At 46.6% G+C, this 71756-nt stretch overlaps 1 protein-coding gene across 2 annotated transcripts; it reads right to left on the bottom strand.

Annotated features, from left to right (window-relative positions):
• Nucleotides 1-32764: 32764 nt before the first annotated feature.
• On the bottom strand, nucleotides 32765-56485 carry STARD7 (StAR related lipid transfer domain containing 7). Of its 2 annotated transcripts, none has more exons than XM_009442870.5 (8): nucleotides 55752-56485; nucleotides 43254-43462; nucleotides 42871-42920; nucleotides 41153-41263; nucleotides 40989-41071; nucleotides 40280-40379; nucleotides 35135-35219; nucleotides 32765-34830 (listed from the first exon to the last, which is right to left on the bottom strand). In XM_009442870.5, exons 1-8 carry the CDS (start codon nucleotides 56039-56041, stop codon nucleotides 34646-34648), a joined length of 1113 nt encoding a protein of 370 aa, XP_009441145.1. In that variant the 5' UTR covers nucleotides 56042-56485; the 3' UTR covers nucleotides 32765-34645. The 2 variants fall into 2 exon arrangements, with proteins under 2 accessions (XP_009441145.1, XP_063645683.1); XM_063789613.1 differs by having other exon boundaries at nucleotides 56146-56485.
• Between the last annotated feature and the right edge of the window lie 15271 nt (nucleotides 56486-71756).

Raw genomic sequence — 71756 nt, 5'->3', positions numbered from 1 at the left:
TGTGACAACCCACTGAATGTCCTAGGTTCAAGGGCAAGCTCTACCACACACATCTCTGTGGCTCTGGGCACACTGCGAGCTTCAGGCTTCCTGCGGGTCCCAGCACTCATTCACTCACCAAGTGTTACTGAGTGCCAGGCTGCTTTCATGGTGCTAGGGATGCAGCCGTGAACAAGACAGACAAGATTCCTGCCCTTTGGGGCTGGCCTTCCAATGCAAGGCCAGAGAAGGATGGAGTAAGCAAATGAATGAGACCACGGCAGACACTGGGCGATGTTATGAATGATGCCGCAGAGGGGCATGAGATGGAGCAGGGGAGAGGGCACCAGGGAGGATTCTGGGAGGAGATGGCCTTCCGCTGCAACTCCAGGGATGACAAGGAGCCTGCCAGGGCTGAGGCAGGGAAGAGCAGCGGGAGGCAGAACGGCAGGGACAAAGGCCTTGCAGCAGGAGCTCTGGTTGAGCCCAGGGCCCTGGTCAGGGTCTGATTTCATTAAAAGGACAATGGGAACCGTTGGAAGGTCCTGACTGGGGGTGGGCTAGGGAGGGAACCTGTGAGTGGAGAGTGGACTGTGGGGGCAGGAGCGGTCATGGGGAGAGGTCAGGAGCTGATGCAGTGATTCAGGGGACAGGGGGCTGACTTGACCCCTGGGTGGCAATGAAAATGAAGGAGGCTCCAGGATCAGCAGGGGCAGGGCTGTCAGGAATCGTGGGCAGATGGGATGGGGTGGACAATGAGAAAGAGAGGGGCAGGGGTGGCTCCCAGGTCTGGGCTGAGCAGAGGGCAAACAGGTTCCTGAGGAAGGAGGAGGTTCCCTCCTCTCCCCTGTCACCCCAGGCCCTGCCAGGGCTCCTCCTCCCTGAGACGGGGCCTGGGAGCAGCTGAGAGAGGCCAGCTGCTGCCCAGTTTTATAATCTGGAAGAGGGACATGTATTCAGCATAGGGTGAAGGCCAGAGAAGAGAGGTTGCCCCCACCACAGCCAGAGAGAGCTGGGGAGCTGCAGGAGGTGGGGGCGGGTGAGGGGCATGGGGAGCTGAGGCTCAGGTTTAGAGCACAGATGGCTGGGGTGACGCCAGACAGGAAGAGACTGATCAGGGAGGATCAGGGCCCAAATCCGATGATGCTTCCTCGAGAATGACTGCGCCTGGAAAAGCTGAGGCCATCACTGCTCATGGAGCCACCCAGACACCCAGAGAGGGTCAGGTGTGCACACACACGCATACATGTGTTATGTGCACACAGACTCATACACACACACCCTGCACTTACATAGCCACACTCACACACCTGTCCTCCTGCACACAGTGCTGCACGGCCAAGCCTAAGCATCCTCTCCATTACCCATGGACACCCAGACACATCACAGTGATGTGGCCTCCCTAGTCCCAGGACAGCCCTCAGAGCCCTCCGTGATTAGTCCTGCCATGGTCCCAGTGGCCCCAGGAGCCAGCCCCCAGATCCATGGGGGAGGGGCCCACCCCAGCTCACATGCCCCAGCTGCCCCTCCGCAGCCCATGAACCTGTACTCCTGACCACCAGCCCTGAGACCCACCACCACCCACCAGTGCCCTGCCCACATTTCACGTGGACACAGCCCTGCCTGATACAAGCCCCGAGTCCATTTCTCAGACAGCACAGGTGAGTGGCCCCTTCCCTACTTAGCCAGCACCACCCGGAAGGAAGCAGGTTCCTGGACGGCGGGGGCGGTCAAGCAGGGCCATTTCTGGGGCCCTGGCCTCAGCCCTCTCCTCACACACAAATACAGGATGACCACACACCTGCCACACACACACACACAACACACACATACCCCAGAACACACACACCACACATTTGTGACTATGAATGAATCTCTCATTTGAGTGTTGCAACCCAGAAGAGGTCACCACCAATGTCCCCTGATTCCTTCAGGGGTGTAGCTGCTGCCCAGAGAGGTGTGTGGCCCTATCCCCAGCTCAACTCACCCAGAGCAGGGCCTGGGCAGGAAGTGCCTGCCTCTGTTTCCCCAGGGGCAGGGGCAGGACTCAGGTTTAGTCTGAGAGAGGTAAGACCCTGGAGGAGTGGCTCCCAGTGGCCACCAACGGCATCTCAGGCTGGGCCTGGCAAAGGCAGTAGCGACCTAGGTCCAGCTTCCTAGAGCCTGCAGGGGTCAGGCACACCCAGTGCTTTGCCAGCACAGGGCTGGGAGCTGTGGCTGCAAGATCACCCAGGAGCAGGGCCGAGTGAGGGCCCCCGGGAGCAGCCCCAATGACAGCAGTCACTAAGCCAGAACCCCCAAGCCAGGAGGCTCCTTTCTGCTGGCCTGGGTGCTGAGGGCAAGGGAGAGGCACGAGGGACACAGGATGGCCCGGAGGGTGTGCTGCCCTTACCCAGACCCCGTGGGAGGACCCCGGAGAAGGGCAGGAGGGTGGTGCCCAGGGAGGCGCCCTGTGTGCCAGCAGGGAAGGCCTGCAGCTGGGGGGCCACCTGCCTTCCTCCCTTCTCTCTCCTTTTCCTCTACGTACCCACTGTCACTTTGTTCTCCTCCTCCTCACCCATCTCTCTCCTCCTCCCCAACCCCTCACTGCTCCCCATCTTCAGGCCACCCCCCTACCCTCAGTAAATATCCCCCTCAGCCAGAGGAGGCCAAGGGAGGGGAACTGAGCAGTGGCTGAGGCAGGGACGCTGGTCCTGGCCCATGCTGTCCAGGCTCAGGGGATGCCCTGGCAAGCCTCTCCCAGGACTCCTGCCCCTCATATGGACTTAAAGGACTGAGGCCCCTGATGCCAGTGCCTGGCCCAAGATGAACCTGCCTCTCCCTGCTCAGAGACCACAGTGGTGACAGCCAGTCCTCACTCAAGAGCCTGGCTTAGAGGACTCACCAACGACCCCCATTCACCCTGCAACCCCAACTTCCACACCTCCGCTCTTGCTGTTCTCTGCCCCTGGATTGCTGGAGCCGCCTCTTCTGTGGACCCTTCTGTGTCCCAGCCCAGCCCTCCTGACTTCTCCTCCATTCTGGGCTCAAGCACTGCTGACTCTTCAGCCTGCGATGCACTCCTGGAGGCCAGAGGAGGTGCTCCGTGACCGCTCCCGAGCACTAGGTCTGCAGACTGGCCTGCACGTGCCCAGCCTTGCCCTGGCCAGGCCTGCTGGACCAGAGAAACCCAGAGGATAAAGGCCCAAGGTCACAATGCAGGGGAGTGTCCCATGCCCCCCAGGGAAGGCGCCCAGAGCCGAAGTCTTCTCCCTCTGGGGACTGAAGCCCCTCCTTAAGGCAGGGGAACGGGCACACCACCTCAACACAGGTTGCTTACCAGGCACAATAAGATTGTTGGTGGCTTCTGCGTGCACCAGAATTTCACCTCCCTCCACCCTTCTCCACCCACCAGGCCCCTCTGCTCAGCCTCAGACCCCAGCCCAGAATGTCCAGTTGCTAATGGCCCCGGTCAGTGAGCTCCCAGAAGCTGCTCCATGCTCCCCAGATCCTGGAGGCCAGAGTAGCCGGGGGCCTGGCTGCAACTGCCTGGGCTGGAGACCCAGAGGGTTTCCTCGGCTCTATTCCAGCAGCACCAGGCACCTGGATGTTGTCTCATTCTGGCTAAAAATAAGAACTATTTGGCAATGTTTTCCAATAACTTCCAATTACTGTGAATCTACCGTGAGCTAGCTACATTAAATCATACTTCTCAGCCAGGTGCGGTGGCTAATGTCTGTAATCCCAGCACTTTGGGAGGCCGAAGCGGGCGGATCACGAGATTAGGAGATCAAGACCATCCTGGCTAACACAGTGAAACCCCGTCTCTACTAAAAATACAAAAAGAAATTAGCCAGGTGTGTTGGCGGGCGCCTGTAGTCCCAGCTACCAGGGAGGCTGAAGCAGGAGAATTACTTGAACCCAGGAGGCGGAGCTTGCAGCGAGCTGAGATCACACCACTGCACTCCAGCCTGGGCAACAGAGCGAGACTCCATCTCAAAAAAAAAAAAAAAATCACACTTCTCATCAGTTTCACATCACTTTGCGGGACAGGAATTACTTGCTATTCCCATTTGGCAGATGAGGAATTTTTTCCCCAATGTCAAGGCAGAACTGGGACTCCCGCCCATCCTTTCCTTGTTAAGGCCCCTGGGCTCTGTGCATTGGTCCTGCCTCTCCAATGGTGGTAAGGTCCTCCAAGGAAGAGGAGGCCTGACATGCCCATGGCCGCACTGCCACCCATGCCCCTGGCACCATCTGATCTTGGTTGGAGCCCAGCAGTCCCCCACCCCCACCCAGTGGAAACAGAACAGAAATGCGTGTGTGCCCAGGACCCGGGGCATGGGACCTCACATGTGGCTACAAATTAGATGGGCTACAGATTAGTTGTGGGTTAGAACCCCAGATGGGTCCACCATCTTCCAGGGGCTGGGGAACCCCCTCCACCTTGGCTGAGAGATGAGCCCACTTCAAACACACTTTTACCTTTTACTTATTCTCCAAAATTTGTTTGGAATGATGACATAAAATATGAGAAAAACAAACAAGCACTGCTTTTTAAACCAGAGAAGCAGAGAGGTGGTTAACTCCATGCCACAAAAGGATCAGAGACCCGGCATGTCATGTGCCCACCCCAGGGCCCATGTTGGGGTGACTCCAAGCAGTGTGACAAACTGGTTTGGGGGCTAATGTGAGGTTACAGCAGAGGTTTCCCAAACCAACCAGTTGGTTTCAGAATCAGCCAGGCCCTGTTGTCTCCTAACCAGACTATGATAACAGCCACCCCCAGGTCCTGGGCACCTGCCTCTGCCTCTCCCGGCCCCGTCTGCCCACCCCTTCCCATCACAGCCCAAGTCTTCTTCCCCGAGGGAAATCTGAGTCCCAGCTCCCTATAGTTGCCTCTGGGATGCATCCACACCCTTCAGCAGGGAGTCAAGGCCCCATCTTCCTTCCCCTTATTTGATTCATGTTCTTCAGCAAAGCCCAGCTTAGTTCTTCCCACCACCCTGTGCCCATGGCCCCCAAACCACCTTGCTCACAGCAGCCACTCTGTCTGCAATGCCCTTCTTGTGGACTCAGAATGCCCTCATGCCCGCCTCCCTGGGGCCAGCACCAATGCTGCCTCCTCCGGGAAGCTTCCCCGTCACCCTGGTGGAGCGTGGTGGCTCCCTCTTGGGTGCCCTGCAGCTCTGTGAAGCCCTCAGGGACTTTTTGTCCCATGGGAGCTGCTGTCATGCAGCTGCCTCCAAGCACGCTCCACCCTCTTGGATGTCTCCCTCTGTCCTCACCCCCGGGATTCTCATCAGCCCTTCTTTACAGATATGGAAACTGAGGCTCAGAGAGGGAAAGTGAGTCATGCTTGGTGAATCCTAAGCAAGAGGCTGGAGGGGCAGAAGACATGTCCTGTACAGGCTGCCCAGAGCCATGTTGCCTTCCCCCACCCTCAGCAGAACCTGCCTGCCCCCAGGTCAGCCACAGTCCCCCCAGGAGGCCCCCATGCCTGAACACAGGGGTGGCCCCTGCCAGAGCCACACTGGGCAAGTAGGGCTGTGGACAGGACCAGTGCACAGCCATGGTTCCCACAGGGCAGAAGGAACAGGTTACAGAAAACCACTGGGCTTATCCTCAGCCATCTCCTACCTCCCCAAGGAGCCCTTGGGGCCTGGGGACAGGTCGGTAGCAGAGGAAAGACAAGGGGCTTACAAGCGTCTTGGCCCTGGCATGGAGTCGAAAATGGGTGAGCAGGTGGCCACATGGGTTGGGGACCACAGGGCCAGGCAGTGTCCGGCAGCCCAGAAGCCCTGAGCTGAGGCTAAGCGGGGCTCTCCCCACACCCCACCCTATAGAGGGTGGAGGAAGTTCCCTGCTGGGTCCAGGGCTGGGACAGTGACAGGCCCCAGCGGGGAGAAGGCCCCATAGTCCCAGTCAGCCAAGGGAAATAGAAACTGCTCACACGCCAGCAGTAGGGCGCACACGGGGTGCCTTCCCCTCATGGCGTGCAAGGAGGGGTGGCCCCTCTGTGTGGGCGGCGGCAGTGCTGAATCATGTCACCCTGCCCCTGCCGCTTCACTGGGAAAGGGGCCCCAGCAGCACCACCTCACCCTGCTGTTGTCGGACTGAATGAGCCACCATCCAGGAAGGTGTTTTGGAAGCTGTGAACGGCCTGCCATACGTAAATAATTAAAATAATGAAGGAACAACAGACTCATGAGTGCAGGCAAGTGGGCTGGCCTCCCAGCACAGGGGGCAGCCCCCACCTATAGGGAGACCCCAGAAGAAGCTTTTCTTCTGTCCCCCAGCCTCTTCCCCAGGCATAGGGCTCTTCCTGGCCCCTCTGCCCATGTGTAAGCTTCTCTCACAGCCGAGGACAAAGCCTTCCCCAGGACCCTCCTCCTCTGGTACCTCTCAGCCTCCTGGCCCTTGACTCCCCAACTTTGGATCCTGTGGGGCAAGAGAGGGCAGTCAGGGAGAGCAGAGGCCCCATGGTTGTCAATTCAGGGGGAGCGTCACAGACAGTGCCCCCCTGCCCCACCTAGCTGGGCCCCTTCCTTGTGCATCTCTGGGCTGCTTATGCTAAGAGAACCTTCCTCCTTTCCCTGATTGGCAGCCCTTTCTGTAGGCTCCATGCAGCAGGTGCTGGGACAGAAGAAATCCATGCTGGTGCACTGCAGCCATCTGCTCCCGAGAGGGCCGCCTCAGGGCCTGCTGCCCAGCACGGGCTCGGGCAAGGCTTGCTGAGAGGCTCAGGGCACGGGGGATCCAGGAGTCCAAGGTGGACCCAGGGGGCCTGGCTGCCTGCACAGCCCCTTCTTGTCCTAGCTTGGCAGGAGGCCCTCAGACCCTGGCCAGTGAGGTCCAGAGAGTCTGCACTAGGACAGCCCAGTCACATCAGCGGCAAGAAGAGTCGCGAGAGAGCCAGGAGCTGGGTCACGAGAGGGTGTTGCTGACTGTTTTTGGCCCCAGCCCCTTCTTGCCCCTTCAATAAACTTCTCCTCCTCCACCCTGGAATTTCCCCAGGAGGATCACACACATTAGAGGGGCGCTGCCCAGAACTAAGACCTCCGTGAGACTCAGCCATTCAACACATATTTGTGGAGCAGCTCTTATGCGCCAGGCACCGCTCTGGGCTCTGGGAATGCAGTGGCTTTGCTGGTTACTCTCTGTCCCCTTCCCCTTCCCAGACCCGTTCTCCTCCCTGCTCTGGGCCCACAGGCTGCCATGCATGGACAGTCAGGTGGGATCTCTCACTCTCTGCTTCCTGACTACTCAGCCAGAAGGCACCAGGAGGCGAAGTGGGGAAAGAGTCTCAAGGACTTCCATCCCTGCTCCTCCTCTGCCCTGACACCAAGGTGTGGGCCGGGCTGGGTCCCTCTGGGACTCCCGCTCCCATAGCTCGGCCCCTCTTCACAGCCCTTGCTGTCCCAGACTCTGACAACATCTTCCCTCTCCTTGTTCTCCCAGCCCAAAAAAGAAGAATGGCCTTGTGGTACAGTGCAAAAATGACTACAACATTTTGACGCTCTTCTATCAAGAGGTGGAGTCCAATTCTCCACAACACATCAAGGACACAGGACAGCCCAGCCTGTGGCACAGGTGCTTTCTCACACATCCTGCCCAGACGCCCACGGTTCCTGGTACTGTGTGTTTGCCCTCGCAGCAAATATGCCCGATTTATTCAACTACAGCTGTGTTCCTCGTGGTCTTTGGCTGGAGGGAGTTGAGAGACCCCACCTCTATCCTGGTTCCAGCCTCGCCCCTCCTCCTGTAGCATCCAGAATGAACTTTCTAAGTTTCTAAATTGCTCTGCTGGAAACCTTTCAGTGGCACCCAGGTATGTCGGTAGCAGTTCGATTTGGCTGACAGGACAGTGGCCCAGGGTTAAGTGGGGACTAGGAGCTCAGGCTGGTATGCAGGCTCTCCTCCCCAGAACTCCCAGGCATATAAAAACTATAAAAACCCTAGAAGAAAACCTAGGAAATACCATTCTGGACACAAGCCCTGGCAGAGACTCCAAAAGCAATTGGAACAAAACCAAAAATTAACAAATGGGACCTAATTAAACTAAACAGCTTCTACACAGCAAAAGAAACTATCAACAGAGTAAACAGGCAACCTACAGAACAAGAGAAAATATTTGCAAACTATGCATCCAACAAAGTTCTAATATCCAGAATCTATAAGGAACTTAAATTAACAAGCAAAAAACAACCCCATTTAAAAAATGGACAAAGGGCTGGGTACAATGGCTCATGCCTGTAATCCAGCACTTTTGGAGGCCAAGGCAGGCAGACCACTTGAGGTCAGGAGTTCAAGAGACCAGCCTGGCCAATATGTGAAACCCTATCTCTACTAAAAATACAAAAATTAGCCAGCTGTGGTGGCTCGCGCCTGTAGCCCCAGCTAGCTACTTGGGAGGCTGAGGCAGGAGAATCACTTCAACCCAGAAGGCAGAGGTTGCAGTGAGCCGAGACCTCGCCACTGCACTCTAGCCTGGGTGACAGAGCAAGACTCTCTCTCAAAAAAATAAAAAATAAAAATAATAAAAATGGGCAAAGGCCATGAACAGACACTTCTCAAAAGAAGACATACATATGGCCAACAAGCATATGAATAAAATGGTCAGTATCACTAATTATTAGAGAAAGGCAAATCGAAACCACAATGAGATAACAATTCACACCAGTCAGAATGGCTACTATTAAAAAGTCAAAAAATAACAGATGCTGGAGAGGTTGCAGAGAAAAGAGAACACTTCCATGCTGCCAGTGGGAATGTAAATTAGTTCAGCCACTGTAGAAAGCAGTTTGGAGATTTCTCCAAGAACTTAAAGCAGAACTATCATTTGACCCAGCAATTCATTACTGAGTATGTACCCAAAGGAACATAAATCATTCTACCACAAAGACACACGCACGTGAATGCTCATTACAGCACTATGCACAATAGCAAGGAGGAGGAATCAACCTAAATGCCCATCAACGGTGGACTGGATAAAGAAAATGTGGTGCATATATACCATGGAAGATTACACAGCCATAAAAAAGGAGATCATGTCCTTTGCAGCAACACGGATGGAGGTGGAGGCCATCATCCTAAGCAAATTAATGCAGGAATAGATAACCAAATACCGCAAGTTCTCACTTATAAGTGGGAGCTAAACGTTGAGCACACATGGAGCCTACTTGAGGTGGACGAGGAGGGTGAGGGTCGAAAAACTACCTGTCTAGTACTATCCTTATTACTGGGGTGACGAAAAAATCTGTACACCAAACCCCCATAACGTGCAATTTACCCATGTCACAAGCTTGCACACATACCCTCTGAACCTAAAATAAAAGTTGGAGAGAAAAAAAAACAAAATAAACTTAAAATTTTTTTAAAGTTTCTGTATGCTCAAACTCACCACAAACAAAAGTAAAGGGTGAGTGACAAACATGGAGAAAATATTTAGAAACAGGCTGGGCGCGGTGGCTCATGCCTGTAATCCCAGCACTTTGGGAGGCCAAGACAGGCGGATCACCTGAGGTCAGGAGTTCAAGACCACCCTGACCAACATGGCGAAACCTCGTCTCTTCTTAAAAAATACAAAAATTAGCCAGACGTGGTTGCACGTGCCTGTAATCCCAGCTACTCGGGAGGCTGAGGCAGGAGAATTGCTTGAACCCAGGTGGCAGAGGTTGCAGTGAGCCGAGATTGTGCCACTGCACTCCAGCCTGGGCAACAAAAGCAAAACTCCATCTCAAAAAAAAAAAAAAAGAAAGAAAGAAAATATTTGAAAGCAAGTGACAGATAAAATATTATTCATTCATTCATTCATCCAGCAGTTAATTGGAGGGTGCCTATGAGGCACCAGGCATTGTCTCAGGTACTGGAAACCTTCACATGGACAAATGACAAAATCTCTGCCCTCTTGGTTCTTACATTCTAATGGGGTGGGGAGGACAAGCAATAAAGAAATAAACACATCGTACGTCAGATGGTGGTTATGGAGAAAAGCCCAACAGGAAAAGAGGACAGAGAGTGTGAAGAAAGTGAGTAAAGATGTGAGGCCTCCAAAAACAAATAAGAAAAAGTCAAACAACACAACAGGAAAGGGGCAAAGAATAACAACACAGAATTCACAGACCAAGAAATGCAAATCTCCAGTAATCCACAAAAGCCATGCTCTACCCACTGAAACAAGGCAGCGCGATGATCCACCCATCAGGTTGGCAAGCATTCAAATACTGGGAAGGGTGGTGAATGAGTGAACTTGTGCTCTTTTGGTGGGAGTGTAAGTTGGTTGATAACATGCTTTTAAAGAAAGCAATTTGACAGAACCTATCCAAATGTTTAAAGCACATGCTCTTCAACCCTGCAACCTCTCTTCTGGGTGAAGAAACTTGTCCAAAGATTTCCAAGGCAGCATTGTCTGTATTGGGAGGAAAAATGGAATACAAAGTTTTTACACTTCTATCAAGTATCTGTAAAAACAAATAATGAGGTAAATCTACACACACTGATCTAGAACAAGCTTCAAGATACAGTGAAGACAAGTGAGTTGCAAAATAAGTTCGTATAGTATGATCCCATTTCAATAAAAACAAAAAAGAGAAAGCTCTACATTCTTGTTTGTTTTTTGGTTTGTTTCGTTTCAGTTTTTTTTTTTTTTCTTTTTTAGACAGCTCTGTCACCCAGGCTAGAGGGCAGTGGTGCGATCACAGCCTCAACCTCCCGGACACAAGCCATCCTCCCACCTCAACCTCCTGGGTAACTGGGACCACAGGCGCACATCACCACACCCGGCTAATTTTTTGTATTTTTGGTAGAGATGGAGTTTCACCGTGTTGCCCAGGCTGGTCTCGTGGGCTCAAGCAATCTGTCTCGACCTCCCAAAGTGCTGGGATTACAGGCGTGAGCCACCGCACCCGGCCTACATTCTACATGAACATAAATGTGTATGAAAAGCTCTAGGAGAAAAAGTCTGGTTACAAATCAAGGAAAAAGCGTTGAACCACCAGAAGGGGATGGTGATTCAGTGAGCCTCGTGGCACCCCTCAGTTGGGGCTGCTGGGGAAGTGGGGGGACAAGCCTTCCACTAAGTGAGACTTGACTGTGGTCTGGACTGTGAAGGAGGACCCCGAGGCTGGCTGAAGGTGTGGGGGAGCCATGGACCTCACAAGGAAAGAGAATGATGGGCCAGAGGGGAGGCTGCAGACCTCAGAGAGGAGGGATCTCAGGAAAAGCCCTGAGCAGGCCAAGGGGGGCAGGCTCAGGCTAGGTGAGCACAAAGGCCCCGGTGACATTGACCACACCACTCAGGCTGGGGGTTTCCTCTGCGCCCTGTGCTGGCCGACCTGCCCGGAATGGCTTCACCCACCCCTCCCCTGCCCATCCTTGAGACCCCTCAGGTTTCGCTTCCTCCTGGAAGGCTTCCCAGATTCCCAGGCTGAATCAAGGGCTTCTCCCAGAGCCTCCCAGAGCTTGGGCTCGCCTCTGGCCTTCACAGGCCTCATCAAGGCACCCACCCAATACTGGTGCCTCCCTGAAGCCAGCAAGTGGGCCTTGGCGGGTTCGCTTTCCCCGCACCTGGCTCAGGCCTGGCCTGCAGTGTTGGCTGATGGACAGCTGGTGAGCTATTTACCCTGTTTCTCCATTGGTGGCCTTGGGTAGGTACCAGCCCTCCCTGGGGGAGCCGGGAGCCCTTATTAAGGTTTGATCCCCATCTCTCTGAAAGGCAACATCCTGTCCTTCTCTTGCCCACCATCCCAGTGCAGGGGTCAGATTCTGCCCTGGCCAACAGCCAGGCCAAATGGGGGAGGCCTGTCTCCAAGCAGGATGTAAGGGCTCCCACGCAGCCCAGGGTCTTTTTCCGTGGCTCAGAACATGCTGTACCAGGTGGCCGCCTCTGCTGGGTGTCACCTTGCTTCTCACAGCCCCCTCTCTGCTCACATCCTGTTTCCACCCCTCCAACACTGCTGGGCCCCGCGCCCCCGGCCTCCGCCCCCAGCTGCTGGGTTTTCACGTGGCCTTTCCTGGGTTGCTGTAGGGGCACAGGCATGTTATTTTTAGCTCCTTGGGGGCTGAAGGAATTTACATCTGAGTCTGCTCTCCTGAAGAGACAGACGGTTTCAAATGTGTCTAATGTGGTCTCCCGGGCAGCCTCAGCCTAGGCCAGCACTAAGGCAGAGGGGAAGGAGTGAGACGGCCAGCCCAGCATCCAGAGGCTCCAAGCCCGCTTCACCACTGGCACACCATGTGGCCTCAGGCAGGGCCCGCAAGCCAGCTGAGCCCCACTTTCCTCAGCTACTAAGTGGGAACCCTGGGGAGGTGACCCCACTGCTGTGAGCCAGGAATAAGGATGCCCATGGGATGGGCAGGGAGGCCCTGGAGATGCCCATGTCAGGGGAAGGAGCCCTCACTCTGGGCCGGAGCCTCACCTACCACACCACCCTGCACAAGTCTATCACACATTTGTTATTTTCCCTAATTATCCCAGAAATCCCCCAACACTAGGAAATTTGGAACACACAGAAAAGATGGCAGAAGACAGAAATGCGTTGCTCATAACCCATCACAGTTCCTATGTGGAGCTGCCCCTCTCTGAGCCCTTTGCAATGCCCTCAGAACGAAAGGCAGGAGGGGAGGTCCCTTACTGAAAACAAAAGCCTACTGTTAGCCCAATAGGGCCTGGCAGGGAGCCCCAGGCAGTGTCCACCAGCCCTCCTCAGGCAGCATCAAGGGACCCAAGCCCCTCTCCCCCTTCCCTTCCTCCTTCCCGGCTGATCCCAGCAGCCCTTCCCTGGTGGCGGCGCTCCCAGAGCCCTGCAGTTTTTCCCCTCCCGAGGTGGGTCCAGGGATGGGCTGTAAGGCCGGGCCTGCCCCCAGGAGACCGCAGCACACATCCTGCAGTAAATATGACTGGTAGTCGCTGGTCCCAACCTCCTCCCTACCAGACGCAGAGGCTTACCCTACACAGACCTCTCACACTTGGCAGAGCCATGTGACTTACTCCAGCCAATGAAACACCACCTCCAGACTCAGGCAATAAAAAGCCCTGTGCGATTTTCCCACTTGCTCATCCTCTGCCATGTCGATGGAGGAGATCTTGAGTTCTCCAGGCACCGCAGCTGCATGACAGCCAGTCGGCCGCATCCGAAGGGCTCTGCCCACTTTTCGACTGGTGAAAACCCACTCCCTGTGGCCCTGTTCCACCACACCCCCAACTTCCATCCTATTTTCCAGTCTATTAAATGGTGGTGGCCACCCCACCACCACCTAGGTCCTGAGTTTCTCCTCAACCTTCAGACAGTTAGTGACATGTACGCTGTTCACTCCACTCCCATGGACCCTATTTATAATTTCATAAATAAAATAAACTATTATGAAATTATATTTTGGCATATACAAGGAATTTTTACAAATCAAGAAGAAAACCAGGGGAACTACAGGAAAAATATCAACATAAAAATGGATATAGTCGACCGGACGTAGTGGCTTATGCTTGTAATCCCAGCACTTTGGGAGGCCAGGGTGGGTAGAACACCTGAGGTCAGGAGTTCGAGACCAGCCTGGCCAACATGGTGAAACCCCGTCTCTACCAAAAATACAAAAAATAAAAATAAAAAATTAACCGGGCATGGTGGCAGGTGCCTGTAGTCCCTCCCAGCTACTCGGGAGGCTGAGTCAGGAGAACTGCTTGAACCCGGAAGGCAGAGGTTGCAGTGAGCCAAGATGGGGCCACTGCACTCCAGCCTGGGTGACAGAGTGAGATTCAGTCTCTAAGAAAAAAAAATAAAAAAGGATTATAGTTATAATAGGCAATTCATGTAAGGGAAATCCCAATGGTTAACAAGTATGACAAGAAATATTTAACTCCATAGTAACTAGAGAAATCAAAATTATAACTGAGATATCCCTTTTATACCATCCAGATTGGAAAAACTAAATAAAAATAAAAAATAAAAGGCAGATAATATTGACCAGGCATGGTGGCTCACTCCTGTATTCCTAGCACTTTGGGAGGCCGAGGCAGGTGGATCACTTGAGGCCAGGAGTTTGAGACTAGCCTGGCCAACATGGTGAAACCCTGTCTCTACAAAGAATACAAAAATTAGCTGAGAGTGGTGGCACACGCCTTTAATCCCATTATTTAGGAGGCTGAGGCAGGAGAATTGTTTGAGCCTGGGAGGTGGAGTTTGCAGTGAGACGAGATCGTGCCACTGAACTCCAGCCTGGGTGACGGAACAAGACTCTATCTAAAAAATAAAAAATAAAAAAAAATAATGTAGGGAAAGCAACATGACACTATTGAGTAAAAACGGAGTATACTGGCTACCCCCATATTAGCAAATCTTTCTGTCTCTTTCCTCTTAAAAAACAAAAAAACAAAAACACATTTCCTATAATGTATATGGAATAAGGCGAGGGAGAAAATAATAGGGGAGTGAGACTCCCATTCTGCCTCGTACGAAATAAGAAATAATGTTGGAAACATCCTAAATGTCATCTAAGACCCTTACCTCACACCACATATAAAAATTAACTAACTGGAACAGATCAAAGACCTAAATGTAAAATCTAAAATTATGCAATGTATAGAAGAAAAACATAGGAGAAAATATTTATATCTTGAACTGGACAAAGTTTTCTTAGAACACAAAAAAGCACAGGCAGGGTACGGTGGCTTACACCTGTAATCCCAGCACTTTGGGAGGCCGAGGTGGGCAGATCATGAGGTCAGGAGATCAAGACCATCCTGGCCAACATGGTGAAACCCTGTCTCTACTAAAAATATAAAAATTAGCTGGGTGTAGTGTCATGTGCCTGTAATCCCAGCTACTCAGGAGGCTGAGGCACGAGAATCATTTGAACCCAGGAGGTGGAGGTTGCAGTGAGCTGAGATTGCACCACTGCACTCCAGCCTGGCAACAGAGCGAGACTCCATCTCAAAAAAAAAAAAAAGAAAGAAAAAAAATCACACACACAAAATATAAACAATTGATAAGCTGAACTTTGTCAAAATTAAAACCTTTTACTCTTTGAAAGACACCTTAAAAAAACAAAAGGCCTGCTGGATGCAGTGACTCACACCTATAATCCCAACACTTTGGGAGGCCAAGGCAGCAGATCATGAGGTCAGAAGACCAGACTGGCCAACACAGTGAAACCCCATCTCTACTAAAAATACAAAAATTAGCCAGTCATGGTGGTGCATGCCTGTAGTCCCAGCTACTCAGGAGGCTGAGGCAGGACAATCTCTTGAACCTGGGAGGCAGAGGTTGTGGTGAGCCGAGATCATGCCACTGCACTCCAGCCTGGGCAACGGATCGAGACTCCATCTCAAAAACAAAACAAAACAAAACAACAACAACAAAAAAAGGCAAGCCACAGACAGGGAAGAAAATATTACCAACACATATATCAGACAAATGATACACATCTACACATCTAAAATATATAAATACACAACTCAACAATAAAATGACAATCTGATTTTTAACTGAGTGACGGTTTTGAATAACCATTCCCTCAAAGAAGATATGCAAATGGCCAATAAGCACATGAAAAGATGCTCAACATCATTAGTCATTAGAGAAATGCAATTCAAAACCACAATGAGATAACATTTCACACACACGGGGATGGCTAGAATAAAGAACAACAAATGTTGTTGAGGATGTGAAGAAGGTGAAACCCTCACAAACTGCTGGTGTGAATGTAAAATGGTGCAGCTGCTTTGGAAAATAGTTTGGTGATTCCTCAAAAAGTTAAACATCCATTAACCATGTTACAGGTAGTTAGACAGACGTGAGCCGGGCAGAGAGGACTCTCCCTCAACCCACTAGGAATGTTGGGTTGTGGTTCGGCAGTTATTGCATTGCCTCTCTAACAGTGATAAATTGGCAGCTGGTGCCAGGGAGAGCCCATTTCCCGATGGTCCACACCTGTTGCACTAACGTATTAATTAAATGCAGGTGCCAGGGAGAAGCAACTTCCCAGGCATATGCATTAAGAGACAAAATGATGGACCTCCTGGGGGCACCCCACCAGAAAAGGGAAGAAAGCCTCAGATGGGCATGCACACAACTTCCTAAACACACTGCCCCTGCTCACTTCCCAAGGGTAAGGAGGGCACTGCGCATGCGGGAAGCCCACCTGAGAGAAGAATCATGGGAAAGGGGCACAAGACGCCATAAGTGGGCCAGCCTATAAAGTCCTAGGATCAAGGTTAAACATCACACTTGTTCTTCAAGTTCCCGGCTTGGGCCTCTTCCAAGCTTGCTTTCCTTTCTTTCCTGTTTTAAAGGCTTCTAAAATAAACTTCCATTCCTGCTCTGAAAATTTGCCTTGATCTCTTTTTCTGCCCTCAGTCGAATTATTTCTTCTGAGGAGGCAAGAATTGAGGTTGCTGCAGACCCATACAGATTTGCCAGTAACTCTGATACCTTCCACCAGTAATAACCATATGACCCAGCAATCCCACTCCTACTTATACCCAAGAGAATTATAAACATATGTCTATACAGAAGCGTGCACATGAGTGTTCATCAATGGTATTATTCATAATAGCCAAAAAGTGAAAAACAACCCAAATGCCTAGCAGTGAATAAATGGACAAAATGTGGTATATCAACACAGCAGAATATTATTCAGCCCAGTGGCTCACGCCTATAATACCAATATTTGGGAGGCTGAAGCAGGCAGATAACTTGAGGCCAGGAGTTCAAGACCAGCCTGGGCAACATGGTGAAACCTCACAGCTACTAAAAATACAAAAATTAGCCAGGCGTGGTGGTGCATGCCTGTAATCCCAGCTACTCGGGAGGCTGAGGCATAAGAATCACTTGAACCCAGGAGGCAGAGGTTGCAGTGAGCCAAGACTGTGCCACTGTACTCCAGCCTGGATGACACAGCGAGACTCTGTCTCAAAAAAAAAAAATTATTCAGCCATAAAAGGGAATGAAGCATGTATCAGTAGATACATGCTATAATATGGATGAACCCTGAAAATCTTAAAAATGAAAGAATCCAGTCACAAGAGACCACATATTATATGACTCTTTCATATGAAATGTCCCAAATAGGCAAATTCATAGAGACAGACAGTAGATTAGTGGTTGCCAGGGGCTGGGGAGAGAGGGGTAAAGGGAGTGCTTGCTAATGAATCTGGAATTTTTCTGAGGGGTAATGAAAATGTTTTGGAATTAGGTCATGGTGATGGTTTTATAACCGTAAATGTGCTTAAAAACCACTGAATTGTATATATCTTAATTTTTAAAAAAGGAGAAAAATAGAAATACTCTTGTGTCAAGACAAACAACCCAATACAAAATGAGCAAAAGATTTCAAATGACACTTCACAGGAAGAAGTTTTATGACCACCAATAACCACATAAAAAGATGCTAAACATCATTAATCACTGGGGAGATGCAAATTAAAGCCATAATGAGAAGACAGATCACAAAACATTTTGGCAAGGAGATGGGGCAACTGAAACTCTTATACACTGCTCATAGGAATATAAAATGAGGCAACCACTTTGGAAAACAGTTTGGCAGTTACTTTAAAATATTTGAGGCTGGGCATAGTGGCTTGTGCCTGTAATCCCAGCACTTTGGGAGGCCGAGGCAGGTAGATCACCTGAGGTCAGGAGTTCAAGACCAGCCTGGCCAAGATGGTGAAACCCCATCTCTACTAAAAAAAAAAATCACAAATTAGCAGGGTGTGTTGGTGCACGCCTGTAATCCCAGCTACTTGGGAGGTTGAGGCAGGAGAATCGCTTGAACCCAGGAGGCGGAGGTTGCAGTGAGCCGAGATCACGCCACTGTACTACAGCCTAGGCAACAGAGCGAGACTTCGTCTCAAAAAATAAAAAATAAAAAATAAATAAATAAATATTTGAACATAGTTTTACCATGACTCAGGCATTTCATTCCTCAGCATTTACCTTAAAAAAAAAAAAACCTAAAATATATATTTACACAAAGACTTGTACACAAATGTTTATAGCAGCTCTATGTATAATCGCCCCAAACTGGTAACAACTCAAATGTTCCTCAACAGGTACATGAGTGAACAAATTGTGGTACATCCATTCAGTGGAATAATACTCAGCCATGAAGAGGGGTGAACTACTGATAAACACAACATGAACGATCATAGAATCATTATGCTGAATTCAAGAAGCCATAAACCACACTACAGCACATACTCTAAGATTCCATTTATATAAAACTCTATAAAATGCAGACTATTCTATGGTGGGTAGGCTCAGACAGGGGCAGGGGAAGACTTGCAAGGGGTATAAGGAAACTTTTGTGGGTGATGAAATGTTCATTATCTTCATCGTGATGATGACATCACAGGTATATCACATGTGAAAATTTCTCAGGTTGTGCATTTATTTAATGAATTTAAGTAAAATTTATTAGGTTGTGCATTTTAAGTACGTGCAGCTTACTGTACTTTGATTATACCTCAACAAAGTCAATGAATAAAAACTACTTAATAAAAAAAGTGAGGACCTAGGTAAAGATGACAGTGGTTACCCCCTGAACCCATGCTTGACAGCAAAGAAGGTGAAGCGAAAGGCAAACCCCACACAATCAAGGAGAAAGGAAAGAAACAGGAAACATTTTTGGAAGCTGGAAAGTATATGGTCAAAATGGCAAATGGCTTAAGACAAAGAAAAAACTGAATTCCTAGCCAGTAGTGGGGACAGTTAAGAGCCAATCCAGTTTACCCAGTGGAATGCCCAAAAGGCTCAGGCTCAGTGAGGTACCATGTTGGGTGAAGAGAAGGGATAGACTAAGAACCAGCTGAAGGTTTGTGTAACAGCCAGCCAGCCTACCCTATAATGAGGTCATGGCCGGCCGCTCACATGCTGAGAACCCCCAGTCAGAGTTTCTTAATAAGAACCAACAACCAACAGCCAAGGAAAGCCTCAATCACAAAGGAGAGGCCACTAACAGGAAAAAGGAACTTGGAGGAAACATCGTGCAGGAAGAAAAAAAATTAACAAAAATCACTCCCATCCTCAGAGAGGGAAGATACTGTACCCATAAAATAAGAACAGTTGCCACAAAGAGCAAACACTCAGAAAATAGGTTGCCAGTTATTAAAAATAAGAAAGCAGAAATTTAAAACTCAATATCAGGCTGGAGGTGGTGGCTCACACCTGTAATCCCAGCACTTTGGGAGGCCGAGGTGGGTGGATCACTTGAGGTCAGGAGTTCAAGACCAGCCTGGCCAACAGAGTGAAATCCCGTCTCTACTAAAAACACAAAAATGGCCGGGTGCGGTGGCTCACGCCTGTAATCCTAGCACTTTTGGAGGCCGAGGCGGGCGGATCACGAGGTCAGGAGATCGAGACCATCCTGGCTAACACGGTGAAACCCCGTCTCTACTAAAAATACAAAAAAATTAGCCAGGCGTGGTGGCAGGCTCCTGTAGTCTCAGCTACTCGGGAGGCTGAGGCAGGGGAATGGCATGAACCCGGGAGGCGGAGCTTGCTGTGAGCCGAAATCACGCCACTGCACTCAAGCCTGGGCAACAGAGCAAGACTCCGTCTCAAAAAAAAAAAAAAAAAAAAAAAAAGCACAAAAATTAGCCAGGCGCGCCTGTAATCCCAGCAACTCGGGAGGCTGAGACAGGAGAATCGCTTGAACCTGGGAGGCCCAGACCCCGCGGGAATTGAAATCTTACCACACCTGCTGCAGCAGCAGAGAGAGAGATCCCAATTGCCAGAGAGGGTGAGTGGTTTTGTTTGTCTGTTTTGTTTTGTTTTGTTTTGTTTTGTTTTGTTTTGTTTTTGAGACGGAGCCTTGCTCCGTCGCCCAGGCTGGAATGCAGTGGCGCTATCTCGGCTCACTGCAACCTCCCAGGTTCAAACGATTCTCCCGCCTCAGCCTCCGGAGTAGCTGGGACTACAGGCGTGCGCACCACCACACCCAGCTAGTTTTTGTATTGTTGGTGGAGATAGGGTCTCACCATGTTACCTAGGCTGATATCCAACTCCTGGTCTCCAGTGCTCCACCTATCTAGGCCTCCCAACTGCTGGGATTACGGGCGTGAGCCACCGCGCCAGCGAGGGTGGTTAGTCGTAAGGACACAACAGGGCCAGGCATGGTGGTAGGCGCCTGTAGTCCCAGATACTCAGGAGGGTGAGGCAGGAGAATCGCTTGAATGCGGGAAGCAGAGGTTGCAGTGAGCCGAGATCGAGCCATGCACTCCAGCCTGAGAGACAGAGTGAGACTCCATCTCAAACACACACACACACACACACACACACTCACAAAACCCTGGAAGACAGAGTGAGACCCCATCTCAAAAACAAAAACATACACACACACACACACACACAACCACAACCCTGGGAGACAGAGTGAGACTCCATCTCAAAAACACACACAGAGAGAGAGAGAGAGAGAGAGAACCCTGGGAGACAGAGTGAGACTCCATCTCAGAAACAAACACACACACAAAACCCTGGGAGAGTGAGACTTGGTCTCAAAAACAAAAAAACACACACACAACCACAATCCTGGGAGACAGAGACTCCATCTCAAAAACAAAAAAACACACACATACACAACCACAACAAACTAAATAAATGAAAAACCAAGTACTGGCTCTAGGAAAACAAAGAGTCGTGCTAGAAAACAGTGTAGTGTCTTGCCTGTGATATTTCCATGCTCGTAATACTGTAAATGCTAAATAATACTGTAACTAATTCAGTATAATTAAGTACTCTGGGACAAAGAGGGGATAAGGGGGGCGGGGAGGGGAAGGAAGAGCTAAGTCATTGCGAGGGGGTGGGGATGGGAAGAAAGAGCGAAGTCTTCGTGTAATGCCTAAAATGAAAAAGCAAGGAGGGGCGAGATAAGCACATTATTTAGAGACCTGGAGATAAATATCAATATAACATGCTGGGAGAGGTGAAACTGGCTGTCCCTGGGGAGGGGAAATGGTGGGAGGAGTTTTCATAACAAACTTTAAGAACGATTTGACTTTTTTTTTTTTTTAGACTGAGTCTCACTCTGTTGCCCAGGCAGAGGGAGTTCAATGGTGCCATCCTGGCTCACTGCAACCTCCGCCTCCCTGATTCAAGCCTCCGGAGTAGCTGGGGTTACAGGTGGCATAAGCCATAGTGCCCGGCCATGACTTTTCCAACTATGCGCACAAATATTTGGATAAAAACTAAAAATGGTTTTTTAGTTTTTTGGGTTTTTTGAGATGGAGTCTTGCTCTGTTGCCCAGGCTGGAGTGCAATGGTGCAACCTCAGCTCACTGCAATCTCTTCCTCCCAGGTTCAAGCGATTCTCGTGCCTCAGCCTCCCAAGTAGCTGGGATTACAGACGTGTGCCACCACGCCCAGTTTATTTTTGTATTTTTAGTAGAGAATACTAAAGAGTGCTGAGATTACAGGCGTGAGCCAACGTGCTCAGCCAGAAAAAATGTTACGTACAAATACAAGTGGAGAAAAATACACTGATGCTCTGGGTTGTACAGATTATGTAATTTTTCTTTATATTTTTATGTGTAAAAGAAATGCTTAAGTTAGGCCAGGCGCAATGGCTCATGCCTGTAATCCCAAGCACTTTGGGAGGCCAAGGTGGGTGGATCACCTGAGGTCAGGAGTTCAAGACCAGCCTGGCCAACATGGTAAAATGTCTCTACTAAAAATACAAAAATTAGCCGGGTGTGGTGGTGCGCACCTGCAGTCCCAGCTACTGGGGGGGCTGAGGCACAAGAATTGCTTGAACCTGGTAGGTAAATGTTGCAGTGAGCCACTGCACTCCAGCCTGGGTGATAGAGTGAGACTCCGTCTCAAAAAAAAAAAAAAAAGAAATGCATAAGTGCATTATCTTTTAGCCTCTTAATTAATACTGTAGAAAACAAAAGAATATGAAGGCAAGATCCAAAGGAGTATCCAGAACATTCTGGGTGATGAACCAGCAGGCCGCTGGTGTAACTATGTTCGAGACAGTTGGTCTCAGGAACGGAGTCACGGCTCACCCAGTCCTACTCTGTCCTTGCTACACAGGACTGAGGCTTTGCTGGTTCTCGATGCTGGGCTGTGCAATTATGTCTAGGCCAGGGTCGTCTCCCCAGCTGCTTTATAATTCCTTTGAAAGTCCTAAAGCACACAGTGGGCCCTCAATAAGTCCTTGCTGATTATCACCCCATCACACCTTCTTTCCTAGGCACAGAAATACAGGAAGCAATCATGAGTTTCATAAGAAGTGGAGGAATCATAACAGGAGCATTGGAACATCAGACAGCTGGATCCTCCGAGTGGCCTGGCAGTCCTGGCTCCTTCCAGAGTGGCCAACCCAGCTTCCTAGGCTGAACACGAGACTGGCCTCCAGGAGCAGGAGGGTGATGAGGAAAAAGGCAGCTCATCCAAGCTGCTGTCTAGTTATCCCCATCTGTCCATCTGTCTCCTCAGCAAACACATTCTTAGTCATCACCTGGAGCCTGTGACTCTCCCAGTTATCTAAAGGGACAAACCCTTGGCCTCCTCTTCCCACCGGTGCACTACTGCAACCCGCACAGGCTGTGGTCATCTGACCCACTTCCTCTCTTTCATTCATAGGACTTGATGTAAATCAAGGCTCTGAGGGGACGATGGTGCCCATATAGACTCACATTGAACTGTCAGTTGTCAGGAGCTGTAAAATCCTTCCAGCAGCCACAGGCAGGCTGGCAAGACTCCTAGTGGGTGGCACAGCCCTGCCCCCTGCTGCTCAACATGGAAGCTGCAGGATAGGTGACCCTGGCCAGGCTGGGAGTCTTTATGGACTCTACTGGGACAGTGGCCTCCAGACACCAGTTTTGAAAATTCATCTCTTAAATTGAGTTCTCTGCAGATCTCCCCTTGTTCTAGATTGAATTGTATCCCTCTAAAATTCATATGTTGAAGGTCTAATCCCCAGTATCTCAGAATGTGACCCTATTTGGAGATAGGGTGTTACAGATACAGTTAAGATCAAGTCATAATGAAGTAGTGTGGTCCCTAATGCAATATGACTGGTGTCCTTATTAAAAGGAAATGTGGGCAATACGTGCATGCAGGGAACACAAAGGCAGGGACTGGGGTGATGCAGCTCACACGCCAGCAACCACAAAAAGCTGGGACAGAGTTCTAGAACATTCTCCCTCACTGCCCTCAGAAGGAGCCAGCCCTGCTCACACCTTGCTTTTGGACTTCCAGCCTCCAAAAATGTGAGACAATAAATTTTTATTGTTTAAGCCACTCAGTTTCTGGCACTTTGTTACAGCAGCTGATTATGACCAAACTAATACACTCCTCGTCCAGGGTGTTCTTAGGGTAGTTGGGAGTGGTTTTAAGGCTTTACGGCATGCATATTATGAATTCTAAAGATTTCTCCGAAAACTTCGCCAAGAAATTACACAGTGGAATGGAAAATGCATTGGATCCCAGAAGACCAAGGTTCTAGACCAGGGAAGAGCTGTGTGACTTGGAACAAATGCTAAGCTCTGAGCATCGTTTATAAATGAAAGATCTGTACCTGATGCCCTCTAAAGTGCCTTTCAACATTAAACTACATTTGTTTAAATATTGGGCTCAATCCTGTCTAGGGAAATGCAAACTGAAATATACACACATACCCTGAACAGTCCCAAGCGCCAAAAGCAGAGAACATTTTAAGAAAAAAATTTAAAAATAACAAAGTAAAGACCGGGTGCTGTGGCTCACACCTGTAATCCCAGCACTTTGGGAGGCTGAGGCAGGCGGATCACCTGAGGTCAGGAGTTCAAGACTGGCCTGGACAACATGGTGAAACCATATCTCTACTAAAAATATAAAAATTAGCTGGGCATGGTGGCATGCACCTGTAATCCCAGCTACTCAAGAGGCTGAGGCAGGAGCATTGCTTGAACCTGGGAGTCAGAAGTTGCAGTGAGCCAAGATCATGCCATTGAACTCCAGCCTAGGCAACAGAGCAAGACTCCAATCTCAAAAAACAAAACAAAACAAAACAAAAACACCGGACTGCCCAGGAGCTTGCTGACGAGCTCAGAAGGTGGTAGTGAGACAAATATAGCCAAGCGAATGCCCACCTGCCTGCATGATCACCACGAAACCCTGTGATTGGGCTTCCCATGTGTTTTGCTTACAGTGGAGATGACCCTGGTCAGGCTAGCAAGGCCTGACTCATCCTGCCAGCATGTATTTCTTGGACTGCTAAATGTGTCTTTCTCTTGGGAGCCTGGTTAGACACTGAATTCAACCAACTCTGGTCTCTGACATGGTGGAGTTTCCCAGCCCACAGAACTGAGGTGCAGCTCCTGGGACACAGAAATGCACACAGCTGACCACTCTGGAGTCACCTGGGGACACCCCAACCTGCACCCACAAAGTTTCCCATTTCTGTATCTTCTTTTTTTTTTTTTTTGAAACGGAGTCTCACTCTGTCGCCAGGCTGGAGTGCAGTGGCACTATCTCGGCTCACTACAACCTCCGCCTGCCGGGTTCAAGCGATTCTCCTGCCTCAGCCTCCCCAGTAGCTGGAACCACAGGTGCGCACCACCAAGCCCAGCTAATTTTTGTATTTTTGGTAGAGACAGGGTTTCTCCATGTTGGCCAGGCTTGTTTTGAACTCCTGACCTCAAGTGATTCGCCCACCTCGGCCTCCCAAAATGCTGGGATTACAGGTGAACACCACACCCGGCCCACTTCTGTATATTCTGTATCTTCTGATGGAAAGGGAAGATTGAACACATCGGAAAAAAGGAAACTGGATACCAAAACAGTTCCTTCTTCCTCTCCCATCACCTAAACGTTCCAAATGAATCCTGACCTCCAGATGTAGAACCACAGCCCAGCCAACTACAATCACTTGCATATGGAAATGGGAAGTGTGCCAGATACTTGTGTTAATCTAGACAACGCTTGTGTTCCAACAGAGAAGCAAATCAGCCAACAAAAATATCAGATACAAGACGCTTAGAAAGTAGAAACAGAGAGATATAAGAAAGAAAAAAACACACACACAAATAAGGGCAGGGACAGAAAGTGGATCTAGAAATGAAGCAAAAATACAAGTGCAGCAAGGCGCAGTGGCTCACCTCTGTAATCCCAGCACTTTGGGAGGCCGAGGCGAGCAAATCACGAGACCAGGAGATCAAGACCATCCTGGCCAACATGGTGAAACCCCGTCTCTACTAAAAATACAAAAATTAGCCGGGTGTGGTGGCACACACCTGTATTCCCAGCTACTTGGGAGGCTGAGACAGGAGAATCGCTTGAACCCGGGAGGCAGAGGTTGCAGTGAGTCGAGATCGCACCACTGCACTTCCAGCCTGGCAACAGAGCGAGACTCTGTCTCAAAAAAAAAAAAAAAAAAAAAAAAAAAAAAAAAAAAAAAGAGCATGCCTGAGAGTCCTATTCCGGACACTGAGGCCAAGCAGATTTCTTCAGAGGGTCCTCAACAAGGACTAAATGTCTAAATTCCTGAGGAAAGAGGCACCGCTGATTGGAGATGGGCAAAGGCTATTAGGGTTTTCAAAAAGGGGATGAATTACAGGCCAATTGGCTTGATGTCGATGCCAAATAAATTCTACATCTACTGAGTTCTAGACTACTGAAAGTTCTAAAACATCTACTGGCGATTTTTCCCTTTTTAACTGAACCATTTGGTCCTTTGAAGTGATTCATTTAAAGTTATTTTCAGCTATAATTTGGCAAAGACTCCCAGCTGTCCTCCATTTCCATTCTCCCTTTCTGGCCCAGCAAATCACCTCTGAATTTTAACTGGGCACATAGCTGCTTAAAATATAAACTATTTCCCAGCAGCTGGTGTTCTTTGAAAGTGTGGCCATTGGCCGCAGGTAAAAATGGAAAGTGTCTTCAAAGGCAGAGGCCATCCACTTCTCCCCTTGTTCCTTCCCACGGGTGGAACAGATGTGATGGCTGGAGGTGGAGCCGGTCCCGCTGGGGCACTGGGAACACAGACACTGTCCCTTCCAGGGAACAGAAAGGGGTCTAGCCCTGGGCTCTGCATTTTAGGAAGGGCATTGACAAACTCTACTATTTCCAGAAACGTAATCAGGAGAAAAGAAGACCGTGAGAATGTATGGAGTGCTATGTCTCAGACACCAGTCTAAGTACTTTACCTGTATTATGTAATCTTCACAGTAACCATACAAGGTAGGTACTCATTTCCCTTTTACAGATGAGGAAAAAGGTTCATTAACTTGTTCAAAGTCACACAGCCTTTGACTCTAGCTACAGAGTCCTTATTTTGAACCACTTCGCCAGTGCTTCTCAAACTTTACTGCACATTAGGATCCCTGAAAACTTTAAAAAAAACAGGATGCTTGGGTCCCACCCTCAGATTCTGATGCAACTGTAATTCCACCTTGGTGGAGGCTGTATGGAGAAGACAGCAGGAGCCTGGGACCAGGACGACTGCAGAGCTATCATACCAGTCCTGGACTGGCTACACTCACAAGAATCAAGGGTAAATTTGTTTCAGCCACATGGTAGCCTCTATTCCTCAAGGCTAAACATAATCCTAAACTCCCATACACAGCAGAATTTTAAGATATGACAAAATGCATTTACTGAAAAGCATTTACATATTACTTTTTTTTTTTTTTTTTCGAGACGGAGTTTTGCTCTTGTCGCTCAGGCTGGATGTAGTGCAATGGTGCAATCTCAGCTCACTGCAACCTCCACCTCCCCAGTTCAGGTGATTCTCCTGCCTCAGTCTCCTGAGTAGCTGGGACTACTGGCATGCACCCACCACGCCCGACTAAATGTTGTATTTTTAGTAGAGACAGGGTTTCGCTACGTTGGCCAGGCCGGTCTCAAACTCCTGACCTCAGGTGATCTGCCTGCCTTGGCCTCCCAAACTGCTGGGATTACAAGCGTGAGCCACCGCGCCCGGCCCACATATTCAAACACTCAGCCTACCTTTTTAGGTATGGTTAGGCTCTTTAAAAGTGGATAATAGGCCAGGTGCGGTGGCTCCCGCCTGTAATCTCAGCACTTTGGGAGGCTGAGGCAGGTGGATCATGAGTTCAGGAGTTCAAGACCAGCATGGCCAAGATGATAAAACCCTGTCTCTACTAAAAATACAAAAATTAGCTGGGCGTGGTGGCAGGTGCCTGTAATCCCAGCTACTTGGGAGGCTGAGGCAGAGAATTGCTTGAACCCGGGAGGCAGAGGATGCAGTGAGCCAAGATTGAGCCATTGCACTCCAGCCTGGGCGACAGAGCAAGATTCTGTGTCCAAAAAAAAAAAGGGGGGGGGGGGCAATAAGGTCATTTATAAAATTTATAAATTATCTGTTTAAAAATGTTTTAAAGTATATGTGTGGGTCACAACCAACCCTGAGGTTATTAAAGCAGCTCTGACAGTGGAGAGCCTGAGGGCTCTATTTGAATGATGCTCTATCAAGTACCCGCTGAGGCTTATAGGGATAGTACATCTGCATTAAGATCACTTTCATCCACACGTTACTGCTTGATTTTTAAAAGGCTTTCAAGTTTATTCATTAGAAATCATAGTTCTCAGATTTTATTGCTATTTTCACTTTGAGAAAAATATTTAGATTTCTGTCCTATCATGGTGGGTTCAGAGACTGGTGACTTTGAAATTTAATACCTTTAGAAAACGTTATTTCAAGATGTCCCCACCCCCATCCCTTCATTACACAGTATGGTACTGGGAGTGGTGTACATTCTGAAGTGTTCTAGAGAAAAATGATTCCAGATACTTACAGAAACAGAACTCAAACAATTGGTGAAAGAGATAAAGTTCAAGCAACTGGCTATTATACTGGATGGAACTAGAGGGTAAGAAGTGTAAACCACATAAAATTTAACACAGAAAGCAAGCCTAAACCAGGCATAGTGGCTCACACCTATAATTCCAGTGCTTCGGGAGGCCAAATTGGGAAGATTGCTTGAGGCCAGTTTTGAGACCAGCCTGGGCAACATGGTGAAAGCCCACCTATACAATAAATACAAAAATTATCCAGGTGTGGTGGCTCGTGCTGTAGTCCCAGCAGAGGTGGGAGGATTGCCTGAGCCCAGGGAGTTGAAGACTGCAGTAAGCCTTGACTGCGCCACTGCAATCCAGCCTGGGTGACAGAGTGGGACTCTGAAAAAACAAAAGTCAAGCAAGCAGGCAAGCCTAGGCCAGGCACAGTGGCTTACACCTGTAATTCCAATACTTTGGGAGATCTAGGTGGGAGGATCACTTGAAGTCAGGAGTTTGAGACCAGCCTGGGCAACACAGTGAGACCCCATCTCTACAGAAAAATTAGATGGGAATGGTGGTGCATGCCTGTGGTTGGTCTGGGCTACTCAGGAGGCTGATGTGGGAGTTCACTTGAGCCCAGGAGTTCAAAGCTGCAGTGAGATCTGATGGCACCACAGCACTCCAGCCTGGGCACCAGCGAGACTATCTCAAAAAATAAAATTTTTTAAAAAGCAAGCTCATGGGGCATATGTTCTCAAGATCTCCTGAGAGCTGTGTCACTAGCCAAAAAATAAAAATAAATAAATAAATAATTAATTAATTAAAAATAAAGCAAGCTATGATCCAAGCTTCCAAACAAGTCAACTACCCCCAGGGGAAACAATCTGGCAGTATTTATAAACATTAAGTTTTAGGGGGAAAATAAAAAAAATTTAAAAACATAAGTTTTAAGCCATGCTGCCAGCTGTCTTTGGAGATGTTAGAGCTAGGTCTGCATCCTGGCTGTCACTTCCTGTGTGACCCTGAGCAAGAAAATTACTTAACCTCTAATGCCATCTCTTCATTTTATAGATGAGGCACTAGCTACATACTCACAGGGCTATAGAATTAGATGAAGGCACGACTCAGCATAAGCCAACAGTATGACAAGACTTACATCAGTAGTATGCGGATCTAGGAAGACTGTTGCCTCTCTAGCCTATTTGTCTCCCTTTGATCACATTCAACATTTAACACTTGTTCATGTACACTTGCACAACACTTGCTAACCCCTAGAGGTTTCAATGATCTGGGGTGGGGCCAGGCTTTGGGAGTTTGCAAAGCTTCCCAAGTGCAGCCAAGCTTGAAGACCACTGCTCTACATTCTATTATATGAAGCACAGGTGAAGTTACAAAAGGTAGACTACTGTTCTAGATGAAAAGTGGCCAAAGAAGGCCGGGCGAAGTGGCTCACGCCTGTAATCCCAGCAGTTTGGGGGGCTGATCACTTGAGGTCAGGCGTTTGAGACCAGCCTGGCTAACATGGTGAAACCCCATCTCTACTAAAAATACAAAAATTAGTTGGGTGTGGTGGTGCACGCCTGTAATCCCAGCTACTCGGGAGGCTGAGGCAGAAGAATTGCTTGAACCCGGGAGGTGGAGGTTGCAGTGAGCTGAGATGGTGTCAATGCACTCCAGCCTGGGTGACAGAGCAACACTCTGTCTCACACACACAAAAAAAAGTGGCCAAAGAGACAAATGCCACACACGATAATTAATCTTGGGTTGGGGAGGCTATAAAAGTCATTTTGGAAATTTTAATATGAACTGCATTATTAGATATTGTGGCATTGTTATTTATCTTGTGTGCTCATGGTATTGTGGCTACACAGAACACCTGTATTATAAAAAGCATGCTCAACTGTTTAGGGTGAAATACCATGATGTTTGCATCCTACTTTCAAATGATCATGACACTGTGTATATAGAAAGAGAAAGCACACACAGCAGATGTTAAACACCAGCAAAGGGAAGGGTATACAACGTAGTTTCTTGGTCTTTTTCTATATATATATACATTTTTAAAAATGAAAACCTCATACTAACACTCAACCCACGGTCACCACGCTGTGATGGCTAAGCCCACGCTAGCTATTAAAGCATCACTACTTTCCTATTATTTGGTTCTCCTGTTCATAGAACACTCAGTGCTGCTGTCTCACAACATGTCTACACAAACCACACAACAAAAACTGCAAGGCCTATAGAGAAATGGGTTTAGGTGTGCAATACTCAAATCTTTGTGACACATAAAAAGGTACCAGTTTCAAATATGTCAATGGTTAAGAAATAAAGCAGTCTACCTTGACCTGCAATTTGCAGGCAGAAACACACTGGACAGCCCACCCAACTCCCACGCGTACCACCCGGCATGAAGAGGAAGAGAACAAAAGTTAAGACAAAGTGAGAGAAAACATAGAGAAAAAGAAGAAAGATTGGGCTGGGCGCAGTGGCTTACGCCTGTAATCCCAGCACTTTGGGAGGCCAAGATGGGCAGATCACAAGGTCAGGAGATCAAGACCATCCTGGCTAACACGGTGAAACCCCAACTCTACTAAAAATACAAAAAATTAGCCAAGCGTGGTGGCAGGCGCCTGTAGTCCCAGCTACTTGGGAGGCTGAGGCAGGAGAATGGCGTGAACCCGGGAGGTGGAGCTTGCAGTGAGCTGAGATTGCGACACTGCACTCCAGCCTGGGCAACAGAGCAAGACACTCCATCTAAAAAAAAAAAAGAGCTATAAAATTTGCCAGGCACGGTGGCTCACACCTGTAATCCCAGCACTTTGGGAGGCCAAGGCAGGTGTATCACCTGAGGTTGGGAGTTCAAGACCAGCCTGACCAACATGGAGAAACCCGGCTCTACTAAAAATACAAAATTAGCCAGGGTGGTGGCGCATGCCTGTAATCCCAGCTACTCAGGAGTCTGAGGCAGGAGAATCGCTTGAACCCGGGAGGCGGAAGTTGTGGTGAGCCGAGATTGTGCCATTGTACTTCAGCTTGGACAACAACAGCAAAACTCTGTCTCAAAAAAAAAAAAAAAAAGCTATAAAATTTTAGCCGGGCACAGTGGCTCATGCCTGTAATCCCAGCACTTTGGGAGGCTCAGGCGGGCAGATCACGAGGTCAGGAGTTTGAGACTGGCCAACATAGTAAAAACCCACCTCTACTAAAAATACAAAGAATTGGCAGGGCGTGGTGGCAGGCACCTGTAATCCAAACCACTTGGGAGGCTGAGGCAGAATAGCTTGAACCCAGGAGGCAGAGGTTGCAGTGAGCTGAGATCGAGCCACTGTACTCCAGCCCGGTCAACAGTCCGAGACTCCGTCTTGGGGGAAAAAAAAAAAAGCTTTAAAATTTTATCACCAGTGTAGTTTTGTGTATCTAACACCACAGTTGACTGTGGTGGTAGACCAGCATCGCAAGGGATCCCTGGTGTTGCTCTGGTTTGTTGTTTGGTTTTTCGAGTTTCGCTCGTTGCCCAGGCTGGAGTGCAATGGTGTGATCTTGGCTCACTGAAACCTCTGCCTCCCGGGTTCAAGCAAATCTCTCGCCTCAGCCTCCTGAGTCCTGAGTAGCTGGGATTACAGGTACCCACCACTGTGTCCAGCTAATTTTTTTGTATTTTTAGTAGAGACGGGGTTTCACCATATTGCCCTGGTTGGTCTCAACCTCCTGACCTCAGGCGATCCGCCTGCCTCGGCTTCCCAAAGTGTCAGGATTACAGGTGTGAGCCACCCTGCCTGGTCTATGTGGTTTTTTTTTTCTTTAAGACAGAGTCGTGCTCTGTCACCTGGGCTGGAGTGCAGTGTCGTGATCTCGGCTCACCGCAACCTCTGCCTCCTGGGTTCAAGTGATTCTCCTGCCTCAGCCTCCTAAGTAGCTGGGATTACAGGCATGCACAACCACACCCAGCTAATTTTGTATTTTTAGAAGAGACAGGGTTTCTCTATGTTGGTCAGGCTGGTCTTGAACTCCCGATCTCAGGTGATCCACCAGCCTTGGCCCCCGAAAGTTACAGGCATGAGTCACTGCACCCGGCCATTTCTAAATCAATCTTCCATTTCTAAAATTTTGTCACTTAAAAATGTTATAGGCCAGGCGCGGTGGCTCACGCCTGTAATCCCAACACTTTGGGAGGCCAAGGTGGGTGGATCACTTAAGGCCAGGAGTTCGAGACCAGCCTGGCTAACATGGTGAAAGCCCATCTCTACTAAAAATACAAAAATTAGCCAGGTTTGGTGGCACACACCTGTAGTCCCAGATACTAGGGAGGCTGAGACAGGAGAATTGCTCGAACCCGGGAGGTAGAGGTTGCAGTGAGCCGAGGTCTCGTCACTGGACTCCAGCCTGGGCGAGAGTGAGACTCCGTCTCAAAAAAAAAAAAATTAGAGAGGTAAAACACAAATGAGGTTGAAAGAGAATAAAGAGCGGAGTGTGAGGCAGAGCCAGGATGGCCGATGGAAGGGCTGCGGCTTGCAAGCATGAGATGAGGCGTGCGGTTCTCTGGAATCAGATGGTACACCACACAGGGACGTGTGCCTTGTGTGTTCCTATGCAGCTCAGTTCAACTGGGTGTGCTTTTGTGTTCACCTAGTGCTTCCCACAGGCAAAATTACACATAAACTCATGTTATGCTCAGAGCATGCCAGCAGGACTGCCCCTCCGCCAAGGGCGCTGACTTGACCCTCTCCTCAACCTCAACCCTAGACCTCAGGCCTGCTTCTGTCCCTCCTGATTTCTACCGTCTGCTAAGCTCTAGCACTGCTCCCTCCAAAGTGATCTTTTTTTAAAGGGAAAGGATATGGGTCAGTATATCAAGCTAGGGAAATGGACATAGGTGGTTTATTTTCAGTTGCCAAGCAGGTCACTTGGAAAGGGCTCGTGGTCTAGGCAAACTGTGTCAGCCACTATCTACCAAGAATGAACAAGCCCTGCCACTTCCACCTCCCAACTCTCAGAGTAAAATTCTTTTCAACTTTGTGATCAGAAAGAAATGGTAAGTCCAATATGCAAGATTTTTCCACCACCATTTGTCCAAAGACAAACACTTTTTTTGTACCAATCTTTATGTATTTATTCACACATTTGATAAAAATGTCACAGTTAGGAGTGAAATCATTACAATGACATGAGTAACTGTACAGACAGACCCCAAGTGCAGAATCAAATTGCCCTAAGTCAGAACATGGAGCAACCGCAACTCCTTCGCACTTGTGCATGTGTGTGCGCTCGCAGACACACACACACACACACACACATATTCTCTCTCTCTCTTATGCACACATCCATCCACATCCCAACAATTGCAGGTGCTAAGTTTGGACATAACCCAGGGACTCTTCCCTGACTTCTGTCAGGTCCTGGAAAGAAGAGAGAAGTAATAAATGAAAAGCAGCTGGGACTGCTCGATGCATCTCTCCTCTTCCAACAATGACGCGGAGAAGGCAAGACATACACTGGGGCAGCTACTTCCTTGGCACAAAAATGAACAGGCAACAAGAAGGTCAAGGAAGTGTTTAAGTTAGTCTCAGGTTTAAACCACTTTTCAACACCACAAAACAGTAGCAAGCAGGAAAAAAAAAACAAAAACAAAAACAAAAACTCTGGCCCTCAAGACTCCAGAAAAAAGGGAAGGAGGAGGATTTAAAACTTGATCCCTATTATTCTAACAAATTGCAGCATGACCATAAGCAAAACCAGCTCGGTCAAACTGACAGCATCAGATTGTGACCTTATCTGAACAGTGTAGTTCACTTTTATTTTGGCTCTGAAGAGAGGAAGAAAAACTTTTGAGAGGAACTTAATGGTAACATAAACCAAATCTCCACTGTATTAGTATTTGAGACAAGATTACATCTATGCATTCACACAGCTTGTCTGTAGATCTGAGAGCTCCAAGGGAGTGGCCCAGCCCCCATTCCTCTCTGCCTTTAGCCTTCTGAAAGAACAAGTCAAACCTGAAATATGAAAAATAATACCTGAATCAAAATGGTGTTTTCTATACAATCGGACTAGGGTAGAATCCTGCTCAATTCCTCAACTCCTATTTGACACAAAAGTTAAAAAATGTTTAAACTAAATTTAAATGTGATGTTTTGAGCATCAAAAAGCTACTATCTAAAAGGATTAGTCTCCCAGTGTTCTTGGTAAATGGGGAAGGTTAGGAAGGAGGCAATGATCCAATGAATATAGAAGAACTGGCCGATTCACAGGAAACTTGCTTTGGATAAGGTGAATCAATGGGTGATATTGTGCAGGCAGGGAGGGAAATTTCTTTGTACAAATTCATGTCCCTGGCCAGGCATGGCCCAGGAGTTCAAGACCAGCCTGGGAAACAGAGTGAAACTCCATCTCTACTTAAAAAAAAAAAAAAAAATTAATAATAACTTCATGTCCCTAGAGATAAAAGCAAGGTGCGGACAAGGCACTTAACATAGCCAAGTATCGTTCACACCCATTCACATCATGATTGTTACCAAGAGCACTCCCAGTAGCCCCTCATTTGAGAGACTCAACTGGCCAACTATACTTTCCAGGTGGACCTGGAGAACTGAAGGAAATCCAAAGCGCTGCACAATCGATGGTGGGATTTGGAATGTCAGCAGAGGAAACTACTCAGAGAAGCAAATGGAGGTCATCCCCTTCTGGCCTGAGGTGAGAGGTTTGTTCCAGATTAGCTCAGTGAGATACCGAATTTCAAAATAGTTGGCCTGAGAATATGACAACACTCCCACAAATGTAGCCTTCTTCTGTTTTGATAAGAGCAATAAGGGCTCTGAATGAAATGGGACATCAGTTATTGAATTATCTTGCACTGGAAGTTACAGCAGATGCCTTCTAATACATGTGGCATGTCCCCCTTCTACAGCAGAGTGATAACAGACTGAGACAGGGCTAGAAGCACCTGTCCCTTCTTATCCCAAAGCCTGTCAAGCATACTCAATCCGAGCAGGGCCACAGCTGCCCTCGTTCTTTCGCTCAGAGGACTGGCTGGTGGCCTTGGCTTCACTACTCATTTCCAGAGGCTTAGCTGAGATGTAGTCCTTTACTTTAATCTCCATATTCTTGGCTTTCAGAGTGGCCATGTGCAGCTTCTCCAGGAAATCTGGCATGCCTGTCAGGAGACGAGAATCAGGTTAAGCTGACATACAAACCAACAGTAGGCTCAAAATGAGAAGACCCTATTTCTTTGATGGTAGGGAACTAGTTCTTCCTTATAAAGATCACAACCTGACTGATAGCCTGTGAATAAGAGCTGCCTCCCAGAATGTGTTCCCAAAGCATGGGTTGTGAAAACTCTGTCTCAGAAAAAAAAAAAAAGAAGAACCAGAAGAGACGTTTTATTTCCCCATTAGGAAATAGAGAAAAACAAAATGCTCAACCCAGGTTCCAGGCCCTGTATACTTGCCCTTACTTACCACTGGAAACCATCCAACTAACACAGTAGCGAGGAAACACCGTTTGGGGATTGTCACTGTATGTCAGTAAGTAGTCAAAGCCATTCTGGAAAAGAAAAACAGCAAAAATGAAGATCCCTGAATCATCAACCACAACCTCCATATCCAGTACCATAGAATAACTATGATCTGATTCTGGAGCAGGGAGTGTCATTTCTTTTTTCACCCTGTGCAGAAAAGAGTTAACACTGAAGGCCTGAGAGACTACTATCCATAGAAAGGTCTCCTTGCAATGTTGACCCTTGGCCAACTTCGCTCCCAGTCAACAGTTAGCTGATATGGGTGGCTCCCTGTGCATAGACTATGCAAACAACGTGGTTTATGCTGAACACAGGCTTTGCTTCGCAGGGTTTGGAATTCTGGTATGTGCTAAGCAGACGGTACTAAGTGACCAGCTCCCAGTAAAAATTTTGGGTGTTAGGCCAGGCATGGTGGCTCATGCCTACAATCCCAGCACTTTGGGAGGCCGAGGCAGGCGGATCACCTGAGGTCAAGAGTTCAAGACAAGCCTGGCCAACATGGTGAAACCCCATCTCTACCAAAAATACAAAAATTAACCGGCCATACTGGCACACACCTGTAGTCCCAGCTACTCGGGAGGCTGAGGCACAAGAATTGCTTGAACCCGGGAGGCAGAGGTTGCAGTGAGCCAAGATCTAGCCACTGCATTCCAGCCTGGGAAACAGAGCGAGACTCCGTCTCAAAAAAATAAATAAATAAATAAATAAATTGGGTGTTGGCTGGGCGTGGTGGCTCATGCCTTATAATCCCAGCACTTTGGGAGCCCAAGGCAGGCAGATTACTTGAGGACCGGAGTTCGAGACCAGCCTGGCCAACATGGTGAAATCCCATCTCTACTGAAAGTTAAAAAATTAGCTGGGCGTGGTGGTACACGCCTGTAATCCCAGTTACTTGGGAGTCTGAGGCAGGAGAATCGTTTGAACCGGGAGGCGGAGGTTGCAGTGAGCACAGATTGAGCCACTGTACTCCAGCATGGGTGACAGACCGAGACTTTTTTTTTTTTGAGACAGAGTTTCGTTCTTGTTGCCCAGGATGGAGGGCAATGGCACAATCTCGGCTCACCACAACCTCCACCTCCTGAGTTCAAGTGATTCTCCTGCCTCAGCCTCCCCAGTAGCTGAGATTACAGGCATGCGCCACCATGCCCAGCTAATTTTGTATTTTCAGTAGAAACGGGGCTTCTCCATCTTGGTCAGGCTGGTCTCGAACTCCCGACCTCAAGTGATCCACCCACCTTGGCCTCCCAAAGTCCTGGGATTACAAGCGTGTGCCACTGCACCCAGCCAAGACTCCGTCTTTAAAAAACACTTTGGGCTGGATGTGGTGGCTCACGTCTGTAATCCCAGCACTTTGGGAGGCTGAGGCAGATGGATCACCTGAGGTCAGGAGTTCAAGACCACCCTGGCCAACATGGCAAAACCCTGTCTCTACTGAAAATACAAAGAAAAAAAAAACTAGCCGGGTGTGGTGGCACACACCAGTAATCCCAGCTACTCGGGAGGCTGAGGCAAGAGAACTGCTTGAACCCGGGAGGCGGAGGTTGCAGTGAGCCAAGATCACGCCATCGCACCCCAGCCTGGGCAACAAGAGCGAAACTCATCTCAGAAAAACAAAACAAAACAAACAAAAACAAAAAAAACAAAAAAAAAACACTTTGGGTGTTTTTTTTTTTTCTTTTTTTTGAGACAAGGTCTCACTCTGTTGCACAGTCTGGAGTGCAGTGATGCAATCTCGGCTCAGTACAGCCTCCACCTCCTGGGCTCAAGCAGTCATCCCACCTCAACCTCCTGTGTAGCAGGGACTACAGGCATGCACTACCACCACAACTAATTTTTTATTTTTTGTAGAGACTGGGTCTTCCCTGTGTTGCCCAGGCTGATCTCAAACTCCTTGGCTAAAGAGATCCTCCTACCTCAGCCTCCCAAACTGCTGGGATTACAGGCATGAGCTACCGTGCTCAGCCAGAGTGTTAAATTTCTAATGGCCTTCCTAAACAGAAACATTGCACACATATTGCTACATTTCATTGCTGGGGAAGGAAGCTTCACATGGACTCCTCCAGACTCCTCCTGTGCCTTTTTCTCTTATGATCCAGCTGCATATCTTTACTCTGACACTGTCATAAATCTTAGCTGGGGGCTGGGCACGGTGGCTCATGCCTGTAATCCCAGCACTCAGAAAGGCCGAGGCGGGCGGATCACTTGAAGTCAGGAGTTCGAGACCAGCCTGGCCAACATGGTGAAGCCCTGTCTCTAATAAAAATACAAAAATTAGCCAGGCGTGGTGGTGCACATCTGTAATCCCAGCTACTTGGGAGGCTGAAGCAGGAGAATTGCTTGAACCTGGCAGGTGGAGGTTGCAAGTGAGCCAAGATCGCACCACTGCACTCCAGCCTGCACAACAGAACAAGACTCCGTCTCCAAAAAAAAAAAAAAAAAAAAAACACAATATTTTGTACACAGTATGCACATCCTGAAGACAAAAAGACCACAAAATTTTATTCTTCATATTATTGGTGATCTTACTGTATTGTTATTCTGAGGCTGTGTATTTCAACAAATTAGTAGTTAGTTGTGTTAGAGTTCCTGGGAATTGAGTTCTACAGTACAGGGAAAGACAAAAGATAGAAGATAGAAATAAAAACTCCATAGTCCTGAATTTGAATTAAAAGTATTAGTATATACTTAGGATTTATTTTATCTTAAAAATATACCAGTAAAATGTATTACTTGGTTCTGTCTTCTGAAAAGGCCTACAAACAATAAACGACCCAATAGCTATGAATATTCTTAGCAGCCAAATTGTGGTATTTAAATGCCATTTTCCACTAAAAGGAACCAGGACTCCCTAAAGAAATGTTAATTTCCAGGTGTAAAACTAAAAATATACAAGATGAATCTACAACATCTTGTAACACCAGAAAGCAAGACAGCTTCTGGGGTCATGTCAAAGGGGCTTGAGCCAACAAGAAGACTCCCAATGACCAAAACTGGAATCAATTTGAGCATCAATAAGGATAATATATTTAAAAACTAAGTACATTTAAGTCTGTGTCTTTTTTTTTTTTTTTTTTTTGAGACGAGTCTCACTGTGTCGCCCACGCTGGGGTGCAGCAGCACGATCTTGGCTCACTGCAACCTCTGCCTCCCAGGTTCAAGCCATTCTCTCCTGCCTCAGCCTCCCAAGTGGCTGGGATTACAGACACGTGCCACAATGCCTGGATAATTTTTGTACTTTTAGTAGAGACAGGGTTTCACCATGTTGGCCAGGCTGGTCTCAAAATCCTGACCTCAAGTTATCTACATGCCTCGGCCTCCCAAAGTGCTGGGATTACAGGCGTGAGCCACTGCGCCTGGCTTTTTTATTTATTTTTTTTGAGAAGGGTCTCAAACTGTTGCCCAGGCTGGCATGCAGTGGCACAAACACGGCTTAATGCAGCCTTGACCTCCTGGACTCAAGTGATTCTCCCAACCTCAGCTTCCCAAGCAGCTGGGACTACAGGCACATATCACCATGCCTGGCTAATTTTTATTTTTTGTAGAGACCGGGTCTCTCCATGCTGCCCGGCCCAGAGCTGTTTTACAAATTTCTTACTTGGGCTGGGCACAGTGGCTCACGCCTCTAATCCCAGCATTTTGGGAGGCTGAGGTGGGAGGATTGCTTGAGTCCAGGAGTTTGAGACCAGCCTGCGCAGCATGGTGAGACCCCATCTCTGCAAAAAATACACAAAATTAGCCAGACATGTTGGCACACGCCTATAATCCCAGCTCCTCAGCAGGCTGAGGCAGGAGGATCACCTGAGCCCAGGAAGTCAAGGCTGCAGTGAGTTGTGATTGTACCACTGCACACTAGCCTGGGTAACAGTGGGAGACCCTGTTTCCAAAAAAACCCAAAATCCTTATTTGAGATAAATACTGAAATATATAATAGAAGAATTGGGTTCTCCTACAGTAAAGCTAGAATTTGCTTCAAAATAATCAGGGGAGTGAGAAAGGAAATGGGAAAGGGTATAGATAAAACAATTTTGGCCATAAGTTGGTAACTGGAGCTGGGGATGGATACATGGGGTTCATTATACTCTTCTACTTCTGTATCTTTTGTATCTATTTCAAATTTTCCATGATAAAAACCCCCTACCTTGGCTCAAAGATCTAATTCCTATTTGGCAAATCCAAACTCAGCTACATGGTTTTCGAGTACCCTCTGTACACAGTCAATGCAATTTATCACTTCTCCCTAACCTCTACTTTCCTTTCTAAGCATGTGAGTCTCTCAGTGCATACCTGGCTCATTCTTATCTTTGTCTTTGCTTGAATCATGTCTTCTAACCCTAGTGCCCTGCCTGCTTTCCTCTCTATCCAGTGTACTTTTTTTTTTTTGTTTTTTTTACAAGGACCAACTCAAGTCCTTGAGATGGTATAAATAAAACAACTTGATGAGAATAAGAAAACTACACTAAAGAACACTGTCCATATAGCCCTAAATCGAACACAAGCAATAGGGAGAAACAAAGCCATTATAAGGTGAAGTGGAACTAAAACCAGCAGCCACTAGCATCAATATCTATACTCTCAGTGGAGATTTAGCTTAAAAAGATCTAAAATAAACACAAAACACCTCATTAGGCTGAAATAAATATTCTTTTCAAAGAAAGGTCACAGAATTTTAAAGAAGGCAGACAGCATGAGTCCAATCTTCCCATTACTCTGGCAAGGAAGCAGAAATCCAGAAAAGTTTCCATCCAGTGCTCTGCCCACTGTAGTAAAATGTTGACAGGAGGTACTCGCTCTAGTTCCTGAAGAATGCTACTGATACAGGCTAATGCGTCAGTGGCTATGATTCTTTTAACTATCTCTCAGATAAGAGGGAACCAATGGATTGCCACTACTTTGTCCTTGGGGATCTTCCAGGTACATCACCTACGTCAGGAGTTCCCAAAAAATGGTTCCCAGACCAGTAGCACCAGACTCCCCCGAGCGAGAACTGTTCCTGCGCCACACCCCCTCCTCCCTAGTTCAGGTAAGACATCCCTTGAGAAAATTCCACAGCCATGACATATTATCTCTTGGATGAGGTAAAACTCACCTCATCAAATGACTTGTGGGGACGGATAACCATTTGGGATTCATATGATCTGACCCTGACGAATTCTGGAGACTCTGGCACACTCGGATGCTCCACAGCACTGGTAAGGAGGAAAGGAGAAGCAAACTCTTAGTAATGTCTATATATAAAACAACAGGAGAGCTAAGTTAAGGGGAAGGCCTAAAAAGCTGGCTCTGATATTTTTAAATACACAAAACAAAGGAGTCACTAAGATGAATAAATACAAACTAAGTTCTAAAAATGAAGTGAAGGCCAGACGTGGTGGCTCATGCCTGTAATCTCAACACTGGGAAGCCAAGGAAGGAAGATCACTTGAGGCCAGGAGTCCAAGACCAGCCTGGACCACACTGTGAAACCCTGCGTCTACAACAAACAAATGAATTAATTAAAAATGAAGTGAGTTCCTTTGGTAATTTATGGCTCACTAGGCTGTGGGTCAAAAACAACAGCACTTCTTTTGATTACCAACATTAAAGAACCCAAAAAAACAGTTTAACTAAAAGCTTGTATCTCTCCATTCTTTCTAGACAGTCAGAGTCCCTCATCTTCTAGCTGGATGGAAGGGGCACTGGCTGCAGGGAAGCCTGTGAGAGACTCACAGGACACTAAGAATATACAAACTCAGGTACGTAGGAATGAAGGCCACAGCTAAAGGAACTCAGCAACAGCCACAGGCAGCCATACATACCGCGACACCAACACCATCATGTTGTTTTCCTGATCCACACTATACCGCCGAACATAAACATAATCCCGTGAGTACATTGGATACTAAAGAAATGGAGGGGCAGGATTAGTGTTCTGCATCACACAAACCTGGACAGAAATAAAATCAGAAGTAAAAATACTCACAGGAAAATGGGTTACCCAGTGAAGAACCTCGGAACCACTAACCACGTCCCTCTCAATCACCTCCAGCTTGATCACCAGGGCATCCCATTTTTTTCTATACTCTGTGTCCAGCTGCAGAAAGAGAAAAGACCATGAATACCCAAGAAGACCCAAAACAAAAATACAGAAAGCTTTCCAGATGCTTTGGTCTCTGATCCAAGAATCTTATTACAAGGAGAGAGTAATCTGACCTAACAGACAGTGCCAGAGTGTGAGAGACATGGCTGTGTTTACTACAGATGATTCTTTCAAAATCACCTTATACAGGCTAATGTCATTACACTGAATGTGAATCTTCATTAGACAAACCAAGGAAAAGTGTAACAAAATATTTTAATAGACACATCTGGGGAAAAATAATATATAGTGATATGAATGTGTAAGGGTAAGACAATTCTAAAAAGTTTTAAACAACAAAAAGTCCAAAAGTATTAAGTAGACACCTCACACACAAAAATGCAAGCAGCATATTTTTTTAAATTTCTGGCATCACTAGTAACTGAAGATTTTCAAGTTAAGACAGATATACCATATACATAAAACCAACAAAAATTCACTACAAATTAACAAGATCCAGTACCTCAGGGAAAGTGCACTTGCACGTTAGAGTGAGTGTTATAACCAACGAAGTAGTTATCGGAAGTCAGCAAAACAAATGAAAAATCCAGAAAGAAAAAAATTTTGTTCTAGAACTCTGGGCGATCCCACCTCCCTGTTTCATTTTTTAAACCATCTTCCCCTACAAGGAGGAAAGCAGTCTTTGAACAGATACTCTTCATCTTTATGAAATAAACATTGGGCCAACACAGTGACTCACACCTGTAATCCCGGCACTTTGGGAGGCAAAGGCAGGAGGAGCACTAGAGCCCAGGGAGTTCAAGACCAGCCTAGGAGACATAGGGAGACCCTGTCTCTAAGAAAAAAAAATTTTAATTAGCCAAGTGTGGTGGCGCATGCCTGTAGGCCTGGAAGCTGAGGTGGGAGGATCACTTGAGTCCAGGAAACAAAGGCTGCAGCAAGACATGATCACACCACTGTACTCCAGCCTGGGTAACACAGCAGGACCCTGTCTCAGGGAGAGGAAAGAAAAAAAAAAAACCCTCCACTATGGAAATGTTCTTGATTTGAGGTTAAACAGATGTGACAACTAAATATAATCCTATCTGTACTGAAGTGGAAAATGCTGTAAAGGACATTGAGTCAACTGATAAAACTGATAAATACAAACAGAGGACTACATGAAAGTGTTCCATTAGTGTTAAATTTACTAATTTCAATAATGGTATCATGATTAGTTAAGAAATACGGCATATGGCTAGTTTTAGGAAATACACACTGGAAGAATTTAGGAGTAAAGGACTATGATGTATGTAACTTACTCTTAAGTTGTTTGGGGAAAAAAACAATAAAGCCTCATAAAATACATTAAAGTATTCATATCCATTCCTCTATCTGATATTCCCAACAGTCCTGTGGGAGGGCAAAACTGATCTCATCCCCATGGGACAGATAAAGAAATTCTAAGTCAAATGTTTACCTAAATGCTATGCAATGTGGATGACAGGTAGATAGATGGATGTACTTAAGCCAATGTCACCTGAGTCAGATAAATGATTCATGTAGACAGTAGCAATTGATATGCTATGAGGCTCCAAATCTGGAGAGAAAAATTAACTCACCTGAACATTGAAGAACTGCCGAGGTGTCACATCTGTGTAGGTTCCAAAAACTAGAATGAAAAGAAAGAATAAGGGATGCTGGCCATACTCCAGTCACTCGCCTTGTTTCTTTCACCTAGCGGCGTTTCAGATCTAAAGTACTAAGAGATCTTAAAGGCAGGTTCAGAAACTAGAAGTCTTAGTGGAGCAACAAAGAAAGACAAAGAGGATGTAAGCAAAGACAACACTGAGACATTTGTCATCTGGGAGAAGAAAAACAATAAACAAAAAACTACGGCAAATTTTCTGAGAAACAACCAGAACAGTTTAGAGAAGTATGAAGAACAGAAATCCCATGCACCTGTGCAACTATGGAACCCAAAAGATAGCCACACTGGGCTCACCTCGGTACTGGTAAAGGTGGGTGCCTGTAATTGGGCGCCGCCACAGCTTAAAGTGTTTCTTATCCATCACCATTTCCCAAGGTTGCTCTTTGCCCTCTGAATCTTCATTCCCTTCTGTTTGGGCTTTTGGTTCTGGAGGGTGGTGCTGGACTCCAGAGCTCTGAAACATATTTGACATTTCTTCCAACCGCTTCATCTCATTAATAGATCTGTAAAGGGGAAAAAGAGCCATGGTGAGGTGGTTAGTCAGCCCTGTGAAATGAAGTGTCCACACAAAGGTCTGTGCAAGAAGGTTATACAGTAAACCACAGTATGTAGTATATAAACAGGACACAGTATAGTGAATAAAAACTGAGTTCCTGAGTTTGAATCTTAGTCCAACACTCACTAACTAGATTATTATTTAACCAGTTCCTATTTCTAAATCTATAAAATGGAAATAATAATAGTACCTATCTCGAGGTTGGCTATAAAGATTACAAAGTGTCAAGTGCTGCAGGGCGTGGTGGCTCATGACTGTAATCTCAACACTGGGAGGCAGAGGAGGGTGGATCACGAGGTCAGGAGCTCAAAACCAGCCTGATCAACATGGTGAAACCCTGTCTCTACTACAAACACAAAAATTAGCCCGGCATGGTGGCGCGCGACTGTAATCCCAGCTACTCAGGAGGCTGAGGCAGGAGAATGACTTGAACCTGGGAGGCAGAGATTGCAGTGAGCCGAGATCACGCCACTGCACTCTAGCCTGGGCGACAGAGTGAGACTCTGTCTCAAAAAAAAAAACAAAACAACGAAAAAAAAGTAAGTGTCAAGTGCTTAATATCTATGGCCAGGCACAGAGGCTCACTCCTGTAGTCCCAGCACTTTGGGAGGCCAAGGCAGGAGGACTCCTTGAGGCCAGGTTCAAGACTAACCTGGGAAACACAGTGAGACCCTACCTCTAAGAAAAAATTTAAAAAATTAGCCAGGCATAGTGGCACATGCCTGTACTCCAAGCTATAGGCTGAGATGGGAACATCACTTGAGCCCAGGAGTTGGAGGCTGTAGTGAGCTACAATTCTGCCACTGTAATCCAGTCTGGGCAATACAGTAAGACTCTGTCTCTTTTTTTTGTTTGTTTTTTTGAAACAGAGTCTCACTCTGTCACCCAGGCTAGAATAGAGTGCCATGATCTGGGCTCACTGCAACTTCCGCCTCCTGGGTTCAAGTATTTCTCCTGCCTCAGCCTCCCCAGTAGCTGGGACTACAGGCACGCGCTATCATGCCTGGCTGATTTTTTGTATTTTTAGCAGAGACAGGGTTTCACCGTGTTACCCAGGACGGTCTCAATCTCCTGACCTCATGATCTGCCCGCCTCGGCCTCCCAAAGTTCTGGGATTACAGGCATAAACCACCATGCCCAGCTACACTGTCTCTTAAAAAATAAAATAGGCTAGGCGCAGTGGCTCACGCCTGTAATCCCAATACTTTGGGAGGCTGAGGCAGGCGATCACCTGAGGTCAGGAGTTTGAGACCAGCCTAACCAACGTGGAGAAACCCTGTCTCTACTAAAAATACAAAATTAGCTGGGCACGGTGGCACATACCTGTAATCCCAGCTACTCGGGAGACTGAGGCAAGAGAATCGCTTGAACACAGGAGGCGGAGGTTGCAGTGAGCCAAGATCGTGCCGTTGCACTCTAGCCTGGGCAACAAGAGCAAAACTCCGTCTCAAAATAAAATAAAATAAAATAAAATAAAATAAAATAAAATAAAATAAAATAAAATAAAATAAAGCCAAGCACAACGGCTCACGTGCTTGGCTCACGCCTGTAATCCCAGACTTTGGGAGGCCGAGGTGGGCGGATCACCTGAGGTCAGGAGTTCGAGGCCGGCCTGGGAAACATGGTGAAACTCCATCTCTACTAAAAATACAAAAATTAGCTGGGCATGGTGGTGGACGCCTGTAATCCCAGCTACTCGGGAGGCTGAGGCAGAAGAATCACTTGAACCCAGGAGGCTGAGGGTGCAGTGAGCCAAGATCGCACCATTGCACTCCAGCCTGGGCAACAGAGTGAGACTCCATCTCTAAAATAAATAAAAAATAAAATAAAATAAAGTGTTTGTTATCTGGCACGTAAGTAGCCCTCAAATGTTAACTATGAAGGTTTATGGTTTTAAAATGTCAATTGATATCTTTTGTCCGTTTTTTATTGGGTTGTCTTATTATAAGTATGTATGTATTTTTCCCCTTTGTTTTTAAATTGATAAATTCACATACCATAAGATTCATTCTTTTACAGTGTACAATTCTGTACTTGTTAGTATATTCACAAGGTTGTGCAACCATCACCCCTAATTCCAGAACATTTTTATCACCCCCAAAAGAAACCTCTATCTATCATTAGTCACTTCCCATTCCTGCCTCCTCCCAGTCCTAGGCAGCCACTATTCTACTTTCTGTCTCTATGGAGTTGCCAATTCTGGACATTTCAAGTAAATGGAATCATATGATATGTAGCTTTTGTGTTGAGCTTCTTTCACTTAGCATACTTTCAAGTTCAACCATGCTGTACTTTATTCCTTTTTATAGCTGAATAATATTCCATTGTATGGATAGATCCCATTTTGTTTATCCATTCATCAAATAAAATGTTTCCACTATTTTATTATAGTGCTATTATAATAGCACTATATTATATTACTGCTATTATAATACTGCTATTATAATACTGCTGGCCGGACGTAGTGACTCATGCCTATAATCCTAGCACTTCGGGAGGCCAAGGTGGGTGGATCACTCTGAGGTTGAGTTCGAGACCCAGCCTGGCCAACATGGCAAAACCCCATTTCTACTAAAAATACAAAAATTAGCCAGGTGTGATGGCAGGAGCCTGGAATCCCAACTACTTGGGAGGCTGAGACAGGAGAATTGCTTGAACCCAGGAGGTGGAGGTTGCAGTGAGCCAAGATTGCACCACTTCACTCCAGCCTGGGCGAAAAGACAAAACTGTCTCAAAAAAAAAAAAAAAAAAAGAATACTGCTATGGACATTTGTGTACAAATCTTCATATAGACATGTTTTCAATTCTCTTGGGTAGATTCCTAGGAGCAGATTTGATGGATCATGGTAACTATGCTTAACTTTTTAAGCAACTGCCAAAATGTTTTCCAAACAATTGCACTATTTTATATTCACATCAGCAATGTTTGAGGATTCTAACTGCTCCACATCCTTGGTTCCAATTGCCCCACTTGTTATTGTCCATCTTTGTTATTCCAGCCAACTTAGTGGGTGTGAAATGGTATCTCATTGCGTCTTGACTGGTATTTCCCTAACCTTTTCATGTGCTTATACTAGTCTTGATAGTATCCTTTCATGCATAGAAGTTTTTAATTTTGATGTTTATTTTTTCTTTGATTGCTTGTTTTTGGTGTTATAGCTAAGAAACCACTGCCTAATCCAAGGTCATAAGAACTTATGCCTATATTTTCTTCTAAGAGTTTTAGAATTTTAGCTTACATTAGGTCTTTACCCCATTTCGAGTTAATGTTTGTGTATGATAATGAGGTAGGAGTCTAAACTCATTCTTTTGCATCTGCTTCTCCAGGTGACCCAGTGTCATTTGTCGAAAAGCCTATTCCTTCCCCAGTGAACTATCCTGGCATCCTTGTTGAAAACTGACCAAAAATGTAAAGGTTTATTTCTAGACTCTCAATTTTATTCTAACAATCTAGATGTCTATCCTTATGCCAGTACCACAATGTCATTACTGTAGCTTTGTAATAAGTTTTGAAATTGGGAACAGTGAGTCCTCCAAACTTTGTTCTCTTTTTTCAAGACTGTTTTGGCTATTCTGAGTTCCTTTCATTTCCATATGACTATCAGAAGTGGCTTGCCAATTTCTGCAAAACTGCCTAGGATTTTGATAAAGACTACACTGAATTTGTAGATCACTTTAAGTGGTATTGCCATCTTAGCAATATTAAGTGTTCTAATCTAATCCATGAACACGGGATGTCTTTCACTTATGTCTTTTTAAATTTCTTCCAATGATGTTTTGTTGTTTTTAGTGTTACAGTTTTAGTTGTACACTTGTTAAATTTATTCGTATGTATTTATTCCTTTTATGCTACTGTAAATGAAATTGTTATTTTCAGATTGTTCATTGTTAGTGTACATCAACATGACTTCCGTGTATTGATCCTGTATCCTGCAAACTTGATGAACTCATTTATCAGCTCTAATTGCTTTCTGTAGATTCCTTACTATTTTCTAAATATAAGATCATGTCAGCTGCAAATAGAGATAGTTTTATTTCTTCCTTTCCAATCTAAATGACTTTCATTTCCTTATGTTGCCTAATTTCATTGGTTATGACCTCCAGTACAATGTTGAACAGAAATGGTGAGAGCAGAATCCTCATCTTGTTCCTGATCTTAGGAGAAAAGCACTAAGTCTTTTGCCATTAACTACACTGTTAGCTATGTTTTTTGTAGATACCTTTTATCAGCTGCAAGAAATTTCCTTCTATTCCCAGTCTGCTGAGTGTTTTCTTTTTTAATCACAAAAGGAGGCTGGAATTTGTCAAATACTTTTTGTGTTTATTCAGATGATCACGCAGTTTTTGTCCTTTTTTCTATTAATATGGTGTAATAAATTGATTTTTGTATGAAGAACCGAGCTTGCCGTTCCTTAAATAAATCCTACTTTTCATGGCATATAATCCATTTCATATATTGCTGAGTTCAGTTTGTTAGTATTTTGTTCAGGACTGCGAAAAGTTGTGTGGTTTTTTTTTTTTGTTTGTTCTGAGCCCAGGCTAGAGTGCAGTGGCATAATCACAGCTCACTACAGCCTTAACTCCCCAAGCTCAGGTGATTCTCCCACTTCAGCTTCCCAAGTAGCTGGGACTACAGACAAGCACCACCACATGCAGCTAATTTGTTTTCTGTATTTTTAGTAGAGATGGGGTTGCACCATGTTGCCCAGGCTGGTGTTGAACTCCTGGCCTCAAGTGATCCACTAGCCTGGGCCTCCCAAAGTGCTGGGATTCCAGGCGGGACTCACCGGCTGCAAAAAGTTTTAAAACATGAAAAACACCACCATATATTGTACTATGTATCACTATGTATCATTCAGGGGTATATACATATGTATAAAAACATAGGGAATTATATACAACAAATTGGGATAATGGTGACATCTTGGGGAAAAATAAGAATACAACTGGAAAAAGGTACAGAGGAACCCTAAGTATACTTGTAATATCTTATTTCTTAACATAGCTGTACTTGCAACGCTCGTGTTATTAAACCTTTTTTATATATCTGAAACATTTTATAATAAAAATTTTTTAAAACTTGGCTTGTATTTTTCCCATAACCTCTTCTTTTTTGAGACAAAGTCTCACTATGTCGCCGAAACTGGCCTCAAATTCCTGGGCTTAAGAGATCCTTTCACTTCAGCTTCCCAAGTAGCTGGCACAATAGGCGTGTGCTACCATACCCAGCTTCTCCATGCCCTCCACCTCACCCTACCCCCTGCAACCTTTAAAGAAAGGTTACAGATAAGAAACAAAAATTGCTGGCTGGCTGTCTTATACACTCTATTGCAATTCAAGACTGAAGAAGACCCAAATTACTGCTACACTGTCTGAAATGCCTTTTCACCCTTCAAGCTTCAAAAAAACCACAAGGGTAACTGCTAGGCAGAGTTAACCATACACACTGATTTTTATTCCTTTACACAGGCATATTACACTATAATTAATCTATCTTTATATCTGCTTTCCTTACTAAACTATAAATTCCTTAATAGCCCAGAATCAGTCTTTTTCATATTTGTAGTTCCAGCTCCTAGCATGTCCTGGTAAACATTACATGTCCTGGTAAACATTACATACATTACATGAATAAATTTAGTAAATCAAGAAATAATAAAATGAAAATAGGCCTCAGTAATCCAAATTTTTATTAAAAGATTGCATTAAGGCCTGGGGCAGTGGTTCACGCCTATAATTCTCAGCATTTTGGGAGGCTAAGGTGAGCAGATCACTTGAGCCCAGGACTTCAAGACCAGCCTGGGCAACATGCAAAACTCCACCTCTAAAAAAAAAAAAAAAAAAAAAATTACACAACAAATAGCTGGGCGTAGTGGCATGCAGCTGTAGTCCCAGCGACTGAGGAGGGAGAGGTGGGAGAATCACCTGAGCCCTGGAGGTCGGGGCTGTAGCGAGCCAAAATCATGCCACTGCACTCCAGCCTGGCAACAGAGTAAGACTCTTAAAAAAAAAAAAATTGGCCAGGTGCAACGGCTCACACCTGTAATCCCAGCACTACAAAAAAAAATTAGCCAGGCATGGTGGCCTGCGCCTGTAATCCCAGCTACTCAGCAGGCTGAGGCACGAGAATCTGTTGAACCCAGGAGATGGAGGTTGCAGTGAGTTGAGATCGTGCCACTGCACTCCAGCCTGGGTGAGAGTGAAATTGTCTCAAAAATATATATGTATTGCATTAATATATTGCTGCAAAAGCCAAAAATTCAAAGTTATAGTGTCAATCCAAGATTAAAAGTTTAGAGCAATTCAAAATAATGGTAAGTCTAAAGATTTGTGTTCTAGTCCTGGCTCTACAGCTGACCAGCTGTGTGATCTTATTTTATTTCACCTTTAAAGTGAGGACGTTATTTCTTGAAGTCCTATTAGTTCTAAAATTGAATTTGCTGAATTTTAAGCTTTGGACTTGGATGAAAATATTTATATAGGGGAATATTTGTCATTTTGACTGCCTGAAATCCCTTTCTATTTGGAAAGAACCCAAATAGGTGAATGCAGCCCCCCTCCCGCCCACAAGCAGTTAAAGCACAGCTCCTAATTTAAGTGAGGTTAGAGACTTCTAGAAGGGGCTTTGAATCTTGAAGATAACACAAAGGCACAGGATCTTGAGGGAGCTGGGAGTCCAGGAGTACAACCAATCTGGGGGAAAGAATGCCAGCAACACTGCTCTAAGTAGATTATTCCTGCTGCAGGCCTTGGTCAACCTGTACCCTGGCCTTGTCAATACTGAGTGACCTAATACCGTTTTGATTAATTCCTTTTTGGCTTAAATTAACCAAGACCAGTTTCTTTGTTACAACCAAGAACCCTGATCAGCTGCAAAACCATAGAGAAACAGAGAAGGAACCTTAGGATAGGCATTTAGATGTTGCAGAAGAGAAAGCAAAAGCAAAACCATAGCTAGATTTGCTCAGAGAACAATCAGGCACCATAGGGCATCGATTACAGCATTTTTGAGGTCTATAAAGCATCCTTCAACAATAACTAAGCACAACTCTTGAGTGTCATTCTTTAAAAAAAAATTTTTTTTTCATTGCCCAAGCTGGCCTCAAATTCCTGGGCTCAAGTGATCCTCCAGCCTCCCAAGTACAGGCACATGCCACAACACCTGGCCCGAATTATCATTCTTGCCACATAATAAAGGGGAGCATGTTTCCACTGGTGGAATGTCGTACTAAAACATCAGAGGCTCATAAAATAATTACATAGTTAATAAAGTTTTAAGAAAATTATTAACTATAGGCAACATTTTTTCATGACCTTCTAAGAATCAAGGTGGTTCAGAGCATCTGACCCACTGCTTAATCAAGCTCTCCTATATAATTAAAGGTTACTAGGTGGCTTTGACTAAAATTATGAAAAGGGACGGAAATGTCTTGTGGAGACACAGTATGAATGATAGAGCAAGACTGCTTCACGAAAATGTAAATGATCAAGTTATTTTTTCCCAAGGTTTAGGAATCCCTGAAGGGTCTGAACTTCTAAATGCTAACATGACCAGTTAACATACAGGAGCACAAAGTCATTCACTATCATATATGTGGAGAAAAGGAAAACCTCTCATGATACATCTCTTTAGGCTGCTGTGCCAAATCTTGTTTGGATGGGATGGGTGGCTAAACCTTCACATCTTAAGAGACTTAAGAGAGGACAGAAGGACAAAAGAGATTATTCCCAAAATAGTAAAATCAGCAGATTAGAAAAAGGATCAAGAAAAGAGAGACCATGCCTTTCTTTCTCCAAAACGAAAATCATTTCAATATCTGAAAAAGGCTGGACCGAAAGCTATAGAAACTGAAAGCAAACAAACCATGAAAACAAAGTAAGTGAAACAACATTTGGTTCATCTAGGGGTCCTGCCCTCAGCATGGAGCTTGGTGTAAGGCTCCAAAATTACTTAAATGAAACCATCCCTACAATTAGGAATTTCAGTCAGACAACAGCCTCACTTCACATAATCCTCCTCCTCTTCAAATTCCAAGTTATTGTCAAAGTCAGGTTCTACTGATACGGGACACACCTAGAAATAAAAGACATAGGAGTCAGGCGCAGTGGCTTATGCCTGTAATCCCAGCACTTTGGGAGGCCAAGGCAGGCGGATCACTTGAGATCAGGAGTTGGAGATCAGCCTGGCCAACACGGTGAAACCTTCTCTTCTAAAAATAAACACACAAAATTAGGTGGGCGTGGTGGGGCATGCCTGTAGTCCCAGCTACTTGAGAGGCTGAGGCAGGAGAACTGCTTGAAACCAGGAGGTGGATGCTTCAGTGAGCCCAGATCACGCCGCTGCATTCCAGCCTAGGCAACAGAGCAAGACTCCATACCCCCCAAAAAAAGACATAGGGCCAGGCGCCTGGCTCTCAGCACTTTGGAAGGCCAAGGCATGAGGACTGTTTGAGGTCAGGAGCAGGAGTTCGAGACCAGCCTGGCCAACATGGTGAATCCCCGTCTCCACTAAAAATATAAAAATTAAACAGGCGTGGTGGCACCCCCGCTGTAGACCCAGCCACTGGCAAGGCTGAGGCACGAGAATAGCTGGAACCAGGGAGGCGGAGGCTGCGGTGAGGTGAGATCACACCACTGCACTCCAGCCTGGGCGACAGAGTGAGATTATGTCTTAAGAAAAAAAAGAAAGAGTCCGGGCGTGATGTCTCACGCGTGTAATCCCAACTCTTTGGGAGGCCGAGACAGGCGGATCACGAGGTCAAGAGCTGGAGACCAGCCTGTCCAACATGGTGAAACCCCATCTCTACTAAGGATACAAAATTAGCCAGGTGTGGTGGCAAGCACCTGTAATCAGTGGAGGCTGAGGCAGGAGAATCGCTTGAACCTGGGAGGCGGAGGTTGCAGTGAGCCGAGATCATGCCAATGCATTCCAGCCTGGGCGACAGGGTGAGACTCTGTCCCAGAAGGGGGTGGGAGGGAAGGGGAGGGCAGGACAGGACAGGACATCAATTAGCTCATTGCAGTTCTAGGGCAACTAGTTAATGGTAAAATAATGAAGACAACCTCAAAAAACTGAGGTCTAATTTTATGTAGCTCTGAAGACCTAACAAGGGGTTTAAGGGTTTACCAGTAAGATACCCTGAAGTGACAATGGCCAAAAAAAAAAAAAAAAGTTCCTTTAAGGCAAAAGGACTTTATGCGGATCATTTATCTAGTCAATAACACACTGAAGTTTAACGTATCCCGAATGCCCTGAAAGACAGAAAAGAGAAAATGGCCAATTTTCTTTATGCAACTTTAATGGCACTTATTTACTCAAATTTCTGGAGCAATGAACTGTAACTTTTAAAAAACTATGAGGAGGTTAATGGAACATTTTCCCCTAGCCTTTCATTTCTTAACATCCTTCCTCTCTTTGTTCCTGTAACTTTTCTTTTTAACTGTTCCAAAGCAATCAAAAACATGACTACTGTATTTTTCCATTAGATTTGCCCTGGAATCACAGAATGCCAGCTAGCACCAAAAACAGCAATCCCAAGATATTTTCGTTGTTTAATTTAAGACAACTGGGTACTAGAGCAAGTATTAAAAGATCTGATTTCTACATCTGGCCACAGCAGCCAGTCAAAATCACTTCTCAAATTTTCTTGCTGTTGCTTGATTAATAAGACGCTATTTGGTAAGATGTTCTTAAGCACAAAAGACGAGAAGACAAGTTATGCTTTGTCATTCTGAATAGGACTCAAATAACATAAGGAAAACACATGCCACTTTAAGGCACACATTCAAAAAGACACCCTGCACATTCCACCCGCTTAACCAAAACAGCTATGTTAGAATTAGTTTGTGCCAGGACAAGTTGGTACAGAATCAGCACAGATGAGCCAAAGGCTGTGATTTAGGGGCCATGTGACAATCATGCTCTTTTTCCATTAACAATGAAAGAAATGCACTTGAGACACACTCCAACTGTGCTCTATTATGGAAGCTACCCAAAAATCATCTCACTAGAACAAACGAAATCCAAGATGTTCTAAGCTAGCTATGACAACCTCAGCAGTGCCTACTTTCAAGCAAATAGAATACTTAAACACAAAGCAAATAAGTTAATCTGTACCCAGAATATTTTAATAAAATATAAACATGACAAGCTATCAAAACAAAGACCTAAGGAACCACTGTGCAACCAAGATGTAGTTGTTGAATAGCATATTTGCCTTCCTATCACATTAACAAATATTTTAAAAAGAAAAAAAATCCTCAAGATGAACAACATGATCAAATTTTAATTACATGAAAAACCAAATTCAAGCATGAACCAAACAATGAAATGTTAAATGAGGGCCTTTACTATAACAACCCTAAGGAGGGTCAAAGTGCAGCTTGAAAGTGTTCTGGAGTTCATCTGAACTCCTGAAATTCCAAAGCTGGTTAACTCAGAGCAGTCCCTCTTGAGGAGTTGGATTAGAACCAAGAGTATTTCAATTGCCTCCAGGTTTCAGGGACAGTCTGACCAGAGGCTCAGTCATGAACTGGTCTGATCTCTCTGCCATGGTAAATACTGACTAACTCAAATGCTTACTATGTTCATTTCCTATCTTTTTTCCCCACTAACTCCCCACTAACTCTGTTTAGCACTGCTAAACAGAGGCTCCAGGATCTATTAATATCATCCATAAAAATGCATAAAATAAGCCAAAGAGTGTCATCTACTACGTAAGCCCCAACACTATTCAACTCCCACCCCCAAACTCTCCTTTCCTCTCTTTTGTACCCAGTAGCCCTTTTCCTGGTCTTTCTCCTCTTACCCCAACAATTCCAACTGGAGATTTTCCTCTCAAACTTAACTATGGAACAAGGATATTTCATCATCAAAACTGAAAATTCAAAGTTAATGATAATTTTTCAACTTAAAAGTGGAACACGGACATTTCATCATCAAAAATGAAAATTAAAAGTTAATGATAATTTTTCAACTTAGAAGTTTTCTTCCTATTCCTTTATTTCCCACACCCAAGAGACTGTGATTATAACCAACGGCCAAGTAGCAAAAGAATACTAATAGGAACTAGGCAAAATACCTATCACGCTTTGATAGCTTAACTTTTTTGTGAATAAGGTTGTTTGTGGTTATTATTTTAAGTTGCATTTATAAAAGTTATCTTTCCTGCTAGGAAAAGTATTCCCAGTTCTTAAGATAGACTTGCATTTACCCACAATTCATAGTGTGGCACAAATAGCTGCCTGGCATCTGGGTGTTACACCTCCCACACAGGCCATGGTATAAACTTTATTGGGGTATTTCCATTTTTAACCTAAAAAAAAATGTGGAATAACAGGTTGTTTCCCTGTGGAGGAAATATCAAGAATAAACAGGCGAGTGTGGAATCTGCGGAGGGAGGGGATTGTCTCTGGTTCCCGAAATCACGGCAAAGTACTTTCTGTGCAGGGAGGGCACAGTTTAAGAATATCTGTTGCAAAGAAAATACAGACACAAGGTAAACCAAAAACCAAAGCAAAGTTTCCCCATGACATTACCTGGAAACTACAGTCTCAGAACTACAGATTAACAAACGTAATCAACGGTACTGGGCTTTTCACAGTTTTGATGACGACAGCATGACTTCAGAGTCTAATGGGACACTATTCCCAAAGTTCTAGTTAACGTCGCAAAAATCTGACCTAATTCTTACAGGTTCAAATGTCTGGGCTGCTGGTTTGTGTAGCCTGGACAAAATCCCTTCCAGGCTCTCAATTTTGCCACGAGTCACGATGACAGAGGGCTCTCCTGGCTTTTCTCACAGGCCTGAGTCCCATCTGGATTGAAGTCATTTTGCAAATAGCAGCCCACCACCCTTAGGCCAAATTTAAAATTTGTTTTGAATTTGCACCTTTCTGGTTGTGTTAAAGATTACAGATTACGTGAACAAGGGCCTCCATGCCTTCGCTATCTAATTGATTTCTACAGTGTTGTTTCTTTACTGTCTTGCTCGCCCCACTCAAAGTCTCTCTCCTACACACCAGCCTACACACTTTCAGTTCTATTTTATAACCCGACAAATGCAAATTGACACACAGAGACAAATAACAACGCGGTTTGCTGAAGCAGGTTCAATCGACTGTATTGCCAATTAAAAGACCACCGGGTGAACAAGGGCCAACGACCACAGGGCAGGCCCCAGGGTTCACAAGCCCCCCCACCCCACGGCCCAGAAAGAGCTCGCCGCAGCGCCCACCTCTGCAACTCCTCCTCCTGGATCCTCTCCTCGTCCCAAACGAAGACGCCGGCTAACGCCGCCATCAAGGCAGAGGCATGGCCAGGACGGCCGTGCAGCCGGCGCCAGAGGCGGCCGAGGAGGACGCGGCGTGAGCTCTCGGAGTAGAGGCGGCCGTAGAGCTGCGCGATCTGCTGCGCGCGCCGCACGCGCAGGCCCGTGACGAAGCGGCACTGATTGGCCAGAAGCGCCAGCAGGCCCCCACCCCGCGTCCCCGCCAGCCAGGCGGCCAGCAGCCTCCGCGGGAGCATGCCGCCTCCCGCAGGGCCCGCCGCGAGCTTCCGGGGCCCAAGGAACCAGTCCGGAGGGGCGCAGGCGGTGGTCGCAGCGTCCCCCTAAATGGCCGGCCACGAACCCGTCTCACGGTCCCGCGGCCAGGAGCCGCCGCTCATCTCTCTCTGCAGCCACCGCTGAGGAAGAGTCTCCTCTGAGGGGAGAGTCGGTCATGGCAGCAGACGCCGGGATGGCTCCGCGACTGCTACACCAGGCACTCCTGGGCCCGGGCAGCAGACCAGTCAGCCCTGTGGCTCCTCGGCGACCTCCGGCGGGCGCCCGGGGCCGGGAAGCAGGGCGCGCGGACAGAAACGAGACAGACAGCTCAGGCCCAGCAGCACGCAAGCTCCCGCGCCTTCCGCGACTGCCACACGCGCGGCGCGCGCGCACCCTACCCTTTCTCCGCCACCTGGGCCGTGATTGGGCGCGACCTGGGCTCCTGGGTGCTTATTGGCGCCGTCAAGTGCTCGTCACCGCCCCTTCCCGCCCCTTCATGCAAGCGCGGAGGCCGCCTGCTAGCAAGGTAGGTGGCTCGGCGGCGAGAGCCGTCAAGGGCGCATTGGAGAGTGACCCTCGGACCCTGCTGCCGCCGTCGCCGCCATCTTCCGGCCGTCCCAGCCCCGCCCCGCGGAGAAACCTGGCCAGGTTCCTGTTAGAATCCTGCCAGGTGTTAACTTGTTTTAAGAGGCCGGCACGCTGGCCCCCTTCTTTATTAGAGTGCAGGGTGGGGGCGGGGCTCCGCATGTCTCTGCAGGGGCTGGGGGCTCCCAGTGATAACCGCCGTTGCAGAATTACAACTGAGACAGTGAAAGAGATCTGACCTAACCAATTCCATCTTGCTTCTGTCCTTGTTCATTCCTGAGCTTAGGTGAACTAATTTTGGGAGGAACTTAGTTTATAGTTTAAAATAAAGAGGATAACAGCCCTTTCCCAAAACAAATCTTCTTATCTGGAAACTAGACTGCTTTTGTAGGACTAATAAGTTAGCCATAAGATTGGAAATTATGGTTTAGGAGTCATGCAGCTGGAGGCTACGAGATTATGATCCCCCTAAACTGCTCTTAAGATCAGTGCTTGAGATATTTTGCTGACCCCGCACTGGATGGATCCTGGCACCACCCAGATGGATAAACTGGCTCATCTGACCTTGTGGCCCCCACCCAGGAACCAACTCAGTGCAAGAGGACAGCTTCAATTCCCTATTATTTCATCTCGACCCAACCAGTCAACACTCTGGACTCACTGGGCTTCCCCCACCCACCAAATTATCCTTAAACACACTGATCCCGGAATGCTAAGGGAGACTGATTGAGTAATGTTGAAACAAACTCCAGTCTCATAGTGGGCTCTGCGTGAATTACTCTTTATTGCAGTTCCCCTGTCTTGATAAATCGGCTCTGTCTAGGCAGTGGGCAAGGTGAACCCATTGTACGGTTACAAGTTTGGGGGTTCGTCTGGGATACCCCTTGTGGCTACCTGTCCATGGTTCGGTAGCCCCACCTCTGGTGACAGATCCAGAGGCCAGCCTAAGCGGCCACATAGTTCTCTTGGACTAGGGGCTAACTCTGGCACCGTCTCTGCCAGTGGGGCACTGCTAGCCCAATATGCATGGACTTAATCGCAATGGAGAAATAGTCCTGGGGAGACATCCCGTAACTGTAGCCCTGTCACAGGGTATCTGTAGCTCCATGGCGGGGCGCTGTAGCCAGGTCATGGAGTGTCTGTAGCTATAGCCCCATCATGGGGTGTCAGGTTGGTGAGTATCCTAGGTGCTGCCAGTGCCTCCTTCCTTCTCCGGACTGATTCTGTAGCCACATGGTGGGTGTCTGTAGCTCCACCATGGGGTGTCTGTCTCAGTTTGGCTCCTGGGGCATCTCAGTTGGCTCTCCCTAACTAGGAAGAGTCTTGGTTCGGGAGACTTCTCAATCAGGAATATTTCAGGGAGATTTGTCAGGTGGAGAATAGGAGGATAGTTTGGAAGGGGTACTCTTGGAGTTCTTGGTTAGGACCTTAATTTGGAAGGCCTTCTGTCTGTCTTGTCTTCGTGTGTGTGTTTGTATATATGGACGGGATCTCTGAAGGAATTGCTGATGAAAATCCAGCAGGCCTAACTTGGAGAACACTCCTTATTTATCTAGTCACATTCAGTGAGCCCTGAAAGAAGTTTAACAGGCCTGATTCAGGGTGACTGCTCAGAGACCACCCATTGAATTCACGATTCAATGACCCACTGTGCCTGGCCTTAAAAGGATTTTTTCTTAGAAAAAAGAGCTCTAGGCCGGGCATGGTGGCTCACACTTTTAATCCCAGCACTTTGGGAGGCCGAGGCGGGCGGATCACGAGGTCAGAAGATCCAGACCATCCTGGCTAACATGGTGAAACCTCGTCTTTACTAAAAATACAAAAAATTAGCCGGGCGTGGTAGTGGGCACCTGTAATCCCAGCTACTCGGGAGGCTGAGGCAGGAGAATGGCGTGAACCCGGGAGGTGGAGCTTGCAGCAGTGAGCCGAGATCGCGCCACTACACTCCACCCTGGGTGACAGAGCGAGACTCCGTCTCAAAAAAAAAAAAACAAAGTTGACTTATAGAGCCAATAAGCCAAAAAATTGACTTATAGAGCCCCTTGGGAAATCTGGCCTCATACTATGTCAACACAGTCCCTGTACGAGGTTCCTGACCTGTGGTAAGTAAAGAATGTCACTTTCTAACAGGCTCAGGAGACCTAAGTTATCTTGACACCTCAAGAGGAGAGGAATTTACCCAACTCATAGGTATTCGAGGGTACAAACCCATGGCTGGGCTTGGCTTTAAAAAGGTCTTATCTAAGATTTCTTATGGAACAGAGTTCCATCAAAGCCAATTTTAAAAGCCTATGTGAAGACCAGGCGCAGTGGCTCACACCTGTTATCCCAGCACTTTGGGAGGCCAAGGCAGGCAGATCACAATGTTAGGAGTTTGAGACTAGCCTGGCCAACATGGTGAAACCCTGTCTCTACTGAAAATACAAAAAGTTAGCTGGGCGTGGTGGCAGATACCTGTAATCCCAGATACTTGGAAGACTGAGGCAGGAGAATCGCCTGAGCCTGGGAGGCGGAGGTTGCAGTAAGCCAAGATCGCACCACCACACTCTAGCCTGGGCCACAGAGCAAGACTTCATCTCAAAAAAAAACAAAGCCTATGTGAAAAATAATTATTCTTGCTTCACTTTATGCAAATCATCAGGCCAAGTACAATAAGACTGCGGTTTATTTTGTAAACAAATCAGTTCTGTCATGATTTGTTTTTAATAAAAATGGGAACTGGAGAGAGAAAAATTATGCTTCAGAAGAAAAACTGTGGTACACCTTTTGTTAACTGTTCTTAAGTTTTTTTCTGCAGTTTGAACTAAATCCTAAATTCTTTGTGGGCTACAAGTTCCCAGGCTAATGCTTTTAAATCTTTACTTTTAAAACTGGGAACTGCACTCCTTACCCTAGTACTCATTATTTCCCTTATAGTACACGGTTCCCTTAAACACAGTACGAAAACTATAGGTGGCAATACTAATGCCTTTGCCATGCAAGCCTTGGAACCCCAGTCAGGCCTGCAGGAGTACACTCAGACAGTTGCAAAGTGGTTCCACTCCTCTCACCTTGGAGTCAACACCTACCCCTCACTACACCCCTGGTTAGTAGGAAGAAGTTAAAGTCTTTGCCCTTTTTCCATCTTCATTAACAACACCTTAAGATAAAGGTGTTATAAACCCAAAGGGAGGGATTGAAACCACCATTGCAAAATTATAACTGAGACAGAGAGATCTGACCTAACCAACTCCATCTTGCTTCTAACCTCCAAGTTGTCCTTATTCATTCCTGGGCATAGGCTGAACTAACTTTGGGAGGGACGTAATTTATAGTTTAAAACAAAGAGGATAACAGCCATTTCTCAAAACAAAGGTCCTTCTTGCCTGGAGACTAGACTGCCTTTGTAGGACTAACAAATTAGCCACAAGGTTAGAAGTTAAGGTTTAAGAGGCTACAAGATTCTGACCCTCCCTGAACTGCTCCTAAGATCAGTGCTTGAGATATTTTGCTGACCTTGCACTTGATGGATCGGCTGGCACCACCCAGATGGATAAAATGGCTCATTTGATCTGTGGCCCCCAACCGGGAAACAACTCAGTGCAAGATGACAGCTTCAATTCCCTATGATTTCATCTCGGACCCAACCAATCAGCACTCTGGACTCACTGACCTTCCCCCACCCACCAAAGTCTCCTTTAAAACTCTGGGTTGGGGCCTGGCACAGTGGCTCATGCCTTTAATCCCAGCACTTTGGGAAGCTGAGGTGGGCGGATCACCTGAGGTCAGGAGTTTGAGACCAGCCTAACCAACGTGGCGAAACCTCGTCTCTACAAAAAATACAAAAATTAGGCATGGTGGTGGGCGCCTATAATCCCAACTATTTGGGAGGCTGAGGCAGGAGAATCGCCTGAACCCAGGAGGCCAAGGTTGCAGTGAGCCACAATAGCGCTATTGCACTCTAGCCTGGGTAACAGAGCGAGACTGTGTCTCACAAAAAAAAAAAAAAAAAAAAAAAAGTCTCTGGGCCAGGTGCAGTGCAGTGGCTCACACCTGTTATCCCAGCACTTTGCTGGGAGGCCATGGCAGGCAGATCACTTGAGGTCAGGAATTCAAGACCAGCCTGGCCAGCATAGCAAAATCCCGTCTCTACTAAAAATACAAAAGTTACCTGGGCATGGTAGTGCACCCCTGTAATCCCAGCTATTAGGGAGGCTGAGTGAAGCAGGAGAATTGCTTGCACCTAGTAGGCAGAGGTTGCAGTGAGCTGAGATCATGCCACTGCACTCCAGCCTGGTCAACTGAGTGAGACTCCATCTCAAAAAAAAAAAAAAAATTGATCCCCAAATGCTCAGGGACACTGATTTGAGTAATGATGAAACTCTGGTCTCCCGCACAGTGGGCTCTGCGTGAGTTACTCTTTCTCTATTGCAATTCTCTTGTCTTGATAAATCAGCTCTGTCTATGCAGCAGGCAAGGTGAACCCATTGGGTGGTTACACCAGGTTGGGGTAGGGGGCAGTAAAGACACCACTGGTGAAGGGGGACTCCTCAGGCCTTCGACGCCTGCCATCAAAACCTTCCTTCGACGCCTGCCATCAAAACCTTCCCCGGCCTCCCCTCCTGGCTCTCCCAGAAGCACCCCAAACATTCCTCTCTGCTAACTCCTCGGTCCAAGAATGGACCCGTGTCACAGCCTGAGCGCCCAGGACAGTCCAGAGGGAGTCACATGGGCAGGTGGCCCGTCGCAGTCTGCAAATATGTCAGCCTTTTGGTAAAAGAGCAACAGAAGAGAGTTTGTTGGGGCAGATGCCCTAGGTCAAGTAGTAGCTGTCCCTCTCTTTTTGACCCAAAGGTGACAGTGTTGGAAGGTAAACAGATTTACTCACCTGTGAGCAACCTGGCTAAATGATCTCAAAGTGTATTAAATTACTATTCTGTATCCAGCCTCATTAAAACAAAGCTGCTAAGTTGTTTCCTTACCCTTTTAAATCTTATATTTAAGCGCCTTATTGACAGAAGAAAAAATATTATAAACTGTCTTGGTGTGAAATGGACTGCTGGTTCCAAGGCATTTAGGAATTTTACTGTAGCTAAAGAGTTATGCGATTTTAGACGTTCTTAATAAAAGTAACTGTTTCTCCAAAGAGAGATTATGCTTTCCTGGGAACCGAAATTTAGGTCTTTCCTATCCAGCCTGTCCGATTTTAGGTTGGATTAATGAGGTTTTATTTCATCTGGAAAGCAGTGAAGAAGAAATGTGTATGTAACAGAAAGTAGTATTTGACACCGTGTTTAGCCAGGGGTGTTTTGTTTTGTTTTGTTTTGTTTTGAGACGGAGTCTCACTGTGTTGCCTAGGCTGGATCTCGGCTCCCTGCAACCTCTGCCTCCTGGGTTCAAGCAATTCCCATGCCTCAGCCTCCCAAGTAGCTGGGATTACAGGCCCATGCCACCATGCCCAGCAAATTTTTTGTATTTTAGTAGAGACGGAGTTTCACCATGTTGCCCAGGCTGGTCTCGAACTCCTGACCTCAGGCGATCTGCCTGCCTCGGCCTCCCAAAGTGCTGGGTTTGCAAACCCTCTCTCTAAAAACATTTTTAAAAGGAGCCAATGAGGCCTGCGCAAGCCCCAACCCATTGGTGGTTTGTTGTTGCTATCTGCCTCATAAAGCAGAGTGGAGGGTTTGTCTTTTGGGAAGACGAAGTGTCTTCTCTAAAAAAGCCTCCTACATAGTTGGCCTTGGCATCTGCCAGGAATAGAAGGGCAGGGCTTGAGGCTTCCTGAGTCTGGGTTTTCAGTTGAGGTGGAGAGTGAATACAGTGATTGTAACCAGAAAACCCGGAGTGGGGTGGAGTTACCTCCGGAACTCATCACTGTTAACTCAGCCTGGACTTTGTGACAGTTAGAGAAGTGGATTTCTTAATAATAATAATTTTTTTAAAGGAGCACTTTGGCCGGGTGCGGTGGCTCACGCCTGTAATCCCAGCACTTTGGGAGGCCAAGGCGGGCGAATCACCTGAGGTCAGGAGTTCGAGACCAGCCTGGCCAACATGGTGAAACCCCATCTCTACTAAAAATACAAAAGTAAGCCAGGTGTGGTGGTGCATGCCTGTAATCCCAGCTACTTGGGAAGCTGAGGCAGGAGAATTGCTTGAACCTGGGAGGCGGACGTTGCAGTGAGCCGAGATCATGCCATTGCACTCCAGCCTGGGCTACAGAGGGAGACTCTGTCTCAAAAAAAAAAAAAAAAAAAAAAGGAGTACTTTGTGGGTTTGATTTTATATGTATGCATAAGTTTTCTACCAATATCCTATAAACCAAACGAATCCTCAGAAACTCCCGCTGAGCCTCTCTAATGCAGCCATTTTCTCCATCCTACTGCCTGTTTCCCATCAGTACATAAACATAATCGAGTTCATCTTCAAAAAAGGCTTTGGGGATAAAAGTCTTTAAAAAGAGGCTTTAACTCTTCCCCTTTCTAGATACCACTTCTCTTTCCACTGCTAAGTTTTTTTTTTTTTTTTTTTTTTTTGAGACGAAGTCTTGCTCTGTTGCCCAGGCTGGAGTGCGGTGGCTTGATCTTGCCTCACTGCAACCTCTGGCACCCGGGTTTAAGCGATTCTCCTGCCTCAGCCTCTGAAGTAGCTGGGATTACAGGCGCGTGCCACCACGCCCAGCTAATTTTTGTATATTTAGTAGAGACGGGGTTTCAGCATCTTGGCCAGGCTGGTCTTGAACTCCTGACCTCGTGATCCACCCGCCTCGGCCTCCCAAAGTACTAGGATTACAGGCGTGAGCCACCGCGCCCGGCCTATATTTTTTTAAAAACAATGGCATATACAGGTGGCCCTTTGTATTTACGGGTTCTGCATCCAGGGATTCAACTAATTGTGGATGGAAAATATTTGGGGAAAAAAAATTGCATCTATACTAAACATGTACCCACTTTTTTGTCATTATTCCCTAAACCAGTGGTCCCCAAACTTTTTGGCACCAGGGACTGGTTTCATGGGAGACAGTTTTTCCACGGACGGGGTAGGATGGTTTTGGGATGAAACTGTTCACCTCAGATCATCAGGCATTAGTAAGATTCTCATAGCAACCTAGATCCCTAGCATGCACAGTTCACAATAGGGTTCGCTCTCCTGTGAGAATCCAGTGTCACCGCTGAACTGACAGGAGGCAGAGTTCAGGCGGTAATGCGCTGTGAGCACCCCTCCCCTAAACAATACAGTATAACAACTGTAGAGCATTTACACTGTATTAGTTATAAGGAATCTAGAGATGATTTAAAGTATATGGGAGTATGTACATAGATTATGTGCAAATACTATGCCATTTTATATCAGGGACTTGAGCATCCACAGGAAGTCCTGGAACAAATCCCCCGCAGATACCAAGGGACGACTGTATGTTTCCTGCCTCTATTTCTGTACCTCCCTATCATTTCTTCCTGTTTAGAAATTTAAAAATCAATTTTTTGACAGAATTCTGTCACTTTTTTTAAGGTTCTAATAGTACTGTCTCAGATGACCTCCCTTCAAATAAACCAATTTTTTTTTTTTTTTTTTTTTTTTTGAGACAGGGTCTCACTCTGTCACCCAGGCTGGAGTGCAGTGGCTTGATCTCTGCTCACTACAACTTCCGCCTCCCAGCTCAAGCAATTCTCCTGCTTCAGCCTCTCAAGTACCTGGGACTACAGGTGCATGCTACCATGCCTGGCTAATTTTTGTATTTTTTTGTAGAGACAGGGTTTTGCCATGTGGACCAGGCTGGTCTCGAACTCCTGGGCTCAAGAAATCCACCTGCCTCAGCCTCCCAAAATGTTGGGATTACAGGCATGAGCCATGGTGCTCCACCTGTTATCAACAAACTTTGTTTACTTGTGTATCCCCAGAACAATGTTGAAAAACTATATCCCAACTTTGCATTTTTTAAGGTGATCCAAGATTATGAGTTTAAATGATTGCACATTACACCATTTCTGGATTGTTGTAAATATTATTTTAAAATAAAGATGTTACATCATTTTCAAATGTATCCAATGGAATCTATATCATAGCAATTTAGTACCTATCATTATTCTTTTTAACTTTTTTTTTTCAGTTGCAGGATTTAATAGAGTGAAACAGAGCTCCCATAAAATGGGAGGGGACCCAAAGGGGGTTGCCACTCCCTGCTCGATTGCCTGGGTTTATATCCCGATCATTGTCCCTCCCCCTGTGCTCTCAGGCAATGTATGATTTGACTATTTCTTTACCTTCTGCTTTAGCCTCATCTGTATTTTAGTGAGCCCTCTTTACTGCCTGATTGGTCGGGTGTGAGCTGAGTTACAAGCCCCATGTCTAAAGGTGGGTGCAGTCACCTTTCCCAGCTAGGCTTGGGAATTCTTAGTTGGCCTAGGAAATCCAGTTAGTCCTGTCTCTCAGTCCCCCCTCTCAACAGGAAAACCCAAGTGATGTTGGGTAGGTTGGCCGACGGCCGCTCTGCTTCCTGCTGAATTTGGGCATACTAGGGATCATGCCGTTGATATTTCCTCGGGAGGGGTGCCTTCGATGTCATTAACATCGGAGCATGGGCTAGCAGGGGTCCACAGTAGATCTTAGTCATGGACTGCATCCGGGGCTTCATTTGAAGAACAATTTGTAGTTTTACAGCTTCGATTCTGGAAGAGACAAACTTAACAAGGAGGTTAAAGATACAGGGATTGAAATGTGTAGCCTGAAGTGCAGGGGCATAAGGGTGTGGGCAGTGAAAGTGGGGTTTCCGCAACTTTAGAAAAACTCCTATACGATGGGGCATCAATATTTCCGGGAAGCCGCATTCTTCATAGAAGCTCTTGGTAAGGGGAGCTAATGGTAGTACAGCGGCATACAGGGGGTGCAGTAAGAGTGAAAGGTTTGGTGAAGTCTTTTACATAATTTCTATTGGTTAGCCGCAGGCAAAAGTATTTTTCCTTCTTCAGTGGCTAGCCATCCTGAGGGGAGGAAACTATGTCCTCCTGAGGTTCCCCATTCTATTTCTTCTGCTGAGTACTGGGGCTTGGTTTCCCGGAGAGGATTACCCCATACTAGAGGTCCTTCTATAAGCATTTCTAATGGAGGGTCCCGCCTTGCGGATCTTTGGCTTCAATATCCGCTTGGCAGTTCCCTTCTTTTTCCCTTTACTTTCTGATGACCCTGGCAGTGTAAGACTGCCACCTCTTTAGGTTTCTGTAGAGCCAAGAATAATCTCCTAATGGCTTCCTGATGTTTGATAGGTGTTCCCTCGGAAGTTAGGAATTCCCTTTCTCTCCATATTGCTGCATGGGCATGGAGGACTAGGTAAGCATACTTAGAGTCTGTATATATATTTACCCTTTTTTCTTCTCCTAATTCTGGTGTCCGAGTGAGGGCTATTAGTTCTGCCAGCTGAGCACTAGTTCCTGGAGTGAGGAGATTACTTTCAGGTATTCCATTATCACTGACCACTGCATACCCCGCTTTTCGAAGTCCTTTTTCTACAAAGGAATTTCCATTAGTATACAAGTTGAGGTCGGGATCAATCAAGGGAACCTCTAGAAGGTCGCCTCGAGCGGCATAGGTTTGAGCAATCACTTGTTGACAGTTGTGTTCTGTCTTTATTGTTAGGAAGAAATGTGGCTGAGAGTTGCACAAATGTGCATTCGCAACACTGGCCCTTCAAGTAGTAGAGCCTGATATTTAAGGAAACGGTTATCTGACAGCCACAAGTCTCTTTTAGCAGTGAGTATGCCGTTCACATCATGAGATGTCCACGCAGTAAGATCTCTTCCCTGTATTATTTTAACTGCTTCAGATACTAAGACTGCTACTGCCACCACTACCCGTAAACAGTGAGGCCAACCCTTTGTCACTATATCAGTTTCCTTACTCAGTATGCCACGGGTTGCAAGCTGGTCTCTTGGACCTGTGTAAGGACTCCTAGAGCTATTCCTTTTTTTGTTTGCTTTTTGTTTTTTGTTTTTTTTGAGACAGAGTCTTGCTCTGTTGCCCAGGCTGTAGTGCAGTGGCACCATCTCGGCTCACTGCAAGCTCCGCCTCCCGGGTTCACACCATTCTCCTGCCTCAGCCTCCTGAGTAGCTGGGACTACAGGTGCCTGCCACTACGCCTGGCTAATTTTTTGTATTTTTAGTAGAGATGGGGTTTCATCGTGTTAGCCAGGATGGTCTCAATCTCCTGACCTCGTGATCTGTCCGCCTTGGCCTCCCAAAGTGCTAGGATTACAGGCGTGAGCCACCGCACCCAGCCGCTATTCATGTTTTTTTCTGTGACATATAAAGAAAAGTCTTACCTTGTTGGCAAGCTTAACACTGGGGCTTGGGTTAGGGCCCTCTTTAGGGCCTGGAAAGCCGCTTCTGCTTCAGGTGTCCATCTTACTAAATGGGTATTGGCCTTCTGAGTTTCCTTAATTAGTGTATATAATGATCTGGCTGTTTTGCCTTACCTGGGAATCCATATTTGGCAGAAGCCTGTTATGTCAAGGAACCCTCTTAGTTGCTTTAGGGTTTTGGGATGAGGATAAGCCAGTATAGGCTGGTTACATTTCTTATTGAGGGCCCTGGTGCCTTTGGATAATTTTAGCCCTAAGTATTTAACCTGCTGTGAGCAGAGCTGAGCCTTTGGTTTGGAAACCTTGTAGCCACAGGTGGCGAGGAAATTTAAGAGCACTTGGGTGGCTTGATGGCAAAAGGTTTCTGAACGGGCAGCTAAAAGTAAATCATCCACGTACCGAAGGACATGAGTGTCCAGGTATTAAAACTGTCTGAAGTCTTGGGCTAATGCCTGGCCAAATAGATGGGGGCTACCCCTGAATTCTTGGGGTAAAACAGTCCTATGTCAGGTGTATAATGGCCCCTGCTTTTGCTAGAATGTCTCTCCCTAACAAGGGAGTGGGGCGTTCAGGCATAATTAGAAAAGCATGTGAAAAGAGTAAAGTTCCCCAGTCACAACTTAGTGGCTGGGAGAAGTTTCTAGTGACTGGTTGTCCTAGGACCCCTCAGATAGTGACAGATCTGGAGGACAGGACAGGAGAGTAAGACTGAGAAGGCCACAGCAGTGTCCAGGAGACAGTTAACCTCCTGGCCCTCAGTGGTCAAGCATACCCCGGGCTCTGTGAGGGTGATGGCATGGGCTGGCACTTGCCCCAGGCACCCTCAGTCCTGCTGCTTGGATCATCTGGTTAGTGGCTTCTGACTCAGAGGACCTTCATCCCCTGGGGCAGTGGGCCTTACAGTGATTCCCTTGACATAAGGGGCATGGACGAGGGGGTGGCTTATTTCTATTCGGACGGTCTTTTTTAAAGTGTCCTTGAAGACCACACTGGAAGCAAGCCCTATTAGGCATTTGATTTGCCCAGCCTTTCCGTGTTCCAGAGCTTCCAAAGTCTGCTTGCCTGAGAGCCCTGACTAAAGCAGTGGCCTTTTTCTTATCCCGTTTATCCCGTTCCGCATGCTCCTCCTGATCTCTATTATAAAAAACCAAGGTTGCCAAATTCAATAGGGTTTCTAAGTTTTGCTCTGGGCCTAAGGCAGACTTTAGACGTTTTTTTCTACTGTCTGCAGCTGAATGAGTGATAAACTTATCATTTAAGATTAGTTGGCCTTCAACAGAGTCAGGTTGACAGAGAGGTATGCTTCCTCAATGCCTCCCTTAGTCTCTCCAGAAAGGCAGTAGGATTTTCTTCCTTTCCCTGTGTTATGGTGGACATCATTGAATAATTTATAGCCTTCTTCCTAGTTTTCCTTAGTCCTTCTAGCACGCAAGTTAGTAAAGGTCTGCAGCACCAATCTCCATGTTCTGATTCTGCGTTCCAGTGAGGGTCTACACTGGGAACTGCCTGCTGGCCTGTGGGGAATTGTTCTCTTTCCTCTGTTGTCATCCTATCATTGACCTGACTGAGATACCAGAGATCGCCAAACTCTCGGGCTGCAGTTATGGCGGCACTTCTCTCATTTGGGGTTAGTGTCTGATCTAGCAGTAACATTATATCCCTATCAAGATGCATTCCCTTAAACAACAGTTCTTATGCAAATTCGTTTCAGAGAGGGTGTAGGTAACCTTTTGAGTAAGGATTGAGATAGAGTTTTTTGATTCTGTAAGTACTTTAAGGCTTGGCTGAGTGCAAGAAGCTTGCACATTTGAGCAGACCAATTATTAGGCAATTTTCCTAACTCTGCTTCCACAAGAGTCTCCCTGTCAATTACTGAATACCCAGAGTCTCCCTATCAATTACTGAATACCCATTGTGGTTTGTTTCTCAATCATCTGGGAGGAGCCATCTATAGTCCTGTCCTGAAGGGAGTTCCTCCTAGATCTGGTCGGACCTTTGTATGGTAATTGAGATTTAAATCCCCTATTAGGAAATCTGCTGGGTTAAGGGAATTTTTAGTGGTTAATGTTAAATCACCTTTTTCTAACAGAATAGCCCCATACTTTAAGATTTTTGAGTTAGTGAGCTACCTTTTTGCTTTTTTGACTTAGAATAATTCTGAACTGGTGAGGGGTGCTCACAGTGAGGTTTCCTCTAAAAGTTACTTTTCTACTTTCTTCTGTTAGCAAAGCAGTTTCTGCTACAGAATGAATGCATTTGGGCCATCCGTGGGTTCCTGGGTTAAGGATTTTTGATAGGAAGGCTACTGGTTGTCAGTGGTCTCAGTGTTTTCAGACTATGCCCTTGTTTACACTGACAACAAGTTAGTATTGGAGTGTTATAGGGTCACAAAGAAGACCTTCAATTATCAATTATAGGCTTTAAATTTACCCTGGCTTTTAAAGGAATAGGGCACACTGTTTTTTTCTTTACTACTTCTGTCTCTTTTTTTCCCTGTCTCCCTCTCTTCTCTCTTTTCTCTCTCTGTCTCTCTCTATCTCTTCTCTCCTTGACTTACTCAATTTGCTTTCATTCTGATCTATTATGTTGTCGTAGACCCAGTTCCAATTGTTAAAGTACTGGGTCATCAGTTCTAAGGCCCTGGCCAGGGAGCCAAGGCTTAGAGATTGCATTGCAGAGGGGTAAGCTGGGTAGAAATCGGGGGAGGAGAGCATCTTACACAATGGAAGAGCAATCCTCCTAGGCATTTACAAACTTGGGGCCTTGGCAAGGGTGATAGGGAATGGGTCCCACATAACTGCCCATGTCAAGAGCTGTATGCCTAAATTGGGAGGGACACCAGGGACAAAACGCCCTGGGTTCATAGCCCAGATGCCTAAGGACACAGCATAGAGCTTCCTTAGATCCCTTTGGAGATACAACTTGCTCTAATACTTGGGAAAGGAAATGAAAGTCTGAACCATTAGTACCTAGGAGGCAGGGATCAGAGGAAGTAGATTCAGAGGTAAGGAGAATTTTGGGGCTACACTTTCAAGAAAGTCATGGTCGGGACCCAGGAGGTATGGGTCAGAAGGAAAGGTAGGGGTACACGCATGGGCAACTGTTGAGTAGAGACTTCTGGCTGCGCCATGAACTCAACCGGCTAATGCTGGGAGTTTGAGATGACAGCTTTCTGCCTCTAGTAGGCCCTCAGTTTCCCCAGGAAAATTGAAAGCAGAAGCTGGTTCCAGGCAGACCAACGCTTCCAACTCAGAAGAATTGGGGGTTGTTAGAAAGCCCTTTCCAAGACAGCCTCACACCTGAGTGTTAAGTCTGGTGGCCACACTAATCGTTTTTAACTAGCCGACAGGTGCCTGGTATTTTCCTCCAATTCTAAGGAAGCATAGGACAGAATAGCAAGTGAAAGTGGTCCAATATTTCTCACTGCTTTGGAGGTCCCTTCGTGGTCACCAAAATGTTACCGGGGGGGTCCTTGTTCTTAGAGCTCCCAAGGTGGTGGTGGGCCACTTTCAAGGTTGTGGCAAGCCTCTTGTTCTCTGACCTGGGGTTCTTGGCCTCACGGATCCCAAGGAATGGAACCTTGGGCCATGCGATGAGTGTTATAGCTCTATTGGAAGCCGTGGGTCATGGAAGAGAACCGTGGAACCCAGCGACTAGTGTTCAGCTCGATTAGGACGAACCCAGGCACTTAGCCATGTAGGAACAATAGTGAGCCTTTAGCCTGATCAGGAGAGGCAATGGGCACCTCACTGGATCAGGAGCACAGTGGACACCCTGCTGGATCTGGAGGGGTGGAAGTCAGCAGCAGGTCTGCAACGGTGGCAAACAGCAGTGGGTGGACAGTGAGCAAAAGCTCAGCTCGAGCCATAACAAACACAGACCAGAAGAGTATGTGGTTGCAAGATTTAATAGAGTGAAAACAAAGCTCCCGTAAAATGGGAGGGGACCCAAAGGGGGTTGCCCTTTTTTAACTTTTTTTAAGAGACAGGGTCTCACTATGTTGCCCAGGCTGGTCTTGAGCTCCTGGGCTCAAGCAATCCTCCTGCCTTGGCCTCCCAAAGTGCTGGGATTACAAACGTAAGCCACCACACCCAACCCTAGTCATTATTCTTTTTTTAAGAGTTGCTAATTTTACTTTTCACCTTCATCTGCTTACCCCACAGAATTTTATCCTAATGAAGTATATGTACAGCATAAATTCTTCTGTTGTTTTTGTTGAGATGGAGTTTCGCTCTTGTTGCCCAGGCTGGAGTGCCATGGTGTGATCTCGGCTCACCACAACCTCCGCCTCCTGGGTTCAAGTAATTCTTCTGCCCCAGCCTCCCGAAGCTGGGATTACAGGCATGTGCCACCATGCCTGACTAATTTTTTGTATTTTTAGTAGAGACAGGGTTTCTGCATGTTGGTCAGGCTGGTTTTGAACTCCCGACCTCAAGTGATCCACCCGCCTCGGCCTCCCAAAGTGCTGGGATTACAGGCGTGAGCCACCACACCCAGCCAGTATGATCTTGGCTCACTGCAGCCTCCGCCTCCCAGGTTCAAGTGATTCTCCTGCCTCAACCTCCTGCATAGCTGGGACTACAGGTGTGCACCATCATGCCCGGCTGATTTTTGTAATTATAGTAGAGATGGGGTTTCACCATGTTGGCCAGGGTGGTTTTGAACTTCTGACCTCAGGTGATATGCCTTCCTCGGCCTTAAAGTGCTAGAATTACAGGTGTGAGCCACTGTGCCCATCCATAAATTCTTTATTGATCCCCCATCATATGCTCCTGTCTCT

This window comes from Pan troglodytes, chromosome 12, assembly GCF_028858775.2.
Source record: "Pan troglodytes isolate AG18354 chromosome 12, NHGRI_mPanTro3-v2.0_pri, whole genome shotgun sequence".
NCBI lineage: Eukaryota > Metazoa > Chordata > Mammalia > Primates > Hominidae > Pan > Pan troglodytes.
This window is presented reverse-complemented; position numbering and strand designations above follow the sequence as displayed.

What these genes read in the sequence shown, in the direction of transcription:
- STARD7 (XM_009442870.5), bottom strand. Translation starts at nt 56,041, where the DNA reads ATGCTCCCGCGGAGGCTGCTGGCCGCCTGGCTGGCGGGGACGCGGGGT. An exon ending in GGCAGTTCTTCAATGTTCAG is followed by an intron (nt 41,264 to 42,870) that starts GTGAGTTAATTT and finishes CTCTTTCTGCAG; the next exon opens with CTGGACACAGAGTATAGAAA. An exon ending in ACTGGGTAACCCATTTTCCT is followed by an intron (nt 41,072 to 41,152) that starts GTGAGTATTTTT and finishes CCATTTCTTTAG; the next exon opens with TATCCAATGTACTCACGGGA.